Source organism: Typopeltis vanoorti, chromosome 24 (assembly GCF_054136105.1).
Source record: "Typopeltis vanoorti isolate ZY-2024b chromosome 24, IOZ_Tvanoo_1.0, whole genome shotgun sequence".
Classification (NCBI taxonomy): Eukaryota; Metazoa; Arthropoda; class Arachnida; order Uropygi; family Thelyphonidae; genus Typopeltis; species Typopeltis vanoorti.
The window spans coordinates 31,875,440-31,947,528 of NC_143572.1; the positions used below are offsets into that span (position 1 = coordinate 31,875,440).

The window sequence follows — 72,089 nt, forward strand, 5'->3', positions numbered from 1 at the left end:
CAATTGAAACTACTTCTTTGCACATGCGTAGTTGCTGTGGTAAAAAAAATATAGGTCGCTATAATACATTCATCTCTTGGATTTTTTTCTTTTATAACCTAACTTTATGACCGTTCTCTCACATGATAACTATAGTGTGTAAGGGGGGCATACACATGTGCGTGTCATTAATTCCACTAACATTAGGATGCTTAATAAGCAATCGTATTACGCAGGAAACAGTCGACAACCATAACAAATAACACTAAATAATTTATCTTCGTGCCATTAATTTTATGTCCAAGAAAACTTTCGATATTAACAAGGCGGTGTCTTAAGAACAGCATTGTTTTATAAGATCATTGAATAATTTAAACTTAAGTGCTTTGGTTAGTCATCAAGAAATATATTACATGGAAAAAAAACTGTTACTGTTACATTAATGATGTAGCTTGACCTGGTAAGGATACACTAGGAATTTATACATATACACGATTTTTATAGTCTACAAATCTTGCGATTGTTTAATGCTATGTTCTTGATAAAAATTTTATCACATAAAAAATAATAATGTCGTCCGAATTCTTCTACAGCTAGCAAGAAAAGAAAAACATTGACTTTGGAAACAAAACTCAACATTATTAAGGATTTTGAAAGCGGAATGAAAATTTGTGAGCTAGCAAAGAAGTTCGATCTACAGGAATCCACAGTAAGAACAATCATAAAAGATAAAGAAAGAATTCTCGCTGCTGTGAAAAATGCCCAATCACTGAATTCAAGCAAGATTCGTGAACGTCATGGGATTATTGGTGAGATGGAATCGATGCTTAAATTATGGTGTGAGAATCAATTGAGAGTAAAAAATTGTCTAGTTGATCAAACGACAATATGTAGCGAAGCCAAGTTGATTTTTGAGAGGCTAAAAGTAGAAGCTGGAGAAGCGGACAAAGAAGAAAATTTCGTGGCCAGTAATGGTTCGTTCAACTGATTTAAAAATCGCTGTAACTGGCACAGCATCGCGGAGAGTGGAGAGGCGGCAAGCGCCGATAAAGAAGCTACGTCTTCTTTTCCTGAGACACTTAAGGCTATCATCGAGGAAGGCAGCTATAGCAGTCAAACCATACTTAATGTAGACGAGACCGGTTTGTTCTGGAAAAAGATGCCTAAGAGAACTTTCATCGCATGTGAAGAAAAAAAGTTTCCTGGTTTTAAGGCTTCCGAAGACCGGTTGACTGTAATGCTTGGTGGAAATGCAGCTGGTGATTGCAAGTTAAAACCTCTCTTAATTTATCGCTCCGAAAATCCAAGAGCTCTAAAAAAAAAAATCTAAAGCTGGCTTGCCAGTGATTTGGAAGTCAAATTCTAAAGCTTGGGTGACAGCTTCTATTTTTGAAGACTGGTTTGGTCACCACTTCATACCTGAAGTTGAACGTTATTGCCAGTTAAAAAAAATTCCGTTTAAAGTTATGCTCATTATTGATAATGCACCTGGTCAACCTCCTGCAACTTTAATTGATTTTGATCCACGTGTAAAAGTTGTTTTCTTGCCTCCAAATACAACCAGCTCACTTCAACCGATGGACCAAGGAGTCATCAAAACATGTAAAGCGTACTACACACGGCGTTCGTTTGCAAGTCCGAATGAAGCTATGAGGCAAAATGAGCAACTGTCTGTTAACGAGTTTTGGAAACAGTTTAATGTTCTAGATGCTGTAAAGATTATCGGAGATTCTTGGGGTGAAAGTTCCCAAAAAACCTTGAATGGTGTCTGGAAAAAACTTTGTCCATCCTTTTTTAAATGTGAAACGGAAATGTTACAAGAAACTGATCAAGTTGCTGAGGCAATAGAAGAAGTTGTCAACCTTACCAGGCAATTAGATTTAGAAGTCGACAGTGAAGATGTCAGCGAGCTGTTAGACTCACATAGACTCACAAGGAGCTTACAATCGACGAGCTCATAGAGATGCGTGAGCGAAGCGCTACTGAAGAGACCGAAACCTCAGATCCAGTTCTACCAGAAAAGCACAACAATTGCAAAATTAACAGACTCTCAGCTTAATTAAGAAAGGTTTACAGATTTTGGAGGACATAGATTCTAACGAGGAACGAATTGTAGTCACAAGGCAAGGAATTCAAAAAAAAAAAAAAAAATTGGCTTGCTATGAAGAAATTTTGCGTGACAAGAAAAAGACATTATGCCGTCAGACGAATCTATTAGATTTTATTAATTCATCGACATCGAAATGATTTTCTTTTTTTTTATGTACGAAAAATGACAATTATGATTATACAGTATATCTTAATATCTAGGTATTTCTGTAAACATTTGGTCCCAATTAACTAATATTTTGTCTGTTTTTATGTATAAATTATAAGTAAATTCGACTTACGCGCTTTTTGTTGGTCCCACCTACCGCGTAACTTCGGGATTTTACTGTATATATAAAACTACTCGCATGTACTAAAGATCGAATAACTCGGAAACCTGCCGGAAAATCACCTAGAAAAGAAAACGCTTCGCTAATAGGCGACTAAAATCGAAACTTAGAATGGAATTTCTTCTGCAGGTCTAGCGTTATGGACGCAAACGCCATTTCAACAGAAATACACAGGTATTCGTAACTTAAATTAACAATTAAAAAACCTATAACACATTTAAATGGTACATGTGCGCTAAATGACGGTGACAAAACTGGTTGTGAAAAAAAAATGCCTTTGTCCTGCTTCCTCTAAATGTCATGCGCATTTGCACAATTATTAATTATTCATTTAATGGCATATTGTTTTTCACGGCTATAAATTGGCGTTTAAGTACGTCACATTGAACACCAGCAAGTGATAATAACTATTGGGGGGAAAGTAAAATGAGAATATAATGAAAATAAAGTAATTGATATTTTTATTATTCATGAGTTTGTGAAAATAAACTGCAATCACTGAATGCAACTTATATTTTAAACGATGACAAATATGGAACAACAGCACTCTTGTTTACAAAGTAATGTTTAATAACATTTATTAGATATTTTATTAGCTTGCAATTATCTTGGATCACTTTCAAATTCAGAATGAGGCTAAGACTTCATTTTTTGCAGTTTTTTTTTTTTCTCTTGACGACAATTAATTCAACCGTGACTCATCGTCCTACATTAGCCAAAAGATCTATGACAGGGTTGACTCTCCCGGTATTCAGTATTTCATTATGTCTCGTAGCACTAGTAGTCATCAAGTCATTGATGAGAGTGAACTAACAGTTGCCTTGTTATATTCAATAACATTTGGGTTTTCTAAAAGTGCAAAAATAATCCTACTATCAAGAACTATTTCGTATATCAGTGTAGGCAATTTGCTCTAATCAGTGTGGAATTTTTACACGATCTATTTGTTTATCTTAATAAACGAGCAGTTCTGTGCTATTCGGTGTCTCTGTTTTCTCTGTTCATAATTCTTTCGATTCTCGCCTTCATAGGAGATGAAATACCGGGGATTATTTCGAATCTTTCCATATCTAGATGACTATTTAACTTAATGTGCAGCGGTTCTGGTTTCCAGGGTAGATTATCTAAGCAAATTCTAGACATTTTTGACGGCGTTTTCTGGTCGGCATTCTTCTTTGACTCCAGATCTATTAGCAGTTCTTCATTCTGCAGTCTGTAAAGTTTGAATAGGATTAGTTAGTACAGTGTGGGGGGAGGGAAGGAGTAGAGGATCTCGTATGAAAATTATAATTAGCAACGCTTCCGTTAAAAGTGACATAATATCATTTATACTTACTTTTAACTTACCCTCCATACTTGTAACGTATAATTCCACGTTTTAACAGTATAAAAAATTTCTAAAATTCTAGAAACATAACAAAGTTCTATGTTAGGTTCACTTTATGATGTTAGATGATTTTAATCTGTCGCTTCTTGTTCCGGCATTGGTCACCTCAAGGTGACTAATGCTGGTTAACATGGCGCCATATGGTTCATTCGCACCGGAAATCCTACTGTATAATAACATTAAAATCGTAGTAGGAAAAAAGGGTTTGCAGAAATATTCCTCAGCAAATAACGCAATTAATTAGTTATAATTATTACAGAATTACGCTCGCGTAACTGCAGTCTATCATGCTGAAACACAGGTGTATGATCGATTGTGAAACTTAATGGAAATTCAATGTTTTTTATTATTATGCATTATTATAAATTATCTTAATCGAATACCAATAACTGAAAGGTATCCTGCTATCGACTGCGCTATACAGGCGAAGATACTGAATATTATTATTATTACTTAAGACATCACGTTTACAAAGAAATTAATGAAATATATAACGATATTTTGAAGCTTATTTTTATTTATTAATTTATTATGTTGTAACAGCTTTTTGTGAAGGATGGAAATGCAATTAGTTGATGATGGAAGATGCTATCGGGGATCGTTAAAAAGGGAAGTAGTAATGTTTGCAGAAACATTAACTTTTCTATATGAAGCAGGAAAGTAGGTTATATCTAATTAAACATTTTAAAAAGGTTAATAATTTTGAAAAAAATTTTACCCATTATAATATTTGAAAACGCACCTTTTTATTTTTAATATAACTATTTTAATATCTTTACTATAATGAATTTTTAATTCTTTTCTCTTTTAGTTTGGAAATTCTTCATTCCCCCCCACTATACTCAGCTGTAATATTGCATGACTTATTTAATAACATGGATACTGTATTAATTTTTATATTTCTAATCCTAATTCAGGAGGTCTTCATAAAATCAATAATACCGATATTTAAAAAAATCTTAATACTTTCTAAGCCTTCCTGAATTATTAAATTTGTTTAGCAAAAATAAAGCATCTAAGATTGTAAAAGCGGCTAAGAACTGTTCAAGGTATTCTTACACGTCTTCGTTTGGAGGAAGAGGTAATTCCTTATCAAATCCAAGTTTTCCACAAAGCCAATACGTCGACTGCTTCCCTTTGCCCTAAGAAAACATATCATGAGAAATACTGGATACATCTTTAAATGTACAGTAAAATGAAATATTTTCTAAAACTTTTGCTATGCGTTATGCTTTAAGTTTGATGAAGACAATCTTGAATAACACAAAAAGCCTACATATGGACTCTGAAATATTTTGAAATTTGAAACATTTTTCAAATGGTAGAATTATGCGAAAGGACTACGACTAGAAATATTGCATTTGCAATTTCATGCAATTATCTGAACGATGGGCTTTCCATGCTGAAGGTGACTAATCCACTGAGTAAGCCAAAAAACCTAAATGAAGTGATATGCAACGCATGTAAAAGATACAGAAGAATATACATGAGTAATTTGCATCGTGTGAAGACCTGTTGAATGGTAGATCAATTTATATTGGATACTCATAATTTGCATGCCATAAATGCTTATTATACCAAACATCCGCCTTCGGAGGCACTGCTAAAACTAAACTATTCATTATAAATACTTTGTTCTGTTAATTTTGTCTAGCAGTATACTATCTTTAAGAGTATGCGTGAGTCAGTCTCTAGGAAAAAGCGACGATATTTTCGTCGAATGGAAAGACATCTTTCCAACCCAATTGGATTTTTTAATACAACCAAAGCAACTGTTTCTAGAACACCTTGAAGAAACAATTTTCACATTTGAACCCAAACCAAAAATTTGGCTACGATATGTCGACGATGTCTTTGCAGTCTGGAATCATCCCGAACATGAATTACACCTGTTTCTAGATAAAAAATAAAATAAACCTTCTTCACCCTCACACCAACTTTACGCTAGAAAAAGAATCTCCACAGGGTATTATTTGAATGTGTAAATCCTTTCTGGATTTACACATTCAAATAAAAGAAGATGGTTCCATCGCCACGTCTGTCTACGCAACCCTACATTTTCAGGTCGCTACATTCACAATTCTTCCACTCATCATTCATCTCAAAAATTTGGCATCATTAAATCACTAGTTATCAGAGCACACACATTCTGTTCCTCTGAATCTCTAAACCAAGAATTGGAAATAATCAAAAATACAGCCATACTAAATGGATACAATCTTAAAACAACTCAAAAAATCATCAGTCACTTCCCCACACATCAATCTAGACAAGAAGAAGCCCATAGGATTCCCATACCTTACGTCAAAGGTATCTCCGAACGTCTTTCAAAAATTATGAAGAAATACAATCTTGCCACTACCTACAAATCCATCAGCCAGATCTATAACTTGTTACCTACTCTTAAAGATAAACTCTCACCTCTGATGTTACCTGGCGTGTATGAGGTCCCATACTCCTGCAAGTTGTCTTACTTTGGACAGACAGGTAGATCTCTTCAGAAACGCATTTCGGAACATCAGGACCACATTGGTCTTTTCCAACTACAGAAATCTGGCCTCACTCAACACGGAGTTGAAAACACCATAAGATCCATTGGGAAAAAACAAAACGTTTACATAGATCTTTATATAAACATGAACGTTTATATAAAGGAGGTGCTGAAGCCCTACTACACAGATCAAATTTAAACCGCAACGACGTTCTTACTATTCCTAAAGTATGGGAAATTGTCATACAAAATTGTGTAAAATAATCTCTTTATATATATATATGTGTGTGTGTGTGTGTTATCTTTTTTTTTCAGTTATATTTTAATTTAATTCTGTCATGCGCCCTAACTGTATGTTATTCCTAAAATTGTTTGAATTACTGTACTGAGGATGTCCCAAGATACTTGGAATGAAATATTTGCGTATTAAAACTTATCACTGTGGTTAGTACGTATGTTTTTTAGTGACCAGTTGGATTTATTTTCAAATGAAGAGACGATAGCAGGACTCATGTGGAGATAGAAGGGGCTTTTCTTTCGAAAAACGTCCTATCGCCACACAGAACAGACAAACCGGCGAGAACAGTAATGCACACCTAATCTGACCTAGAAGTCTCAGGGTGATTTTGACATTACAAACAATTCAAGCCATTTTTAGATACTTATATCTTTTTCATAGACATATACACATCTGCTAAGCGGGCTTTTGTTTTTTAATACCAGTCTGGAATTTTCACTTTCTTGTTGGTGTCAATGCTTTTAGTTTTAAGCTGTGCAAAAGATATTTCTGTTTCTTCATTTATTAGTTATTTTATTTTTGAAGAATCACTTTATCAATTAATTGTCCTTTGGTTGTGAATTTGCGTGTTGTCTAGCGAAAAAGAAAACTCTACTTAGTTTGTCAAAAATGTACAGGGGGTTTCCAAAATATCCATATATGTGACCTTCCAAATAATTTAAATCACTTTTTGAAATCCACTTAGCGAACTTAGGTGTGGTAAACTATTCGAATGACATCAATAAGATGTATGCATCTTCGTAGTAGAGTGACAGCTCAGAAGATAACTTTGCTCTGTCACTCTGCTATGAAAAAGAACAGCGTCCCAGTTTCTGTAAAATGAAATCCTATTAGAATAATCAACAGGATTATGGATCATATTGTTGCTATTTGGCAATCATTAAATATCATATTTATCACAGATATTCGAGATCCAAAATATTTTATTAAAATTGTTTCTTTATTAATAATTGTTTGTTTGTTTAATAATTGTTTGTTTATTTAATAATTTATTTTATTAAAATCAAGGGTGGCTCAAAGACTGATGTATCCAAACATCGATGTATCAGTATCTCTGGAGTGCTGGTGAGGATTTTGGAAAAATTGGTTAGGGCTCGCATTTAGAAATGGTTGACAGAGAAACTGAACTTTGCAATGGAGAGCAGCATTGGCTTACTAAGGGAAGGTGATGTTTTAGCAATCTGCTCACATTCTATAACAAGTGAAATGGATACACCATGATACTTTTGGATTTTGCTAAGGTTTATGACAGAATACAGCATGGAAGACTGTTACATAAATTGGAGAATATGGGTTTTGATTAAAAATATATTAGCGTGGATAAGAAGATGTCTGACTGACAGATATCAAATAAGTCGTTGACATCACATGGCATAGAAGACTGTTGCATAAATTAGAGAATATAGGACTGGATTATAAAATATTGGTATGGGGGACAAAAAGATGGCTGACTGACAGATATCAAAAAGTAGTATACGGGGATGTTATTCTGCAAGCCTTGGGGTAACCATTGGTGTATTATAAGGATCAATCCTTGGTTCATTGTTATTCAGTATATACATTAATGAAATTGGGAAGGATTTGACATGGGACATAGAAGTATTTGCTGTGATGATGCAAAGATAGGTAGAGTAATCAGGAATGCTGCTGATATGCAGTACTTGCAGAATGATTTGAATAGGCTGGAATGTGGGCATGTAAAAAATGGATGTCAGTTCAACGTTAGTAAATGTAAATTTCTGCACTTTTATGTGATTGGATATCCAATGTTGTATTATATTGATGGGCTAGAAGAAACTGATGAGGCTAGGAATCTTGGAGTGTTAGTACGAGGGTGGTCTGAAAAGTTCTCGCCTAAAAATGAAAAAACGAATTTATAAGCTTTTTCAATTGCAATTCTTCATGCAAAGTTTATCCTACACGTTCTTTTGAAATGCTTATATTCTCAGCAATTTCACGCGCTCTGATTCGCCGGTCATCCAATACCATCTTGATCAATGAATTCTGGTGTTGTTACACTTTTCGAACGTCCTTCACGTGGATCATCTTCAAGGCTGGTATGGCCACGTTTAAACTCGGCAGCCATTTTTCTTAATTGTCGAAAACGAAGGAGAAGAGTGCCAATAAACTTTTATGAACTTCGAATGAATTTATGTTGGCATTAAACCTTCTTTTACAAAGAATTTTATAACCGCACGATGCTCAATTTTATTCATTTCAAGGGATGCAGACAACACTTTGACTTGCGACTGCTGTATAAAAAAACCTACTTGATAGACTGACTCGCAATTTCACGTGAATGCTTATGACAGATGTACCAACTTAGAAACAAAAAGCCTTGCCGATAATATTGCCATCAATGGTCGAGGCCGACTTTTCAGACCACCCTCGTAGATAGGAAGTTGAAGTTCAAGTGGCGTATAGCAAAGATTGCAAATACAACACAAAAGATAATTGCAATGCTGAAACGAACATTCCGCATTGCAATTGCAGTGTTAAGGATGTCGTTTTGTCTCTTTACGAGGCCTTGATAAGACCTCGCTTGGACTATTGTGCGCGGGTATGGTCGCCTGGCTTTCGTTGTGATTCTGATATATTGGGAAGAGTACAAAGGAGAGTGTTAAAAATGATATCAGGATTTTGGAATACTGATTATGAGGAGAGATTGGGGATTTGTAAACTGCAGCCACTAGCAAAGAGGAGAAAGAGGATGATATAATTGAGACTTACAAACTTCTGAAAGGGTCATACAGGATTTCAATTGATGGAATTTTTCAGTTTATAGAGGGTGGGGAAAGGACAAAGGGCATCTTGGGTGCTGAGAATGAATGTCGCTAAGAAGGGGATGAGATCTAGATTTTTCTCTGGTAGAATGGTAGGTGATTGGAATGAACAGTTATTGAAGTGAGTGCAGGTAGTGTGAATGAATTTAAGAACAGGAACGACACTGGTGCAGGTGATATGTAGCCTTTCTCGATGAGTCCCTAATCCCTGGACGTGTCTCTTAATAATAATAATAATAATATGCCACGATTTGATAGATATCTTCATCAAAGAAAACAAAAAAGTCACATCTAAAGACAAAAGTTGTCTTGAAATGACATTTTTTCTTTTGTAATGTAAGAAATCTATTTTGATCTAGCAGATAAAAGATCTATAACATAATTTTCTTAAAAACTGAAAGGGAGTGCTATTAGAAATTTGAAAGCGTATGCCTTGAAAGTATTAAAATTTAAGGTTAGTTTTAAAAAAGCTTTAAAAAGGTTAAAACAGTTATAAAAGAATATTGCTAAAAAGTGAGTTTAATTTATTGTTTTAAAAATTAAAGAAAATTTAATACCTCCAGTCTACATAGGTTTATCTTATAGCCTATAGATACAATTACCTTCATATGAATATATCCTCGTGGCTTCATAATGTATCCTCCTATCTGATTCAGCTTTCTTTCAGTTGATTCGCTAATGTGAATGCGATTAGCTGGAATACAAGGAAAATGTTAAATTGTAGTTGGATTGCAATTTCAGCACTTCAAATAATACCTTAATCTTTAATCTGGTAAAACTACAAACCAGCTAACATGGGACTTTGTAAGTCAAGTTTCTTTAATTATATTATACTTATGTAGAGTAATCAAAAATGAAATTATTATTTTAATTTAAAGTTTTTTTTTCCTTTTACAACTGATTTTTGGGGGCGGACGGAGTAAGATCCTGCTTATCAATAGCTTCCTTTGTTTTAGCATTCGTTCGGTAATAACGCTGTTTACAAATTCTTATTCCATAGCATTTAAATGCAGATCTGTAATGCGAGGAACAGTCTAGCAAAAGCACTTCCAGTCATTGTTGCATTGCTTTATTTTTAATAATTACTTGTTCATAGTTGCGTGGGACTGACTTTCTGCTTAGCAATCTATTAAACACTACCGTTTTGTCTTGATTTAGTGAGTACGTTTATTTTAAGTTTTTTTATTATACAGTTTAAAGATGTTACAAAAAAAAAGTAAATAGTTGTAAAATATCTGTTCTGGAAAAAATAAACGCCAATTCAACAACTAACATTAAAAATGTTTTCTGGTTCCGCTAAGATAAACATAATGTTTTATCAAAAATAAAGCAATGACCTGAAACAGCAGCGAAGTTGAAACATCAATAAATACAGTCGTATATTTTCATGACCAAAAATATGGAAGAGGTGGAAATGAATAGTTAAAGATATGTGAAAGTCACTGTAAGTATCTTTAGTAATAACAGATTGAGAACAAAAAAATCTCTGAAAAGAAACGCGAAGCTGTCGTAACACTCCTCTTGGAAAAGGAGTCCTGAATTTTTTTTTTGTTTTCAAACGCTGCTAAAATTAAGTTAATATATTTGTTTTTTTATCGTCTTTCGGTATTTGTTGATTTATTCTTTTCAAAGACAAGGCTGTTATTTATTACTCGAGGCAAATAATGCCACGAGGTGAATATATGTGAAGAGTGGTTGTAAAAAAAAGGATGCAAAACCCGAGTTTCTAAAAGGGAAAAAAACTATGAAACTGACTAACGTACATAAAAAATCTTAATACAGATTTTTGTTATCCTAGACAATATTCGAACCCTGACCTTTCCAACGAAGAGACATCGTCGTTACATAATAAACTATGAAGCCTCGGTATACGAAGGTGCACCAGCCGATTTTATACAGTAATAGGGTTCTTTTGCCGATAAACGACTTTTCAATTGATTCGTGCAGCTAGTTGAAAAGTCGTCGCATATTCCTCAATAAATGCCTCCTTATCGCAATTGGAAGAACGACAGTATGTTGGGTGCCTTCGATTGGAGAAGGCTTAAGTTCGATTCTCGTAGTGACGAGAGGAAGCTTTATATGGTTTTTTCAATTGAAGGTGAGTTAACCGATCTTATAAGGTATCAGGAGTTTTTTCCTCCCTAAAACTCGAGTTTTTCATACCGTGTAAAGTCAAATCAGCCTTGAGAACACACGTAATTTACAGAATAAAAATAAAAAAACACTTAGTGGTGGTAGTGGACAGTAGGTTGCGTTGTGTACAGATGATAGCGGTGTTCTGTGTAGTTGTTGGGTTAAGTAATGGAGGCGGAGAGTTGTAGAGTAGGTGTCCTCCCCTACTGAGTCCTTACTCCTTGGAGATGTCACGTAATAATAATAATAAAAGAATCAAACGTCAGCCATTCCAACCAAAGGGAATTTTTATTTCTTCTAAATACGTACCCTACAAAGGCTCGCTCACTCCAGTATAATATTTTATTAATGGCTCGGTTTAGTGATAGTTATATCCTTATAACTACAGTACTTAAGTACATTGTACTCGACAGCAAAAAAGGAACTTTTATAATAAAAGTAACCATTACCATGAATACCGTAAAGTTACTACTCATCTGCACCAATACAACTTCCAAATTATACTGTTTAAAAATCATTCCTGGGTCCGGGCATTTTTTTCCAGATTTGATTCTCATTTGATGTAAGGTTTCTTTGTGTTTTGATTTTTTCTTCATTCTTTCAAGAATAGAACTTGTACGAAACGGTAATTAAAATCCAAGCAAGAATAGCCTCACGAAGTTATCTTAAAAGAATTTCAAAGATGTAACCCAAACAAACTGAATCTTACCTCCTCCTGTGGATTCCATTCTGGAAGCAGTGTTGACGGTGTCTCCAAACAAGCAGTATCGCGGCATTGTAACTCCAACAACTCCTGCAACTACCGGACCTGTGGAAAGAGATGCGTGAGAAATTCATTTAATACAAGAAAAAAAATAAACAATATTTTGTAATCTCTCTCTCTCTCTCTCTCTCTCTCTCTCTCTCTCTCTCTCTCTCTCTCTCTCTCTCTCTCTCTCTCTCTCTCGCCCAAAGCATTTTCCCCTTTAAATCCTATTGATTTACTTCTTATCATTATTATTGTTGCCAGTTACAGTATATATATATATATATATTGGTACACGCCTAATGGAGAGCCAACTCAGCTGTCTAGGATATTAAATAACGTGATTTCGACAATGTTATGAAAATGAAATTTCTATTTATTTAAGTCTCCAATGAGTAAAAGTATGCCATGCACTTACCAGTATGAATGCCTATGCGGAGTAGCAATGGAACGTGTGGCATATGTTTGATCCGAAAATTTCCACTGACGTGTAGCAGTTCGAGTGCCATTGTAGCAATTTGCTCTGCATGATCCACTTTCTTATCTGGCAAACCTGCAACCACCATGTACGCATCGCCAATGGTCTCTACCTAAAAGATATATTCAATATGCATTTAACGACATACGTGGATTGTAAGTAGCAGAAATAATAATCAAGTACAAAGTAAAACTATACAAACTAAATTTAGTAACAGTTTGGATACACTCTCATGAGCCAAAACATTATAATTATTCAACCTCTTTCGGTCATCCAAATTGCATAGGCCTATGGTGGAGGGGTATCCTGGGGTTATCTGCCAAAGGAAGCCCAATATGCTACTAGGCAAATGGTCCTAATGTTTCGGTTCATGAATATATACTCGTCCTTGTTTCGTACCGGGACTGTATAAGTTCTTTGATTCATCGGCTTGGATTTTATGGAAGGTAGGATAACTAAGACCGTATATATAGCACTGTCCTAAAAGTTAAAGAATACGCAATTGAAAAAAGGCTTAAGAACTGTCTTCATGGCCGTAAAGCAGTCCGTATTCCAGACTTTAAACTTTAAAATGATATAAACAAGCTAATGTCCGTTACATTAAGATTACATTACTTAATGCTGAATAAATATAATCCGTTTTAGCAGCGTTAATATTCATGTTTCTGACAGATAACAGTGCGAATTTATTTATAATCTAAATAAGAAATTTTGCATGAAATGTAGAGTAGATTTTGTGTACCATTATTCCGTCGTAAACAACTGCTTTGATCTTTTTGGCCTATCAATAGTGAATCGGATTTCGCCTTCAAAGACCTCTGAAAGAATAAGTGAGATTTTCTTTACGAGAAACACTTATTGTCTGAGAGACTTTAATTGGATTATTTATTTATTTATCACGTAGATTACGTTGTTTTCAAAGAACGCGATCATTTCATTTATTGGAGGCTTTTATTGGAAAATGTGTAAGATTTTCTGCTGTTTTGGGGATCGTTATCACACCTAGCAAATTTGGAAGATCTTAGCCGTTTAAATTCTTTTCCTGTTTATCAAATTTAGTCCTGAAGGAACAGCACTATATAATGTTAGTTAATATATAATGTTAATTTTTACGAGGAGCAATTCAGTTTTAGGTCACTGATATTATTTTATTTTATGTAACTGACTTGATTGCATTCTATATAATGGGTTTGATGTTGACTGTTATAGGGAATGTTGAATGCATTTGTCGTATTCACATCTTGATTTCGTCACTCCTACTATCTGGTGTATTATCTCTGACAAGATCGTGCTGTCTGAGTTATGAGTGAAAATATCTCAGACAGCGCGATCTTGTCAGCCCTTCTGTCAATATGATTCAATAAAACCAGAAGTTCGTGCAGATTTGATCATAAGCTTCTGATTAAAAATTAGAGAATCTAAATTAGAATTAGAATTGGGAGACACTTCAATATCCTATTGAAACGCCTCCTACATTTTCCCACGTTAAGAACTAATATTATTGAAATCTTCCTCAATCCTTATTCTGCGTATTGTTTCAATCTTAAATATGGTTTTATAAAATTTAAGGAAACGATTCTATAATATATGTTAGAATCAGCATAAATTTAAAATGCCATCTGGAAAAATGTTTGCCTCTAAACCCTTCTACTATAATTCTGAGTTAATTTCAATCATCTTTATCGTAATAATAATTTTTGAACGCGTTGCTTACAACTGTTTACAAACTCTTTCCTTCAGACGAACTTTTTTAGCAAAAAAAAAAAGTAATGTCCTCAATTTTAATATCAACTTATGTGCTTGTTAAAGGAGAAGCTTTTTTTTTTTTACCTCGAGACCTAAAGAAAAATTGGATTCAGGTTACTTCATAAATATAAGCAGGTGGTGTTGACAGTGTCCCAAATGTTGTGAATATCTGAAACATTCTTCATTTATTTTTTGTGTATTATGAAATCAAGTCAAGTACGTAAAGTAATTCACAGAAAAACGATGAAATCTGACAAAGGTTTTTTTTTTTCAAGTTTACATCACCAACTGTGAGTAGTGGCCCGGTTCTGCAGTTATGTAATTTCAATCGCAGATGCACTTTCAATTCATCAAGTATGCTTTGGGTAAAGAAGCAGCTTCATTGCTAAATCACAAAGGATTCTTTGTATCCCGGTCGGTGAATGGAAGCTGAGGAAAATAATAAGAAAGATTTCTCAATTCAAAGAGGTAACTCTTATTTCACAATGACTACTAGAGAGCCGTAAGACAAAGGAGCAAAGAAATTAATAACAGTATGAAACTCCAGCATGTATTGACAGTAAAAATAAAAACGTTATGTCATTAGATGACAATAGTTAGGGAGACAATACTCTATAGCAGCGTTTTTCCTGCAGTTTTATAGATGCTTCAATAACAGAAGCTTTGAATAAACAAAACTTTTGAAAGAATTTGGTCATACATACATCGTTTTGTGCTAAAGCAAATGCTTACGTGGGTGCACAATCGAAATATTGCATAAAATGAAATATAATTCTACCTGATAAAGAGCCAAGAGGCTATTTTTCCGGCGACATGAATTAAGTTAAGGGGATAATAAATCCCCTATTATTTTATTTTACAGCGAAATCTAAGAGTTTCATGCCGAAGAACTATTGGCGAGTCCAAGCGTAAGTCATCACTTGGGTAATACAGCACTATGGCAACTCGTGTCAAAGGTGGAGCAAGCTCCATTATGAAACTCCGGCATGAAACTCTTAGATTTCGATGGATTTCGATCTCCGAGTTTCGTACCCGGCTGTAAAATAATACGGGATTTATTATCCTCTTAACTTAATTTATGTCGCTGGAAAAATAGCCTCTTGGCTCTTTATCTTAGTAATGATAATATATGGGTACACCGGTCTGGCAATTCGTTAGTAGGGGTATATGTAAGTTCGGTTCACTTAAACCTTGATATTCCAGTTCTACCTACTCACTGATGAGACCCCAAAGAGGATTGAAACCGGTGTGGGTTAGGTTTGGGCTCTACCTACTCACTTACTACTACTACTACTACTTCCAGTTCTACCTACTCACTGATGAGACCCCAAAGAGGGTTGAAACCGGTGTGGGTTAGGTTTGGGCTCTGAGAGGCTCTGCTTGGTGGTGGGGTGAGCCTGCCACTGGGTGGGACAACGCTGAGTTGGGTGATCTTTCGGGATCGTCTTATTTTTAGAGCTCACTTCACCTATACAAAGGTCGAAACCGGTGGGGGGCTGGCTCTGAGAAGCTGTGCTTGGGGATAGGTTTTTGCCTGTCTCTGAGTAGAGCCACCACTGTTGAGATTATGGCTCTGCTTGGTGGTGGGGTGAGCCTGCCAATGGGTAGCACCAATGCTGAGAAGTTCTTCTCGGTGGCGGGGTGAGCCTGTCATTAAATGGAACAACGCGGAGTTGGGCGATCTTTCGGGAACGTCTTATTTTTAGAGCCCGTTTCACTTTCACAAGGGTCGAAACCGGTCTGGGTAGTGACCTCTCCTCATAATGTAAAACAGTAATACATCTCCTAGGAGCTGCGTTTTACATTATGAGAAAATATTAAGGATAGTGGCGGAGCTTGCTCCAGCTTTGACACGAGTTGCCATAGTGTTGTACTACCCAAGTGATGACTTGCGCTTGGACTCGCCGATATTTCTTCGGCATGAAACTCTTAGATTTCGATCTCCGAGTTTCGTACCCAACCGTAAAATAATACGGGATTTATTATCCCCTTAACTTAATTCTACCTGATATTAAATACCAAATCGTAACAGATAAGCATTCTATCTAATTGTAGCTGCTTAACACACACTTTCTACTTCTACGAACAGTCAATTTTAAGTGGGTTGCCATTTTTTGTAGCGAAGTCAGTTGAAATTATAATTCTCGTTTAGTTTATCATATTTTATTCGTATAAAAATAAAATTACCAAAAGAAATTAACAAATAACTTCAGCAACTTTTTCTTTCTCGTTGCAACACAGAGACTAAATTCGAGTCAAATATTGTGCGGCTTATTATTATTATTATTATCATTATAGTAGTTGTTGTTTTGACTTCTTCTTCTTCCTATCCACATGGCTAGAATCTAGCCATGTGGTCTGTTCCGGACTCTATATTCCTTGTTCTTCTAGGATTATATGTTAAGATCTTTTCTTTTCGGTAATCTTTCTCTCTGTATTCTCTATATGGTATAGCCAGTTTTTCCTATATTTAATCATGGAGTCTGTTATGGGATTAATTTTGAGATTTTTAAGTATTTCACTATTTCTTTTTTTATCTAATAAAGTGAGTTTTTTTTGTTTTCCTAAGGAATTCCATTTCTGCTTCCTGAATTCTCTGTATATCTCTTTCTCCGAAGGCCCAAATTTCACTTCCATATGATAGTGTAGGTTTGGCTATCGTTTTGTAGACTCGTACAGAAACACACAAGATTTGGCTATCTTGTGTGTTTATGTACGTAATTAGGTTTAAAGGTTCTGCTAATTACTCCACTGATTTTTATAAAGTTTATCATCTTAAAATCAATATCTGTTTATGTAAGATAGTTTACAGCCTAGGTATTTGAAATTATTAACTTGCTCAATTATTTTATTATTTATTACTATTTTACTTCTAACAGGGTTATCTCCATGAAAAGCCATGACTTTAGTTTTCTCCGTTGACATTTCTAGGCCATATTGGTGGATAATATTATTTAAATTATAAATTGATTTCTGTAGATCATCTTCAGTCTTTCCAAAGATGATCTGATCATCAGCAAAGAATAGCGTGTCTATTTTTATATGTCGATTGATTTGGAAGCCACATGTATTTACTTCTCTCCATGTTTTGATAATATTGTCCATATATATGTTGAATAATATGGGTGATAAACGACAGTCTTGATGGACTCCTCTATTTATTGGTTTCCAAGTGGATATGATATCATTTTTCTTTATTGCTATTTCATTATTATGGTATATGTTTAATAGAGCATTGTATAGTTGAGTTGGAATGTAATATTCCTTTAGAGCTTCCCATAGTTTATTTCTCAGAATTTTGTCAAATGATTTTATATAATCTTTATATAATCGATGAAAGCTATGTATGTTTCAATATTGTATTCTCTATGTTTTTCTATAATTATTTTTGATATAAAAGCTGAGTCTCTACATGATCTTCCCTTACGAAATCCGTTCTGTTCTCCTCCCAGTTGCGATTCTATATAGGATATTAATTTGTTTGTTAACATTTTTGCACATATTTTGTATCCTGTAATGAGGAGGCTGATGCCACGATAGTTATTTGAAATCTGTTAGACCTTTTTTATAAATTGGGATCACTAGAGCTCTACCCCAGCTTTCTGTAGATTTTTCCACTTTCTATATTTGGTTTATAAATTTTAGAACTCTGATGTTAAATTCTTTACCTGCAAATTTAATAAGTTCTGTGTTTATATTACCTTCTCCTGGTGACTTGACTGTTCTGCTTTGTTTGAAGGTATTTTGTAGTTCTTCGTATGTAAACTCATCTATATTACTGATGTCATATTTCGGGGAAGATTCTTATATCAAGGAGTTAACACGCCATAGCTTGCTGGAAATACTCCTGCCAAGTTTCTGGTTTGATCATATCGATTTTTGTTCTTTCTTTTAAATCATTATTCATTTGTTTGAGGATTCTATATGTATTAAGTCCCGTTCTAATTTTGCTATAAAATTTTCATACGTTTCGGTATTTTGTTTTCTACAAGCTCTCTTGGATATTGCTCTTTTCTTTTTATATTCAATGAGTGATTCTGTCTTTTTCGCTTCAATTATCTCTTTGATCTCTTCGTCCCATTGTCTTAGCCCTCTGCGTCTTATCCATTTTCTTTTTGTTCCCAAACTCTCTCTAGCAGCATTTTCTAATATATATATTTGATGTTTGACAATTCTTCTTCCACTGTCCTGCTTTCCTCGATTTTGCTCAACTATCCCTAATTCTATTCCGATACAGGCCTCTAATATTCTCATCGTCTATGAGTTTAATCTTACATAGTTCTGTATTTCTATTTTCTTTTGATTTTTTTTTCTTTCCTCCCATCTTGGTTTCCATTTAATTTTCCCTACCAGCAAATAGTGGTCTGACTCTATCTCTGATCCTCTGTATACTCTGGTGTCTATGATCATATCTGATAATTTCATATTAACTATTCTATGATGCGTCTTGTATTTCTTACCTACCAGGTATATCTGTGAATATCTTTATGTTTAAAGTAGGTATTCGCTATTCTATAATTGTTGTATAGGGTGAATGCTCTTATTATGATTATATGTTGGTTCACCTATCGGACCTACGTTAGGTTTATGTGAGGTATTACCAATTCTTGCATTTAGGTCACCCATTATTATAATATAATCAGAAGATTTATTTAATCTATAATCTTTTGCGGTTCTTGATTAAAAAATCTCTGATTCTTCTTCTTTCCCCTCTTCTAGGGCATAAGTGCCTATTATCGTCAGATATCCTCTATATATATCTTTAGTCTTGTCTCTATGATTCTATCATTTCAGTAGTTGTAACGTATAATATTTCTTCTCAAAGATTTATATATGAACATCATCACGCCTGACTTTGCCCTTTCCTCCATCTTTACTCCGTGATAAAGATAGATATAATTCTGGGTTTCATCTGTTCCTTTTTGTTTTTTTCTTTGATTCAGTAATGGTAGTCATCATTTTTTTTTGTTTTTCCAAGATTTGGTCTAATTCTTGTATTTTATGGTGTATACTTCTAACGTTCCATGTTGCTAGCCTCCAAATATTAGATATCTTCTTTTTCCGTTTTTGTGCCCATGTTCTAATCGTATCCATTCTCCGAGCTGGGTCATTTCCGATGGGATCCGTCCGTTTTAAATTGTCTTGAGTCTTTTTAGTAAGTTTTAATTCAACTGAGGGGGTTACTGGCCTCCTGAAGTTGATGGTGGGACTACCACCATAAGGCCATCAAGCTTGCCTTGGTTAGTGGTTGTTTAAAAAAAATGAAATTCCTCTTAGCCCTCGAGTGCTCTAATAGCTACACGGGAGAGTGGAAGAACTCCCTCCAGAGTTAGAAGTTAGGATAGTAAAGATTATAGTATCGTGTCCTCTTCTATAGATGTTAATAGAGGAGATGAAAAAAGGGTTCAAGACGAAGAACAAGGCAGGAAAGAAGTATGGCTAAAAGAATGAAGGAAGCCATACTTAGCTCAGGTACCCCGGGTATGCCAAGCCCGTACTTGCAGTTTCAAGCCCCTGGGGGTTTTGACTTTAAAATGTCAAATGAAATTTTTAAGCTATTTATTTTTAAAATAAAAAAAAACATCCCTAACCCCAATCTCTGCTGGTATACTAACGTTTGGATTTTCGATTCCACAGTACAAGTATTTAAAATATTTCAGAATCTTTGTGTTAGAAGAATATATACTTCATCTTTCTTCATGGTAGTGAAAATAAATACGTAACGCTACATTTCATTCTATTCTATTAATTTAGTATATTTTTCATATTGAAATATTAAATGACTTTTACAAAAAACTAATCTTTTTGGTAACTTACCTTATAAACATTATAGGAGTCGATGGCATTATCAAATGCTATGTACAAATCGTTAAGGAGGGCAATAACTTCGATTGGTTCGCTGCATGCTGAGATAGCAGTGAAACCAACGATGTCACTAAAATATACGGTGACCTCACCGAATAGCTCTGGCTCCACTGGAAGACCTGCCTTTAGACTTTCAGCAACAGTACTTACAATGAAAAAATGTTAAGTAATTGCAAAATGCGATACATCAAGAGAAAATAATAATAATAATAATAATAATAATAATAATAATAATAATAATAATATATATATATATATATATATATATATATATATATATATATATATATATATTATTGCTTAATCTGATAACTTTATTATTAATTATCATGTTCCTGAAATTTTAGTACGGTTGTTAAGATGGCAAACTTATTTTTTAATTGGGAGCTCCTTCTTATTCTAGTAGTTAAAAAAATTTCTGACAGGTTGTCAATATAATGTGAAATCTAAATATAATGTGAAAATTATATTTAGAATAATAATAATGATAAAATTTTTTCAATTTGTTATAAGTGATAAAGGAATGATTTTTAAATAAATATTTCCTTGTTTTATAACATAGTAACGAACTTCAATATAATTATTCCAATTTTGTGACCTCATGTTTATTAAAGAAAACTGTTTTTAAAACTAAACAAGTACTAAAAATAACCCAACAAGTTTCGTTAGTCGTCAGACGAACATCTTCAGGGGTAAAGAGAACTAAAAGTTTAAAGCACAAACTACTAGAAATTACGAAAATTAGTTCACTTGTTGGTATTGTGAACATCTAAACAGTTCGTTAAAAAAACGAATAACAGATCTATACAACCGTTAATGAGTGTTAGTTGGAGACAATGGTATTTGTTGTCGCGTTCTGTGGTTCACGCTCACTCCGCCAGAGGTCTGAAATTGGTAAATGTTTAATAAAAGATTACTAAACTTGATTTAAAATCAAACCTTGGTTTTTTTTTCAAGAATTGTTTCACAAGAAAATTCAAAAAGGCAGCAAATATGAGTAAAATTCCTAAGCAATGCAACAAAAATATTGGTTACCTCCGCAGGAATATAATAATGAACGGCATATATTTAATTATTAACAGAATAAAGATGAATTTATTTCTTAACATGTTCATTGTCAAACACGCAATATCGCGCGATGCGAGCCCTCACCAAACGATCGATCACGCGATATCGCGTGGACGTCGCTAACTAAATTAAAAAAGAAAAAAAATTTGGCCACCACACGAAATTCCAATTTTCAGCTTGGCAAGAAAGTGTTAATGAATCCGAGTTATTTTACTTACTTGAGTTCTTTCATATTTGCATCATGCCAAAAAATTTACATAATTTTAGCTATTATTCAAGAAAATTCTTAAATTAAATTTGAGATTACTGTTTACCATTTAACTTTAAAATATATAAGGAGAATCAAATACGCATATTACAAAAATTGCAATTACTTGTTAGGAGTAATTGCAATTACCAGTTCTAATTTTGAATTATTTTTTGAATATCTGAAAATACAAGCAGTTTATTTTCAGGGAGAGTACCGATTATCATTAGTATATACGTCAGGGAGTTTTATGCTGAAGAGTTTACATATGTTTAAAAGTTTAATTTAGAAAATAAATAAAGCAAAATTTAAAAAGTTTTATACAAATCAATAGTTAGAATAAATAAAAAAATATGAATTTATAAATAAATAACTAGTATAAGCAGAATTAACATACATTTATAAAGACCTATTTGTATATATATATATATATATATATATATATATAGTCAGAATCGAGATTCTTCCAGAAACAATGTTTGCTTTATGAAACCTACCTCGGTAGCATACGATTCAGCAGAATGTCTGTTTTCTTCTTCTCCCAGTCCAGTTCAGTAGTTCTCTCTTGCACGAGTCCCTCCAAATTACTCGAGTACTTTTCAAGTACCTGGAACATGTTGTCGACGATGTTCCCTTTTCTGGACAGTAAAATGGAACTATCAATTCGGACACAGAAAGTTGAAAGGGAAGCACAAATTCTATATGTCATAGTGAAAAATCATCATCGTTCCATTCAAACTCGTTCCAAGTGACAGATTTGTTGTGAACATCACCGTTGCCTAATGTATATTTAGAATCAATAATTAAATATTTACCGATGCTCATTGAAAAGATATAATGTAATTTGAATGGAATAGGTTCAGAAGATCTACGCTGCACACAGTAAACCTATTTGAAAATTCGTAGTCAACAGCGCCATCGATTATTTGAATTATATTCTAAAATTAAACATGTGTGAATCAGCGGACCGTGAATTACATTTCTGTAAATTATATTTACAGGAATTTTGATTCTCTCTTACTGTATTGATAATACTGAGTTACCGAACAAATTTTTGTTTAGCCATTGAAGTTAATTGAAGCATGTATTAGTCGTGAAATGATTTATCTAAGCTTTCTAGCTGTTTTTCAGGATAGACTCTTTTGAAAAGTTCAGGTCAGTTTGCGAGAGGCGATCCTGACATGTTTTGGTATGTTTTTTTGTTATTCATACTCACGCATGATAATTGCGGCAAACTTATCAGGCAGTTCTAAATTTTCACCTGCATGAAAGCCACGTTGTTGATCGATAAAATTGTTTGTTCTTAGTTTGTTTTTGAAACAATCATATTTGGAATCCGAAGACAGGTGTTTATTATGATATGATTCTGATATTGATAGTTACTGCTTAAACTACAGAGAGTAAAGAGCTATATTTAAAGGATATTTAAACGAAAAAAGAAACTCTACCTTCCTCGATTCAGATATTCGAAAATCTCGTTAATACTTCCAAAATCCGGGCGCAGGTCTGGAATTTCGGACCAACACTGTTTCATCAGATGAATTGCATCTGGTGGCGCTAACTGCTTGGAAACTGATGGACGAATCAACGGTAGAGGACTTTTTAATTTTTCTATTAGTTCTAGGGAAAAAACAATCAAAGATATGCTTGGAAATAATCAAGACTTGATTTCAGTAAACATGACAAATTTAGTTCAATATGTTTATAAACTTATGAGAACTAAATCAATCAATAAAAGTAAAGAACAAAATAACCAAAAACAGCGAAGGTTCAAATACATATTTGAACATTACTTCGAATATTTATTGCTAGTTCTAACCAAGTGTCATTCTCATGCGCAGAGAGCTAGAATTCAATGTTCAATAGAATAACATTTGCATTGCTAATTTCGAAATTAAATGCCAGCAAGTAATTCTCTGTAATTATGCACACAATTATTTTCTTGAATTACTTAACAGAAATGTTTCCATGAAACATAATCATTGCTTTTGTAACTGGTTATCATAACTACTGTATATCAGGTTATCGTCAACTATATCGGGTTTATCATTATTTATAGAAGAATGAAAAATGCTAGTTATGGAATTTCTTTTTCTTACGAAAAAGCAATTCCATAATTAGCAGTGGGTGCGTTGTAAAGTTTTAAATATAGAAATATATTAAAAAGCAGCATTTGTTGAATAAAAATACTTTGCTATTCACTCAGTTAAAAGGAAGAAGGCATTTCCTTTTGTGTAAACGCAGAAGGAAACAACACTCGACGTAAACACACACACATTCTAGAGTGCACACTATAATATAGCCGGCTGCGAATTTCTTGACTGTATGGCTTTAATCTACGCAGCAAGATCAAAGCTTTATAATGGGATAACATCCTTCTTGAGCACTTTGTTGATATTACTCCTCCTTCTTAATTGAGTGCATAAAGAGAGATTCACGTTAAATCATAACCGTATATCAGTTTAATGGAGAGGATGTATTCATATGGTAATTTAAAATCAAATTTCTTGTTTTTAAACTAAGCAACTGGTTTAAAAGTTACTTAGCTGAGTTCAACAGACGAACCCATCAGCTTCAGAATATTTTTATTCTGAAGCTGATGTCATAAGAAATGAAATATTTTAGAAGCTTCTCATCCCCATATCTCCTACTCTCAAATCCGGTGTTTCTCGACCAGTAGTGTGGTTTTCGTACACTAGGTGGCGGGCCATTTATTAAATTTAACTAGTTAGTATGTTCGTATGTACAAAGAAATTAAATGGTAGAAGCTACTTGGACATTGAGGAGGCATTAAATTCTATAAGGTACAAACATATTCTTTAGAACAAAACAAAAATACAGTGAAGTGGAAGTCATTCTTCAGGAAGTAATTCTTCAATCGAGTTGCTGTTCAGAGTTTTATCTTTGATATGAATCGCTAATGAAAATTGAAAAATCAGAGCTTCGTGTGATATTAATATACCCGTTCTAAGGGACGGACAGAATTGAAGAAGAAATGGGAATTTAATGAAATTTAGAATTTTGGACTATTTTTATTCAGAAAATTAGATAACCGAAATCGAAACAATACAAAATTTTCTTTCACATCAAATAAACTATTCACAGTACAAAAGCCAAAATCATCTGTAGATTAAAATTTAATTGCTGTGGAAAATCCATAACGTCATGGCAAAAAGAATGCTATCACGAAGCGTACCTTTGTGTGATTATTTCGGATAATTCACATATTTTTTTTTTCTATTTAACGTTAAGAAAAAACGTCGCTAATCTTCATTCAAATAAGAACATTTATTTCAGATTATTATCATACTTGGTAATAGTGCCGAATATAAACGTTTGAACAATATGTATTGCTAAACTTTTATTTTTTTACAACAGTAAAAGAATATTCGGATACCTTCAGGAGAAGACCGGAACATGAAGAAAGGATCTGCTCTCAAGACAACTTCTTGCATGATGATGGCAAAGCTGTAGACATCCCCTTGCTGAGTGCCTTGTGGAGGAAAACAGTGAGCACGTAGCAGTTCAGGTGCTGTCCATAAGAGTTCTGAAAAGAATTAAACATCTCAATGTCATGGGCCATCAACTTAAGAATTAAATCGACTAAATTTCTTAAAGAAAAACACCTAAATACCTCCAGCTGGCATATCAGAGGATGTGCTGTTAGAACCGAGAAATGTACGTAAGCCATAGTTTGTTATTTTAAGTACCCATCGGCTGTCGATAACGCAGTTCAAAGATGTGAGATGACCGTGATAACTGATGGAACTGCTATGCAAGTAACACATGCCCTGGTGGGGAGTAAAAAATCAAATAAATTAACTTCATACACGTTCGCATTTCTTTAAATTAACGCTAATGTCGACCAAATATAAAAACTTTCATACAAATATTAGATAATAATTTTTAAAAAAATAAATCGTAGAAAAGCTATTGTCAAAAACTAAATATTAGAAAAATATCTATCTTAAATAGCAGAGTTTATCGTACAACTGGGTCTTCCGAGAATACTTCATGGGAATTTCCACAGAGCCTAAGTAGACGAAATAACAGATGAATTGGAAGTATCTAGCAGGTTCAGTGAACCAGGAGCTCAAAGACTATTGTAACGGATGTTGGCCAGCTGCTGTTGGTGTTGTTGTAGGTCTTAGCAGAAATGGGAGAACATGATGGATGACTTCTGCTGAACAGCGCCTCTAGGAATATCTATAGAATGGACACTACGTAAAATGACAGTCCGTGAGACAGCTAATAGACGACCCCTGTCTCATGACAGACTGTATGAGCGAGGTAGTCAGTTAGTCGAACTGTCCTCTTTTCAACAGTCAACCGCCTCAACACCTGTAGACCTGTTAACTAAACAATACTCACTAAAGTGGTTTCTGCAGGTCAACAACCAAGGTGGATCTCCTCGCTTGTATCACCCGAATCTCTACGAGACCGTTTTATTTTGGGTCGTCCACTGTGTGTTATGGTGGAGGGTATTCTCTCTTCAGAGTTTTCGAGTAATGCATGTGTTTCTTAGAGCTCTTTTATTTGGTTTGTTATACCTCTCATTGTCCTGTGACATCCCATCTCATTTGTCATACGCCGTATGTGTGTGTGTGTGTGTGTGTGTGTGTGTGTGTGTGTGTGTGTGTGTGTGTGTGTGTGTGTGTGTGTGTGTGTGTGTGTGTGTGTGTGTGTGTGTGTGTGTGTGTGTGTGTGTGTGTGTGTGTGTGTGTGTGTGTGTGTGTGTGTGTGTGTGTGTGTGTGTGTGTGTGTGTGTGTGTAAATGGACACTGGTAAGTAAATAAATAACAAATTGCTATTTATTTACTTTACTACGCTTCAAATCTCAGATCAAATAAATTGTAATTATAATTATTGTACTTTGATTACCCTGCACATCCGAGAAAATTCTTAAACTTGTTGAACTAACTTTGTTTAATTTTAATGGTTTAAAATTGTGTCTGTGTAGTGCAATTTGAAGAAGAAAAAATTCTAAATCGCTATTAATGAGATATTTCATGATATATTAAAAAATTACGACGAAAAAAAGATCAGCTGGGGAAACTGTTTGTTCATATCGTATTAACTATTTATTTGCATTATTTTATGATTGATTAGTACTCTGCACAACTCAACAAACACATTCTGAGGTTAAAGTAATCATATTGGAGCATTATTTCGCTATTTTGTACATATTCGGATCCGGTTAGAGATGCTTGTCGCTCTCGTACAATATACTCGACATGAACGACTCGTTCCCTTGACCGCTTGAGGAAAAAACGAGATCCCATAAGTTAACTGAGGTCACCTTACGAGCGTAAAAACGGCCCTATAACCGGTCAGGCAGTCATCTCTCCGAGAGGTAAACTGACTATTGTTCTGTTAAACTATGCAGAAATTTGAGGCTAACTAGAGAGAGAGAGAGAGAGAGAGCTATGCCGATAGAAAAATACATGGAAGGGCTTCCGCATTCATCTAGGAAAGAATTGTAAAATAGACGCCAATCCAATAAAGGAACAAATCGCCAGTTGCAGTCACTTTCTGGCTTATGTTTCGGAGAGCCATACAAACTTTCAACTGAAAACATTTCTCGGCTAAAGAACAATTCTTTAATAATAAAGTACTCAAGGAAGCACGAGTGGAGTAAAAATCTATACAAGGGGCAATGAAAATGTCCGGATTCTCCACAAGGTTAACTTTAAAAAATGTGGATGAAACTGTAACGCAAGTTAAGCATTTGTTTTAATTAAATTTTATTTTATTTTATTATTTATTTTACTATTTTTTTATTTATTTTAATTTTTTATATTTTATTAGTTTTTATTTTAATTTTAGAAGGGCTTACTTTTTAAGATAGTGAGTGCAAATGGTGTGAAACAATTGAAGAAAAATTATGGCGCCTAGTGTGTGATATGTAGTTAAAAACATGTAGCAGCTCCAAAAAATCAGTTGTAACATCTAAATGTTACAATTTAGATGTTACAGAAAAAACACTAATGGTACATTTTCGCATACCACTATTACTATCTAAACATGCGTTTTTCTTGAAATTATTTATTTAAAAAAAAGCTTTCCTCGCAAATTTTCGTGATTTTAATAGAGTTAAGCACAAAAAAAATTATTAATTAATCAATTAATGATGATGATGATGATCCTCTGTAGGTCAGTTGGTTTCCACGGAGTCCGTTGTTTGGAAAGACCTGGGTTCGAATTCTATCTATTACGCGAAGAACCTTTATCAAGACTTTTCAATCAAAGGCTAGTTAATGAGTCTCCTTCGGGGATATGCAGGATTTTTTTTTCTCCTTGAGATCTTTGCTTTCAAAACAGGCAAACCAACCCCGTGAACGCACATATCTACACACGAAAAATACTAAGGAAGGCAACAAAATACAGGGTGGCCCATAAGTCCAGAAGGGGTCTAAAATGTGAATAACTAATAACTATAAAAATCTCCAGGTTCTGTATTTAATTATAACAAAAAAAGAATAAAAATAATGAATCAATAAAAAAGTTATAAAATGTTTAAACCCTTTTGTGGCTTATGGGCCACCCTGTAGCATGGCTACCAGTGGCGGCTCGTACATAAGCACTGCGACACTGCAGCAATTTAATTTCTGCAGCAATGCAGAAATTTAATTTCTTCATTTTTTCCCCAAGGGAAAAAATAAAGAAATTAAATTTTGTTTGTGTTTATAAATAATAACAATGCTTACAACATTATATAAATGCAATACAACATGTTAAAGATTACAGCTTATGTTTCGACATGGATTGAATAATTGGAATTGTTCGATTAGCGCTTTTGATTACGAAACAAATGCACTGCGATCTAACGCAGTGTTGGAATTATCACGTTCGGCCAATTGCAGCTCGACTCCCCGATATTCGTTTGCACTTGTCATTGCACGTAACAAGTGAATCCGACACTGCTCGTTTGAGCAGCGTGTCGCAACGGATAAATTGTATGCATGTGCGCGTTATTTATGTGAGATACGAAACTTTTATTATTGATGTTTGTTCGTGGAGAGGGTGAAATATTTTTAATGAAGCAATTTTTAATATGTAAATTTATTTATTAAAAAATTGGTTACTGATGAGAAAAAAAAGAATTTTTTTTATTATTTTGTATATGCAACACTCCCACTTAAAATTTTCACCGGCTGCCACTGATCGCTACCCTAACCAATCATTACGTTGAGGAAAGAAGAATAATGCAATGAAATTAGTTTATTATTTATTCATTTTAATCGAATAATTAATAGCGTTGGGATCTCATACGCGATGACGAATATTGTGTACCATCTAAAGACTTACCAATGCCCATGTCACTGTGAAATTCGAATCTGCAGCCTGTTAGAGAGTACAGACGTTTTGCGCACTCAGCCAATAATACATTTATGTTCTAATAATTATTATAAAAATTAAATTAATAATCGTTATTGTTATAATTAATTAAAGTATATACGTTGTGGGCTTAAAACAAGTATAATTTAAAAGATAAAACAATTTAAAAATAAAAAAATTGATAATTTACAAGTGTAAAAAATTCCATATTTTAAAATCAATCCTTTTCCTCTGTATTGTTCCAATTAAATCTGTGTAAGATAAGTGTACTAATGGTGCATCATTACGTCATTTACTAAGCGGAGGCTTTGTCTTTCCATGAGTATAAAACTAGCTTAATAAATGACATCAATAAACCGCTGCTAATTATAATTGTACTGATTAATTTTAAGAACTGTCTTTCTGTCGGTTTCGCCAATGACATCTACGAGCCACTAACCATAGTGTGTATTAAGCTGAAAGTCGAAAAGAACGGTGCAGGATTAAAATTCAGACGATGTCTCCGATAGAAGAATAAATTAATGCTCAAGGTCATTATTTACCATGACAGACGATCGTTTGTCATGTTATTCCGGTAGATGGCAGCTCTAACAAATACATTAATAATAGGAAATGTTTTACAATTATCTGAGAAATCAGCACAAATCAACTGGAAAAAAAAATAATAATAATAAAATAAAAATAAAATGGGTTGCAAACATGTAAGAAATAAACACATAAAATAACAAATATTTTTATCAAAAATCGCTCAGGAAAAAAAAAAGAAAAAAAAAGAGAGAAAATTGACATTCTTTTCATGGAATTATTATATATTATGGATAATCTTGAGGTTTAATTTTTGCAGATTTTCATTTTAAAATGCGGATCACAACAGAGACGGCCAAAAAGTACCGAGTAAAAGTTTTTCTAGTTAGTTATAGCAACAAACATTTTGCAGTAATTTTAATTAATTTTTTCCTTGATTTCTACCTTTTCCAATGGATTGTACCAGTGTTTCTTATTGTATTTTTGCCAAAACAGTACCGATTTAATTATTCTTCCAGTTGGAACGTTTATATATATATATATTTAATTTGGCACTCTCTACCAGTGTTCCATTTTCATATCTCTTAACTCACACTATTTGCGTCATGTCCGTAACCATAGTAACTATTAAAAATCTAATATAAAAATCCATTTCCCGATATTTTTTTAATCATTTCTAATTAAAAACTTTATTTCGAACCAGTTTTAAAAATAGTACAGAATAAACAAATCTGAACACGAATTCAGAACTCCATTGAAGTGGGGAGGATGCAACTTATTTCATATTCACACTTCTACACAGGAAGGTCAAAGGTAAGAAAAATCGAAACACTGTAGCTATTTCAGTATATATCTTTTCACGTATGACCGATCTATTTGTAGCGATGTTCCTAGCTATTTCGAAGCACTTCGTAAAAAAAGAATACCGAAAACATTCTGAAACTTCTAATACAAGTTTCTATGATAGCCGATGGTATAATTTGAATGGTCAGTGTCTGGAACGGTGTCTGCGATTCCGTGAGAGATATTTTTGTGCTTTCTGATAGGTGCCGTACTTTATTTGCTGCAATGGGAAAAAAAAAATAACAAAACAGTTACACCAAGAGTTTTTCACTCTATGTTTCGGTGAGTGCTTCGAGACTTTTATTGCAGTTCTGTCTGCACGCATCCATTTCTATATAGAGATATAGAAATGATTCCATGGAATCTTGATTACTCTAAGAATGGCAGTCGGAAATCAATTATTAACACCGCTGAGCTAATATCAATCAAAAAAGTACCTAGAATAAAAGTTAATAGTGAAAAATAAGCCCTTAGCTTAGACGAACATTAAGTTTTGATTTATATATCAGAAACGAATAATAATAGATTATATATATTTGTCTTTTAATTAATTATTTCTTTTATTTTAAATTAATGTGTTTACTTGATTGATTTTTCAAACTAATTTTATTTGTGAATTTTAAATTATTTTTCAGAAACCCGCACTCGAGATATTTAGGTCACCTATTATAAGCAAGGCTGGAGAGTTATATCGGGAGGGAAAGAGAACTAGTAATCTGGGTATTATATTCATCAATATGAAAAAATATAAACTACGGTTACAGATATTTCCCAAAATCTAAAAACGAAAATAGTCGTCAGAGAATATTTCCAATGAGAAAAGAAAAATCGGCAAACTGCTGGTTTTTGAAGTAAGACGTTAGAAGGAAATGACATAAATATTATAAACCATAGTCGACATATCATTTGGATAAAGTTTTGCTATTCTGAAATCTTTACTCTGACACAAGAAAAACACTACTAAGATCCTTTATCCTTGAGTGAATTTTGCATTTTGAATTTGCGAAAACACTGAATTTTGCATTTATAGAGAGATGCAATATTCAGTGTTTTTGAAGCAAGGCGTTAGAAGGAAACGACATAAATATTCATAATGAAGAGTGGACGATTGGCTTGGTACAGCCCTAAAAAACAGTTGCTTGATTAGATAGCTAAAGGAAAAACTATTCCTTAAATCCAGTTCCAATGACTGTAAAAGTCTCAAGACTACAAAGCGAACTGCAACAGTATTTGTTAATGAATCTTAACTGGAAGTGGCGACTCAACCTCTTCATCCTAGTTACAAAAGATCGCAAGTCAAGTCGCACATCTCAAGCAGCAAGCACTGACTTTCTTTATCGCTTATGTCATTCATCTCGTCTTCAGAGTTTCTCTTTGTATAGATAATGCAGATTAAGAAAACATCATTAATAGTTAAATAAATGTGTTTTTAAAGAAAAATTCAACATAAATGAGATTATCGAGGAGAATTCTATCTTGCAGAAGTCTCTGAAAGATAGTTCGATGCTGTAACATTAGACGGAAGACAGCAGAAGAGAGAGAAACACGAGATACGCAAAGGACAGGACAAATGTCACGATGTGCTCGCGATTGTGCCACGAAAGCGTTATCTTCAGTCTGATTTCCAGTTTCTGGCTTCCAAGTCTGCCTAGGACTAGAAGCATCTTTATAAGGACTTTTCGAATGAAGTTGCGTTTTTAGCTGTGTCAAACAGAAGTCGAAGAGGTTACTCTCTCTCTCTCTCTCTCTCTCTCTCTCTCTCTCTCTCTCTCTCTCTCTCCAGGAACTCAGGTTTATAATCCCATAAAATTGACAATTAATAGGAGTAATTAACTGGCCCTCATACCCGCAGTTACTTCAGTTATAAATCCAGTTAGGTTAAAAGCAAGAGAGATTCCATTGAAATCGATAAGAGCTAACATTTCAAGGCATGTACAAAAGATAATGGGAAAAAATGCATTTTATTATGAATTTTTAGGGTGTCTTGTATGTCCGTCTATTGCGCAAGTACTTGAAAGCCGGAGGCCAAAAACATTATTGCCTATGATGTGCACATTGAATGAAGCCTTCATTGAAGTTTAAGAGTTAGACTGAAGAAATTGCTATTTTGCTCCAAAGCGAAAGTGAAATGCTTCGGACTATAAACATAAAATTTTATTGTTAAAGAATTCCGACAACAGAATGTCTGTAGATGTTAATGAAAAATTCAAATTGGATTTTCTAAATAAACTATGATATTAAACAGCAACGTAACACACTTTTTACAAAGGCGCGAAGCAAACAAGTTGATATCACAATAAATGCGCCACACTAGTTGAAAAAATAAATATATTGTTTTGAATCTGAATTCAGTGAGGATTTGGTGGGCAAGAAGTTTAAAAATTTGAAGTAAAATATGTCGACAGTTACTTTGGAAGAATAGTAGGTAGGTAGGCCTGTGTCTATGTGAAGTATATTTTGTTGTTATGTGAGCAGTCTGGAAAAATAAGCTTCTATCAAACAATATCATCGATATTTTTGTTATTTGTTTTTTGAGGTTCAAAAGTCAGGAACCACAAAATCGGAATTGTTATTTTTCACTCTAGAATATCCAAGAGTTGAGGTTATACAGTAAAAATGTTACTCGAAAAAAAAAAATTAGTCCAATTTTCCGGATTCTAGATATCCATTAAAAAAGATGCCTATATAGATCATCAGGATTAAGGATGATCACCATTTTATAATCACCACCACTTCATCGTATTAATGAAGTGGTGGTGATTATAAAATTATTCGCTGTATAAACCAGGAAACTCAAAGCATAATTAATCGATCATCGTCTTCTTCAGTCGTCCGTCCTGCAATCATGGGGGAATCAAAATGTTGACTCGTGCTACTCTGTGGATTCTGAAGTGTGTTGACATACAGTACCTCACTGTCCGAGATGACGCACTGATCTTTGGTCTCCGAGAAATAAGACAAAAAAAAGAGCGATTTACCGAGGAAAGATTTATTTCGAACCAAGAACATAAACGATACTTTCTTGTCCTTTCTTTGCATTTTTGCATTTTTGAAAATTATGGAGACAACTACCGTGTTTGAATAAAACCTTTAGTTTAATATAACTAAGATCTACATTCGACGTTTCGACCTTTATGTCAAGGTCATCTTCTGGAGAATACGACTATACACAGAAAACAAGCTACACTACAATCAAACTGGTTTGTTAAAGACGCTGACCAACCGCTACAACAATTGTCGGCCTGACCTCTGGTGAAAAAAAAAATAAAAATAAAAATAAAAAATAAATAAATAAAAATTATACATCAACGCTAGAGTCCTATTATTAGTGTTATTGTTGGCTGTAGAAATACATTGGGCACAACAACAAGTATCTATCTATATACATATATTAACATCATGATTATAAATGTACATTCCAGCCAGTTGGTATGGAATGGTTTCTAATACTAGCTAAAGATTGGCTAGAGTCCTGACTTATGCTGGATCTTATATATTAGGTAGGCTGAATGTGTGCCATCCAGATCCTTGGAAGTTTAATGCCATCTTTGTTGTTGATATTTGGGTGGTTTATCAGGATTTCGCTGGCTTCCTTAAATTTCCTTTCGTACCAGGTTTTTGTGCGGTGAAAAGAGCGGGTGCTTTTCCAGTTGATTTGGTGTAAGGTGTTGAGTGCGTGGTCTGAGAGGCCTGCTCCACTATAATGGTTATATTTAATGTGTCTAATGTGTTCTTTCTTGCGTATAGGGATTGTCCGACCTGTTACTAAAACGATACTTTCTTGTATTACTGTTGGGCATTATTTATATCTAAAAGCTTTCATAAGAAGCTTATTATTAGACTTCACAAGCTAGGAATATATATAAATTTAGTGACCATTTGGATGAAAGTTTGCTCTTACAAACTTAATATCATTGAAATGAACTGTTATTGGGTTTAATTCAAACACTATTTTCAACTAATCCGGGAATTTAATTATTTGGTTTTACTTCTAACAGCTAACTTGAGATTTTCAGAGACGAAAGATTCTCTACTTTTAGCTTAGTACTTATACATATATTGGTGTTTAAAATATTACTTATTTCAATTCTCGTTTAGGGTCAGAACTTCATTGGTGGGCAATTTAAAAACACAAAAAAAATGTATGAGAGTCATTCAAGAGGACAGAAAAGATTGTCATCTATACTCCCATTAACAAAGCTGCTGCTGTCATGATTCAATGGTATAAGTTCAAATTATATATTTTTTTAAAGTATTTCTCCCATCGTTCTTTAAGCATAAATATCTCTTTCTCTTCTCTTGTCTTCTTACAAGTTTCTTCTTCTCTTTCAGCGATATTCCAATGTCATACGACGTTTTCTATTGAAGCAACCAATGAAATCACGAAACGCATATATATTTTAAAGTGAACTCCTCATCCGTAGGATATCTATGCCACCAACCTGTTCTTATAGTTCGAGATGTTTTTCATGCTACGTTTTATTTTTGTAGAATGAATTGTGTGCAGGATTACTCCTGCATGACAGAATTCTTCGCTCAAACTCCACTGATGGAATTTATTAACGCTAGTGGACAAAGAAATAAAGCAGTCTATTTTTTTATCTTCTGGACTTAAAATATTGTATTTGGCATGCGGGAGCTTTTACAGTAAAATTTAACTAAGGGAAGTTAAAAGTGGAAGTTCTATCACAGGCTACATGGCAAAAATATTTTTTTTTTTTACTTTAATGTAAAACATAGTTGTGTGTTTGACATCGATGTGGTAACCAACACCAAAATTACTTGAATTTTTATTATAAGAATGAATACTTTTAGTTGTAAAAATAATCACCAGGGAGCGCTCCTTACCTTCACAAGATCTGTAAGTAATGACAACTTAAACAGCCAGTCCAGTTCGATTTCATTCACCTTTAAGATGTATTTTAGACTCCCCCGAACGCATCGCTCCCAAACCATAACCGGCTTCCTGATATCGACCACACACCCCAGGAAACGATTGAGATTCTCTTGGCGTAATTCGAATAACTAAAAAAAAAAAAAAGAAAAATACAATATAGTTAAAGTGGGTTTATTTTTCGAATTGTTAATATAAGTTTTTTTTCATTTTCAGAAGATTTGTGCATAAAAATGCAATGCTTGTTTAGCTATAAACACACTCGGGGCACGCAGAAAGCAAAATCGGTCTTTTAACTGTAATTAGAGATAAGAATAGCATCTGAAAGTAATGTTACTGCCTCGCGCGAAAAAAAAAAAGCCAACCCATTTCTACTTATTGGGTTACATACTTTGCGAATCAACAGACACAAATATAATAAATACGATAAGGTCAGGAATTTTCATTGTAGACTGCGCCCTCCGGGGAAGGGGTGTGGTTTAGAGTAGCAAGCACTGTTGAAAGCTGTCTCTCGTGCCGGGTTTGTATACACGCGTTTACACTTCATCGATCGGTGATTTTTTTTTTTTTTTTAATTTGGAGTATGCGTTATTTTCTATTAATGGTGCCACGAATCATAGTGTTGTGTTGTAGTCATCCGCGTCGAAAAATTAATTCTCTATTGATTTTTGAATGTCGCAGGGGAAAAGAGGATTATCACAGGATTATCAGAGGATTATCTTAACGAAGATTATCATACCTCAAGAAGTTCCTAGTGGGTACAGATTGAGCCTGATAGCCATTGACTAAAGAAATATTTCGATTTGTGAATGGGTTGGCTTTTTTTTCGCGCGAGGCAATAACATCTCTATTTACAGTTAAAAGACCGATTTGCTTTCTGCGTGCCTCGAGTGTGTTTATAGCTAAACGCAAATATTACATTTTTATGAAATTTATGTTTTGCAAAGAATTTTGCTTCCAAGCATCAAACATCCTAACAAATGATGGTGCCATTTTCACATTCGGGAAGCTGAAGATTAAAGGAACAATGATTAGCTATTGAAAGAAGAAGGAAAAAACTCACCGGTCAAGTAAAGTGACTGAGCCTCAGACTTTGGCTATAAACACAACGTGATGAGACAACAGTCAACTGTGTTCGGTATTCTAAACTCTACTATAACAAGCTTTAATTCTATAAGTACTAGAGATCATTGTAAAAAACGTGTGTCTAATAAACTCAATAAACATAACGCATAAATTACCGTGCATAAATCCTTCATCTCCTTCATTCGGATATCTAATGGCCCTTCGATGTTTAGGCGTACAATTTGGACCACGTCACCCTGTAAGAAAACATAGACAGCATTAGTAGATCTAAATGCAATATCTCAGCACTTGTACACATCTTTATTAAGCGTTTCTACTTATGCCAATATCGGCATATCTTAGGACAATGCAACATATGCTAAAGGTTTGAAATAACGTGTTAGAATCCCGCGTATAACACGAGAGACTTTTATAAGTGCATTCTATTCGAATGTGGATTAACTGTGGTGGGATTTTCCTGTTGTAAACACGATATCTGCTATCGCTTACGAGAAAACCAGGCTGAACATTCCAGAGCAAAATACATCGGTCTCGTTGTTTTAATTGCTTAGTAATTCAGACCAAAATATTTATTAATTCACAGCTTATTTACGTCAATAAGAGATGATAAAATAAGTAGCAATCTATCTCAAAAAAAGACTACGAAAAGGAAAAAAGTAATAGGCAGATTAGACAGATATCAACTCTTCATCAAACAGTTTTCTTAGGCGTCCAGAGTATAGGGAAGATGTAGAGGTATTTCGTGTGCATTTTATAGCCAATGGTCCTTTTCTTAATGAAAAATATAACCACAAAGTTCTAAAATGTGATCGAAATACCGCCATCGACTGAATGATATATTCAAGGGATCTCACCACTCCGCGAGGCAGTAACATCACGTTCAGATGCTATGCTTATCTCGAGAAACTGGTATGTTAAACAAATTAAGTTATTATAAGTGCAACACTAATCTTGTATTTGCAGAAACTTTCAGAAGTGAACCTACAAGAATCAAAATCGATGTACAAAAACAAGGCAGCAAACGGGTAGCAGTGATACCGGTGTCTTAGAAAGATGCGTTTATCGAAATTTTTCTGATTTCGCGTACGAAAAATGCGACAGTATTTCCAGGGAAGATTTAGCGACCCTCAGCTGTGCAATGATGAATCAACAAGAGTAAGCAAGACTGAATTTAACAACCTTATATATTCTTCGTATTCTTATTATGATTCCAACCTTCCATGACGAAATCCACTTGCATGAACTCCACGAACTACCCAATTTCTATTGTAATACTGAAGTAAACCATAGAAATCGGCAGTCTTATTAATCTGTTAACAATCACTTGTCATCATTCGATATTACTGATAGCGTTGATATTACGTGTTGACAATTTACACTGATAACAATTAATAATAATTTGTAATAATAAAAATATTTATCAATGCGTCTAGAAGGGATATTCGGGTTAACCACCTTCCATGAGTTCCATTTATTGCTATTTCTTATTAAATGTCATTAAAAATTAACAAGTGATAAACTAATCAAAACAATAATAATAATAATAACAACAACATTTTCAATACAAATTCAATAGTACACTAAGAAGTCATATTGTTAAGTTTTATTACTATATTAATATTAATTATTAGTATATTGATAAACAATAAATACTCTTAAGTCTTCGAAATCAAAGCAAACTTCATTCGACAAATTCTGATATTCGTAGGCCTCTGTTATTTAAGACAGGAAGCTTCTTTCCAGTAAGAATTTTTTTTTCTTTTCTAAGTTTTCTTAATTTTACACAGTTCCACCTACCTTTAACCTTGCACAAGAAAATGTTTTGGCCATTGAACCGGGAAGGTTGTCATTTCCGTTAAGGAAAACCCTTGGGGAATAGCAAAACGAAGATATTTCTGCTGCATCTTCCTCACTGCTCCTTTTCTCTTCTGAATCCTGTAAAGATTAGTTTTACTTTAAGAGGAAGTGAAAAGTGTTTTAATCTGTAATAAAAACTAAATAAAAACATAATGTTTTACTATACAAAAAAATATTTTTCTCTCTTTATAGACAGAAGAGTTTTGTTTGGCTAAGACGGAAGTGACACGAAGATATGGTTCATATGAATACGTTCTACTAAGGTATGATTTCATTATGATTCCAAAAAGATCATCAATAAACACAGTTTGTTTTATTTAATTATTGATTAAATAATTTACGTGATTTGTTTCAGTTGGTATAGACGAAGCTCTTTGGTCGGAAAGACCTGAATTCAATTTCGTCCATGACGTGAGAAACCTTTATCTGGTCTCTTTCGACTAATGGTGAGTTAATCAGTCTTAGGAGGTAGAGGGTTTTTCTCCGGGTAACTCGGGTTTTTCTCCGGGTAACTCGGGTTTTTCGTGCCTCAGAACAGGCAAATCAGCCCCGTGAACACACACGGATTTACAGCCATTAATACTTACGACAATATGTGGAAGAGATGGGGTCCTCACCACATGTCGTAACGCCCGTAGTTAACCATGAGTCGCATCATGGTAATCACCCCCATAGATAAGAGATGGTACTTGAAGGGAGAGAGCGGAGGTTCATTTACTTATTACAGTTATACATTATGTATGGCCTTCATAATATGCTTTTGTATTTATAATATTCATATTTTTTATTCTTAAATCAACTCGACACGCCACCGTTCTACTTTATATTGAAAAACTGTTTTAGTGATATAAAATTCTAGCCAGGTGGACAGAATTGTTAATCATATATTTTAAATTTCGTTTCTCTTTTTAATTTTTTTCTGATAAATTACAAAAAGAAAATATCAAAAATAATACCTGTTTTCTTCGAGTGGAGCGCACCAAGTGAGATCATAATTTTTGTCATGAGCACACATTTACAATTAAAGTATGAATGAATAGGGTTAATAGCTCAGTCGGTTTCGACGATTTATCAAAGCTTTTGTACTGACCGTGAGTTCGCCAGTCTCATACGAAGTTGGCAGGATTTTCATCCCTAAAGAACAGACATAGGAGGAGGCCACGAGAATAAAGATTAACTGTCTTATTCCATTGGATGTAGTTTTGAAAGCCTGCATGGTAGAGTGTGGGTCTAAAATAAGCGTAAACAGATACATAAACAAATAGATGGTGTGTGTGTGTGTGTGTGTGTGTGTGTGTGTGTGTGTGTGTGTGTGTGTGTGTGTGTGTGTGTGTGTGTGTGTGTGTGTGTGTGTGTGTGTGTGTGTGTGTGTGTGTGTGTGTGTGTGTGTGTGTGTGTGTGTGTGTGTGTGTGTGTGTGTAAACTTACGAAAATAATGAAATTGTCCCCAGGTTAGAACGACATTACAGATTTCAGAGAACGGTCAGTGTGTGTTTAGTAAAGGTGAATAGGTTCGACATTTGTTCTGGAAATGATTTTAAATAAGAACAAACAGTGAGATTCCATAAAATATGGGATTTCATGAGAAAAACAAAGGCAACTATTCGGTGCTTTACAAAAAATAAAATTAAAATTAAAAAAATCCCATCAAACAGTGCTTTGTTTTACAATAGAAAATCCTGAAATTAAATCCCTTATATTTACAGTTAGGAAGTTTAATATACATTAAAATATAAAGTATACTAACTAAAGCACTTATACACACGTTTTGTTCTTTAATTGTTTCGTGCTCTTTCAACAATTTTCTATGATAATGATGATGAAGTAGTTTCCTCTTTTAGGAAGTTTTCATCATCATCATCATCATCTGGATGAAGTAGATGATCCTACCTAGACAAAAAAGATAAGGATGATGATCTGCATGATCATGATGCTGTATACGATCTTGCTTCCTGCTTTTGAGGTCAAACATTATGATAAATCATTTTTGATTTAACATGTGCATATACTTTAGCCTGTGTAGCTCAGTGGATGTGGGGTTTGCACACCACCGCGCTAGGCCGCACGAAGGAAGTCTTGGTTTCGAGTCTAGTCGGCGACTAGAGGAAATTTTTCTAAGCCTTTTTTCGACCGGTTCCCGAGTTAGTCGATCTCTGGCACGGGCAAGCAGGTTTTTCCTCCCGGAAACTCGGGTTTTTCGTCCTGTAAACTCAAGAAAATCGACCGTAGAACCCACCTTATTTCAGACATTAAATATATTGTGTTATGGTTAGAGACCACGAGATGGCGGCACATTTGAGCCGTCTCTCTTCACTGCGTACTGCTTAATTAGTGTTAGCCTTGGGCCATCTGTCTCTGATTGGGTACCAGTGGAGATTGAACTGCCCACTCAGTCTCCAAAAGTTAGATAGGGCTAAATGGCCTCGCCTACTCCCGTATATACGGGAATAAAAAGGCGTTAGCTGATTTTTTTTTTCTGATTATATACTTTTTATAACATACAATTATTATTATTATTATTATTATTATTATTATTATATGTCCTAAAAAGTATGCTTACAGGACATCTGCTGTGATTTGTTCCTTTTACCAAATTACTCTGAATATGTAACTCGAGAAATTTAAATATAATTTATAATTTAACTAACATAGAAGGATGTAGCTGACGTATGCTTTATGTATGTGTTGCCATCACTGCAAGATGTACAATTACTTGGATTTTTGGAACAGAGTAAATTTAGTTTGATGTCGCAAGTTTTTTCACTTGGTTATGCTATAAATTAAAGATTCCAAGGAATTATATTCTTGATTTCCTTCTTTATCCAAGTGTAAGCAAACAAAGTTTTGCACGTGAGATGCTCAAACTTTGTTTGGAGAAAGGATTAATCCAAGAACATAATTTCTTGGCATCTTTAATTTATAGCATAAATTTAAATCATTCCAAAAGCACAATGCACTCTACTCTACATCTAGTATAGATATTTAATTTGCTCGAAAATCAAAACTAATTAGAAGAGGTACAGAGAAATCAATCATTCTTGCATTCTATATACTTCAGAAATATTTCTTTACTTTTTTTTTTTAGTTGCGAGCGAATTTCTCATTAGACGTACGCAAATAATTCTCTACTCCTTGCTCGTAACTCTGCGCCGGCTTTATGAAATTGATTAATAATGATCATTAAGTGTGTACTCATTGCAGATCAATAAGTCAGTAGCTCCACAGGATGTCAACGGCCCCGTCAGCGTTAATTAGCTCCTTTTCGACGAAGTTCTCAAATGACAAATATCTATGCGTTATTTACCAAGGAGCGTGATGGTAATAGAACACTTCAATTCCACGTTCCTGTTTGTCTGTGTGTAAAGTTTTACCTTGCCCCATTTTTTCTTTAATGATGGGAAGCAGGGATACGTTCCATTTTAATCGAAGAAGGCAATCTGATCTGTTATTTTACACTTGCATTATATGAAAGAGTCTAATTAACAGAACTTCATTCCGGTAAAAGACCACTGTACCAGTAAAGAAATATATAACAATAGGAGCCTGAACCAAATGCTATACTAGCAGTTAGGTAAATATATTTTGTGCATTCGCTTTTGGCTTAAGGTAGTTATATGCAGATTTTATATTTTTATATAAATCCACCCACAAAAGATTATGAAATTATAGTATATTAGTATTAATACTGTGGATCTAAAAATGATTTCGGTCACCATGCTGTGGTAACCAAAAATGGAACTATTTATACCATTAGTCCTCCAATAAGCTGGGCAGTGGTCTGACATTGGGACAAAATTTATCTTCCCTTCCAAAATATATTCACAAACATCCATGTTCACCATAGGAGTGAAACCCACGGCCGGCTTTGTTGATTTGGAATGTAGATGTGCCATCCACCTTGCCAATCACATTGTCAAAGTTGTGCGAGTAAATCTCTTTACCTGTGATATCAATTATAAATAATGCGAACAGAGAGTTTTCGCAGCTCAGTCGATATCGATAATACTCTTTTGCTAGAAAAAGACCTAGATTCGCATCCCCTTCTAGTACGCAGATAACCTTTATTATCCTTTCTTGTATACAAAAAAGCAAAGCAGTGCGTCCCCATATCGTAACTATTTGTGCACTGTGAGTAGTAAACTTCATTTCAGAAATCTTCACCCATATACAATCGATGCAACACTTTTGAGGATGATTTAAGTAAGACTCACCTTTCCTGGGGGAAAAACAATATCTTCGTTAGAAATAAGAATTTTTTTCCTCATGTTCTTGACCTCCAGTTTTCTTCTGAATATGAAAGGATAATAATAACAGACAGTTATGTAGAAGTTTCAGTTTGTTTTATTGCTTTCCAAGCATTTCAATACAGGAATTATAAGAAATAAACGATTTATGGAATAAAAAAAATGATAATATTACTTATATTACTGTGTTATATCATTACTTATAACAAAATGCAATGCATACAACAAAAAGTAAACTAGATGTGATAACATATCTAACAGCAACTCTGCTAGTGGTTTGGAGAAACCTCATTGAAAGATGCTGGTATTGTTTGATTTTATCAGTAGCTTTCTTGCTTGCATTCTCCAGTTTATGTTTTTTCTGTTTTGGGAAAAGAACTGTCGCCAAGGGGGGAAAACAAAATGCCACCTCCGAAAGCCTAACTCAACTTTATCCGAAAACCCTTATAAAAGAACTTTGTATCCTACAGAATCGAAACTGAGAATCTACCATACGAAAGTTGCCTCTGTGTTCCTTTCGACAAAGCTAATGAAGGCGCTTTCATAACGACCGTGAAAAAACTATCAACGGAATTTTTAGATTCCACGACATAATAAGAAGACAGTTTTCGAAATGATGTGAATCCTTTTTCTAACGTGCCAGGAACTGTGATTTTAGTACAATAAAGAGCGATGGCGCTTGAACCAATTAACTTGCCACTAACAGACAGTTTTTCAAACAAGATTTGTGTGATAAAGATTTAATTATCTGAATTTCAGGTTTTCACTTCACCGACATAAAAGACGTCTCCGGTATATTTCTATAAATGGATTACACTTTTTTTTTCAGTTCCATCTAAATTATTTCGATAATGTAATACTCAAGATTTGTTAAATGATAAGATCATAACACGCATTATTTACATAAAGTTTAGAGACCACCTAAAATAATATCATACTTTATACGATCGGCAGTAAAAACAATTCATATTTTGAGACAAATAAGTGAAGTTGACTTTTTCACATTACACTTAGAGCACTTTTAGAATGGAAAAACTGTTACAATTGTTTAATATTCCAAAATATGAAATAGTACTAAATAAACAAACTCATATTATTGCTTTAAGTGGTGATTTCAAAATACTCGAGTGTGGAAACCATTGTGACATGTGATTGTTCAAGTTAATGAAATAAAAATAAATTTATTTGGAAATTTTAAAAGGAAACCTTTAACATTATTTGGTGTATGTACTAAGCAAGCTTTTCTTTTTAAAAAAACACGAAGTTTGGGCAGATCTGAAAAACTTTGTGACAAATAGCGCTTGAATAGGCAATATTAGGATGGGTTTTAATTCTGGAGTGAGAATTTTAAGCACAGCTGGTGGGAGGATAACATTTGGTCCAGGAGACTTGATGGTGATGATTTTTGTTTCTGAAAAAAAGATCAAAGGAGGAGTACAGAAGCTGTCTGTTCTTGATATTGTGGAGGGTAATTTTTCTTAGTTGCCTATACGAGAGTTGGAGGAAAAGGCCAATGTCAAGAAGATATATTTGGATGAGACAACCTGATATTTCTATGGCATTACCATACTGCCATCTGGACTGGCACCGTGATGCCTTCAGTTTTAGTAAATTAAACTGATTATTAAATTCACTTAAACTGTCAACCAAGCAAACTTCAGGAATAAAAAGGGTGCATACACTGTACGTCAAACCATTGTTTGACATTCAAATATATAATAGAGATACAACGCTGCACTAGAAATCATAAGAAATAAACTGCGTAAATGACATATAAAAACTGTAAATATTTTTAATCAAGGGATTAGGAATCAAAGTTAGGTGACTTAGTCGAAAAAATGGTATTGAGGACACCAGATACAGATATACTGTAAGGAAGATCGTTGTTTATGTTATTAACTACATCAATAGAGAACCTTTTATTTCTATTTAAAATATAGAAATATATTATATTTATAAGCAAAGCTCTGTTATATAAATTAATATTAATATTAAAATATTCTTTTAGAATACAACTTAAGTATAGCAAATAAATAACACTGGATTTTTTCTGTAATGAAATATAAGTCCAGATTTTTGATTTAGGATTAAATAAAGTGTTTAACCCTAAATCAACAGTATTTCAGAATGACCTCATTTGATAATTTTGACTTAACTTTGAACTTATGAAAAGACTGCCTTAGATTTGGGAAAAGGGGCATTTGGAAATTAAAGAATAGTTTAAACTTAAATAAACATGGTGTAGAAGCCTATAACTTCTTGTTATTCCTTTATTTGTATCCTACATTCGGTTTTATTAAGAAAGACACAAAAATATGGGAAATAAATACAATAGAAACAGATTTACTTCAATAACGTGTGTGCAATACTTTTTCTTACATGCTCTATAAATTCTTGGCCTTTCTCCTGGATTGTGGTTGATGATCCCGGGGGGGGGGGGGGTAGTTCCAACCCGCATCTGAAATACGCTTCTACTATGCCCATGTAAAAATTTACGTGGGCATAGTAGAAGTGTAATAGTAGCGTATGACCTTCCTTTGTGGAAGGCCATGCGTTACTTTGTCATCTGAACTACGTTTTTGGTATATTTGTTTTTTTTTAATCTGAGTAAAAAGTATATGGCTTAACTCATTTCATAGCTAAGTAATAGTGAACGAAAATGGATATAAGCAGAGATATGAGAAACGATACGCCTGAAATTCCATACTATTATTATTGTTATTTGAAACGTCTAGGGAGTCCAAAGACTCATCGAGGGAGGGCACCGGCTTTACAACTCTGTCTCCACCGCTCAATCCACCACCTGACCGCAACTACACCAACGCCATCTACCGCCGACCACCACCACTAGTTTTTTCTCTTTTTTTTTTGTTTGTTTTTAACAGACAATCACAAACATCCATGCCAACAACGGGATTCTAACCCGCAGCCTTTTGGCTGCAGAGCGGATACAGTAACCACTTTGTCAGCCAGGCCGGTTGGCCGAGTGGTATATGTATCAAAGGAATTCGAAAAATTAACTTCCTTCATCTGAGTTGGCGTCAGATTATCTGACTATTAATAAAATAGGATATATTCTATAATAATGAAAACAGATTTCTAAAGATAAAGAAATTTCTTTCAAAAAAAACATAGTACTGTACTGTTATAATATATTCATTAGCAGACCGAATAAATGATCAAGTCTGATTGAAAGAGATAAATATGTATTTCAAATTATCTTGAAATACATATATAAATGCTGATATATATATATGCCATATATATTAGCATACATGAAATTAAAATATATACACACACTTGGGTAAATTCTAAAAAGCCAAAGACTTACCTGACTACAGCAAGTATTCCCAATATCACCACCACTGAAAACATTCCGCTTGTAACCACGATAACAGTTTCAACTCGAGATAAATTCGACGCTTTACAGCAAAATATAAAAATAAAAAATATATAAAAAAATTCTTTATTTTTTACTATACATTACATTCTTTCTTATTATAAACTTTCTTTATACTCTCTTAAATTATATTATACGCAAATAAATACGCAAATTTAATAAAAAAAGACTTTTATCGAATGCCATAAAATTATTTTCGAAATTTTGAATTCCCAAAAATTTTTAAAAATATATCCATTATTAAACAGATTTAATATTCTACATTTTCACCCCCTAATGAAGTGAATGAAACACTGGGAAAATACCACCAAGGTTACCCTCAAAGAATTCTTGAATTCTTGAGATTCATTGTAAAGACAGGTTACCTAACATCGGTATTTTGGCAGAAGCTAGCTGCAGCTATCACTGGAGCATATCCACATTCACTTACTGGGTAGATCGACTCACTTATATGATAGATATTCGTCTCCCAAAATAGATCTTCTCGAAAATGAATGGTGTTCCAAGAAAGCTGAGGAAAAAAAGAAGTCTTCAAGGATAAAATCTTTAGGCAAAGATAACAACGACATTATCAACTGGTAAGCTGTGCTATAGATCTGTACGACTTGACACAGAGACTGAAGAGAGAGAAGAATAAGAAACAGAACGTTAGATCGCATGAAGAAATGCTTTTCGATCATCAACTGCTTCTCGCAAACACGTATCACCTTTGTGGAAGGTCATTAGGTTCACGTGTTGGCTTGATCAACCATATCCGGACCCACTTGTTAGAATCAATTTGTTGGAAAACAATGATATCGTTCGCCAGGGCTGTCAATATCGATAATATATATATATATATTTTTTTAAAATCATTTGAGACTGTTATGAGGTAACGTTTCCATGGCAACAACATAACGGGGTTTTGCTTACATGGCAAAGTAGTCGGTGTATGATTCATCACTCCAGAAGTATTCGCAGTAAGATGGATGCTATTACTTTCGAACTCTCTGTTAAAGTACAATATCTTTTATGAATATACGCTTTAGAATGGTTAAAAAAAACAAAAGAAAAAGAAGAGATATTTTATTGCACGTGCGAAAGTTAAGGTGCATATTTAAGACAGCATTGTGATGTATAGTTCTTTATCATGTGTATAACAAGATGTAGGATATTCCTACCTGTGATGTAATGGAAGAGGATTCCACTTTGAGAATACATAGTCGAACTACTGACCAAAAGGTTTGAATAAATAAATGTATTGAAATCCTGAGCTTCCATAGTTCAGTCGATTTTGACAAAGTTCTTTAAATGGAAAGAACGAAGAGCCTTCATCAGAAATGTTCAACTGAAGATGAGTAAGGCGGTCTCATAGTGAGGTAGAAGGTTTTTTCCTACTGGACCAGGCCAACTGAACAGAGAACACATGCAATTTTAGACACAATAATATATATTTAGGCAAAATACTAACCATTTTTCATAAAATTAAGAAAGCCAGTCATGGGTCTTAAAGGCGTGTAAGTGCAGTGGATTAATGTTATCATCATTATTATTAAAATCCCGCATACACACACACACACACACACACACACACACACACACACACACACACACACACACACACACACACACACACACACACACACACACACACAGTTACTTTCAGTTTCTGGCTAATGCCTTATCCATATATATTTTCATATACCCGGTATACTAATATGACTTCCATTATTTCTCTTTTATCCTCTAAGCCTGTTAAAACCTTAGCTATTGCTGGTCTATATTATTCACAGTCCAACCAACTTTAAACTTATCTAACTCTCTCGTTGCGTTTCTCTTTCATTGCATTTAATTCTGTCTTCTGATACAATCTTCCTAAGTTTGGAAATAGAGCCGCCGTAGCTCACTATGTTTCGATGGATTAATGTGATTTGAAATACCAGGGCTAAAATTCCGTCTATCACGTGAGGAACCCTTTATAAAAGCTGGACTGATAAGGAGGTAGTGGAATATTTTTCTTCCTGGACATTATTGGGTTTTTCATTCTGCAACTAGACAAACCAGTAGGAGTACATACGCAGTGCGTACATATTTAGACATATGACTAGCAGCTACCTTATCCTAAAATTATGATTACGAAAAGGAGTCTGTGTAGGCAGTGAGCCGCGAATTATTATTATTATTATTATTATTATTATTATTATTATTATTATTATTATTATTATTATTATTATTATTATTATTATTATTGCAAAGTAGATCTTTTCTTGTGAATTAAATTTTAAAGTATATCAGTGAATTCCGTTCTTCAAGACGAACATATTGATGTAAAAACTGTAAGTATCTGTTAAGTAATAAGTAAAATATAAGTATTCAAAGTTCGAAGTATACGTTGGTCAACTACGTGAAGAAGAGAACAAAGGAGGACGCCATATTAGAAAATACAGCAAGATCGTCAAACAAGAAATATGAAGTGCTACAAATGCCAAGAAGACCTAACGGGGGAAGAAAACCACGTAACATATAGGAACTGCCAAAGAAACATGCATTTTTTATGTTCAGGATTGTCCGAGACTACTTGGCAGCGAAAATCAAACAAGAATCGTGACGAGTGGAAGTGTCCCCATTGCAGAGATAACAAAGGAACCTCGCCTTCGACCGCAGGCGGAAAACAGCCAACGCAGAAAACAACCGCAGGCAGTAAACAGCTATCAACAACAGAGGGAATTAAAAACAAAGAAAAAAACAACGGAAACCCAGGTGAGCCATCTTTAAATGCATTACTTGAAAATAGATTACAAAACCTAAAAGACTGTTTAATCGATTTTGTTGGAGAACTATTTAAAAAACATACCGCACAAATTACAGAAAAATTTAACCAATACGAGGCATTTATTAAATTTAATAATAACTCGATGGAAGATATGTTCCAGACCGTTAGAGAAATTAAAAACTGCGTCAAAGAGCTAACTGAAAGACAGCATAATTTAATTAAAGAGACAACGGACCTACGGCAAGAACTAAACTCTCTAAAGCAACAGTACGAGCTCTCAAAACAACAGCAGCACAAAAATGACCTCCTCATAAATGGTCTCCCAGAAATAGCTATGGAACCTCTAAGAGACACTGTAATACAACTAAGCCAAAAAATCGGCTCCCCCATTGAACCAAGAGACATCTAGTCAGTGCATCGGTTACCACAAAAAAGAAAAGAGAAAATAATACCCGTCCTTCTCCCGTCGTAGTGCGACTCACCAACAGCCTAACAAAAACTACACTTATAAAAGCTAGCAGGATTAAAAATCCAGTAGTAAAGGATCTGAAAGGAGACCACGACAACACCCCAATATACTTGTCTGAATACCTTACTCCACACTATCAGAAAATATTCTGCCAAGCAAGGAAAGTAAAAACAGAAAACAATTACCAGTTTATATGGATAAGAGACAGCAAAATATTCCTTAGAAAGACACAAGACTTAAAACCAATCGAAATAAAATCCGTAGATGACCTCAACAGGCTGTCACATTGAAAGGAATATTGACAACTCGTAAAGAAGGACCAGCACCCCAACCAACATGAATGCACACCATCAAGCAGACGTAATCACCCCGGAACATGATAATTGCCACATTCTGAAATCAATATCAGAATGGAAACAACTGACAATCCCCAAAAAAGGACTATCTATTCTCCACATCAACATCAGAAGCATTCAAAAATACTGGCTGACCCTGCAAGCGTATCTGAAGGAAGATACAGACGAAATAGACATTTTAATACTGACTGAAGTATCTACGACAAACGAAGAGGCTTCCTCCTACCAAATGCCACACTTACAACAACACAAACACTGCAGACAAACAAAACGAGGCGGTGGCATAATATTATTTACCAAACATAAACTAGAAGTAACAGAAATAAACTATAAATTAGAATACGCAGAAAACATATGCATCGAAATTAAAAACATCAAACAAGAAAACTCCCTGATATTAAACGCAATATACAGACCACCCAACTTAAGCACCACAAAATTCCTAGAAGAACTAAACAGATGGCTTTCAGCCACGAAAGTAGGCACCTCAAAATACTTGATAATAATAGGAGACATTAACATAAACATTAGGAACATAAATAACAACACAGAACAATACCTAGACCTATTATCGGCATATAACATAACCCCATCCATACAGTCGTATACACGAGAAGAGATAGTCGGAAACACAACAACCTCAACCTGCATTGATCATATAAATATAAGGGCCCCTCCAAACAGCCACACAGCAGCCGTCATAACATGCAAACTAGCAGACCATTATTTCACAGGATTGCAGTTACACACTGAACCAGAACCCATAAAAATAACTGAGACTACAAAACAATATCATAGCATTGTAAACGAAGCAATAGTGAACGATGAAATCAGAAAAACAGACTGGATGCAGATAGCATCTTTAGACTCTGCTGAAGCTGTATATAATAATCTTAAACTTGCATTTAACAAAATATACAACAAAGCATTAACAAAAATAAAAATACGCCCCCAAACGAAACAAAATCCATGGATAACAGACAACATACTAACAGACATACAAAGAAAAGATGCCCTATGGAAACAACTTAAGAAGTCACCGAACAATATCGTTTTAAAAGCTGAATACAAAAGAAAACGGAATCTCCTAACAACCCAGATTCGAACGGCAAAAAGAAACTATTACAGCAACAAATTAACAACAGCACAGAATGACATAAAGGAAACCTGGCACCTGATTAATGAAATGCTGGACAATATACACAGAACCACTGCCACAGAAACAATAAAACACAGCTTTGCCTGCGACCCCAAATCCCTCAAACAGTTGGCAAACAACTTTAATCAGCACTTCGTGAACTCTGTCCAAAAGCTACAAGAAACAACCTTTGCTTACACATACGAACATTCTCCACTAGGTCCACGAGCAACCCAGTCGATGTGGTTCCCCACAGTAACAAAAGAAGAACTATCACTGGCAATTCAACAAATTAATCCTAACAAAGGACCGGGGATAGACGGAATCAGACCAAAAGACATCAAGAAACACTCAACCGACCTACTTCCAGTTATACAAAAACTGTTAAATAAAATCTTCGAAACGGGACACATACCTGAAACACTGAAGACTGCATTAATCACACCCATACACAAACAGGGAAAAAGAAACATAATAAGTAATTACAGACCTATCGCCACACTGCCTGTAATCAACCAAATCATGGAGCGCATTGTACATCAGAAACTCTCCACATACGTTGAAAAATTTCAAATCATACCCAAAACACAATATGGCTTTCAAAAAAATAAAGGAACAGCAACACTCCTGGAAGATTTCACAGATCTAATAAACGCTGCATTGGATAAAAACAGAATAACATTAGTGGTATTCATTGACCTAACAAAAGCATTTGACACACTAACACATAAAACCTTGTTAACGAAACTTACCCATATCGGAATTGGAGGTCGTCTACTCCAGTGGTTTAAAGCATACACGAAAAACAGAAAGCACATCACACGTATAGGATCAGCACAAAGCAAAGAGGTACATGTAACCTGTGGAGTACCGCAAGTAGCTGTCCTATCTCCCATTCTATTTAACATATACACACACGACATAAGCCAACTCCCCCTAAAAAGTAAAATCTTCCAGTATGCAGACGACACTGCCATAGTATCCATTCACAACACTGCAAAAATCGCTTACAAAAATATGCAACACGACATCAATCAAATCACTAACTGGTTAACCGAAAACGGCATATACTGTATATAAACCCTGGAAAAACAAAGCTAATGATATTCAAAAACCCCAAAACCCTGCCCATACAAACTAAATATCTCACTATCAAACATTCATCCTCCTATACACAAAGTGCAGAACCTAAAATCACAACCATCACACAGGTGAAAACAACACGCTATCTTGGACTTCACTTCGATGCAGATCAAAGTTGGAATAGCCATACAAACTACCTACATACCAAGCTTAGGATAATAGCAAGCAAACTATACAGATTAAAAGACATTGCCCCAACCTACATAAAAATACTAATCTATAAAGCATTATGTGAAAACATTTTAAGATATGCAATCACATCATACGCATTCTTCGCAGACTACAGACTTAACAGGCTACAATGGTTGCAAGATAAAATGATAAAACTGATATTCTGGGAACAACCCACTCTTATGCAGGAAGCATGGACAAAACACAAAATATTTAAGGTGAAACAATTACGCCACTGCACAGTCATGTTAAAACACTACTGCAGCCCAACATATAGAGTAACCAGAACAACATATCAAATAACAAGACCACAGTCAACAAACTACATAACATATAAGTACAACAATCACAACGGCAAAGCCACCCGAAATCATGTCAGGTATGTTCTTACGTACCTGACATGATAAACAAACTGCCGTTCGACAACAGAAACCTAAGAACATACAGAGAGCTGAAACAGGCACTATATAAATATTATAGCGAGAATGAAAATTAGAGCAATTCCTGTTTCTCTCTCCCACACCACACATTCACACACACACAAACCTACGACAACCCCCCCCCTCTCAAAAAACTATCACTACAAGAACACAAAGAAACAAACACACCATGTCTAAATCCAACCCTATTTGCACAAAAAAAAAAAAAGTTAAACTGTAATAGCAGTCGAACTTTCAAGCACGTACCAACAAACAGTAAAATCAACACCTGGCTTGTGACCACTATAGGAACACAACCATGAAACCACCACCCTCTGTCATCTACTATCTTCCTCAGATAAGCTCTGCTAAGCTTCGAGGAAGAAAATTACTAACTTGCAAGTATCTGTTACACACACTTGTAATGCGTTATAAATATTATATACATATAATTACTACAGCAACTATGTATGCAATTCATCTGAGACATAAAAAAAAAAAAAATTGTATAATCCTTATTGTAAATACTGTAAATATTATTATTGTATGTAACTTATACTGAGACATAATAAAATGTAAAAAAAAAAATAAAAAAAAAAATTATTATTATTATTATTGAATTGTGTGTGTATGTTGCATTACTGCATTGTATCGTGAATTGTGTGCACATTGGTGCCAATCCATATTTAGCTAGTTTAAAAAAATGTATATTCATATTTATAAAATCTACTCTGCATTTTGTATATCAAATTTTCGTACTGTACAGAAAAGATAATATGTTTTTCATTGTGTGTGTGCAGATACTCTGTGTGATAGTAAACCTTATCATTTTCATTGTAAAAATAAATAAGTCGTTTATAAAAAAAAAAAATTAAAAAAAAAAAAAATTATTATTATTATTATTATTATTATTATATTTTTTAAAAAAAAACAATAAGTGTAAACCTTATTGTAAATATTGTAAATATTATTATTGTATGTAATTTATACTGACATAATAAAATGTTTAAAAAAAATTATTATTATTATTATTATTATTATTATTATTATAATGGTCAGACAACATTTCCACCAATACCAACTTCACTATCATACACACAAACATAAGAAGTATTAAAAAACACTGGCTTACATTGATAACACTGCTCAACTGCACACCATGATAAACACAGATGCGCTAATACTGACCGAGGTTGCAATAAACGACACAGAAATTTACGCGTACAACATAAATAATTACCAAACCTACAACTTATGTAGACCAAACAAAAGAGGAGGAGGCATTGTGGCATTTATCAAAGAAAAATACAATCTGACTGAAAAACTAACTCACTTCGAACATGCGGAAACACTAATTTTGGAAATTACAAATAGCCACAATAGCATCAAATATACAATAAACCAATATACAGATCCCCAGATAATAATCCACTCAGTTTTCTTCACGAGTTAGAAACATGGCTAAGCGGCATCGAACCCCGTACAACACACAGGCTCATCCTAATGGGAGACATTAACATAAATACGCTGGACCACGCTTCTTCAACCACTAACACATATCTAGATATATTAAGTCAGTACAGCATAGACCCTACCATTAACTCCCCAACAAGAGAAGAAATACTCAATAACTCACTAACAAAATCATGCGTTGATCATATCGACATACGGGCTCCCATCCATACATATACATCATCAGTAATTAACGTCAAACTTGCCGATCACTACTTTGTCTCAACTTCGTTTCATTACGTTTCCTACCCACCCCCCTCCTACCACCACAAAAGTCGACAAAACTCGATATCCAAGTAAAAAATACAGACTGGAATTCCCTACTTAAGATAAATGATCCTGTAACATTATAAGAGAATTTTCAACTAAAGTTCACAGAAATATACAAAAAAAAGCAACAAAACCTACACAAACGAGACGACAAACAGACAACAATTCATGGATAAATGACGACATACTAAATACTATTATTGTAAAAGAAAATCTATGGAAAAAAACTTAAAAAGTCACCCAGTAACACACATTTACAAACCTTATACAAAAACACAAGAAATCAACTAACAACAAAAATTCGTAGGGCAAAAAGACGCTACTACTTCCAAAAATTTATGGAATATAATGACAACATTAAGCAAACATGGCCTACACTCAACGAATTAGTAACTCGAAAAAAGAAAACTTCAGCACAAGATTTTATTGTAAAAAGCTTCGGTCAGGACACAAACCAAGAGGAACTAGTAAACTCATTCAACCATGCTTTCACAAACAACATCACACAACTCAAAAAAGACAAACTACCAACAATCAACAAAAAACTACCGACACAAAGTCAACAACAAACGATGTATTTTCCATCCGTAACAACACAGGAACTGAAAGAAGCAATCCTACAACTAAAACCAAAGACCACTCCAAGAATAGACAAAATAAGACTCTCACAGACTTTATAACACACACTGAACAAATAAATCCAATACTTTTGAAACTCGTGAACATAATATTCGACACAGGCATTATTCCACGAAAACTAAAAACTGCAGTAATTACGCCAATATACAAACACGGCAAAAGAAACGATACTCAGAACTACATACCAATAGCTACACTACCAGTCATCTCAAAAATTCTAGAAAAATTAACACACACCAGACTACAGAACTATTTACAGAAGTACAACATCATCTCACAAAACCAATACGGTTTTCAGAAAACAAAAAGCACCATTACTTTATTAATTAGAAGACATTGCCGACACAATAAACAAAGCTCTCGACAAAAACAAGTACGCTGTACTTATACTGCTGGACCTTACCAAAGCATTTGATACACTTGAACATGACATACTACTCACCAAACTATACTCAATAGGTATAAGAAGAACACTGCATACATGGTTCAAGAACTACCTCTCAAACAGAACACAAGTAACAAAAATAGGTACATGTCACAGTCGGAGTATACAAGTAAAACACGGTGTACCTCAAGGTGCCATATTATCACCAACTCTATTCAACATATACATTCACGATGTTCATAACATATCCATAAGAAGTCAAATATTTCAATACGCAGATGACACTGCACTACTAGCAATTCACACAGACATTAACACAGCTCTCTGCAAAGCACAAGACTTAAATGAAATCACAACATACTTCCACCAAAACGCAATTCTAATCAACGGCACCAAAACACAGATGTTGATAATACACAACCCAAGAATCATACGCCCCGCATCACTATCGATACATTGTCACACATACCGCTGCATTAACAACAAAAATACATGCCAATGTTTCGAAATCAAACCTGTAATACACGCAAAATACCTCGGCTTCTATATACATTCCCACCTTAAATGGACAAAACATATAGACAAAACACACCAAACTCCGGATCATCGCAGCAAAACTCTTCCAAGTTAAAGACATTATCCCATCCAAAATACTCCTATATCACGGTATCTGCGAATCCCTATTCAGATATGGAATAACAGTCTATGCAAATACATCAAACAGCCACCTAACAAAATTAGAAACACTACACAGGAAAATCGTGTCAACGGTGATCTGGACACGTTACACGCAACAACCAATATCTGACAAGCACATGGCGATACATGAATTCTGAGCATTAAAAACCTGAAACACTACATGACATTAACAAGGAATTACTTCAACATCACTTATCGAAACAACAGAGACACATATCGTATAACACGACCTACAACAACTCTCTACATCTTCACACCCTTCTACAACTCATACGGTTCTTTTGTGAGATCACATCAGATACCCACGCAACTCATCAACCTACCAAGAAATTTAAAACCCGTAGATAACTATAGAACATTAAAAAACGAACTCTAGAAAATATACCAACAAAGTTAAGAAACCATTAACACTAATATACACGTCACAAATCACTAGCACCTAATGCCTACTTCCCATACATAAACAGTAGCAACAACATAAACAGTGAAGGCAAAATCCCACTCTCTTCATAAAAGCTAACCCAAGCTTCAAAGTAAGTGGGATTATCTTGCCTCACTCACCTACAAGTAATCCTTATAAACAAATGCAGAAATTTGTTTGTATAATCACTCTTTCTCAAACTTTGAAAAAAAAATTATTCAAAAAATTCTGTATAATCTTCATTGTTAATATTAGAAGAACATGTGTTGTAAATACATAATATAAAGGCAAAAAAAGTATTATTAAAATTTTTAATTGAAATCCAATGTAGAAAATGCAGCACTTAGTGCTGAACTCTGTAAAATTATAAGGTGCAATGTCACACAATATGTTTCTTGTATGCATAAATATTTTAACAATCAATAAATTATCATTTTTATTATTTTAAAAAATTTATTATTATTAAAACACAAAAATTCTAATCTATAAAGCATTATGTGAAAATGTTTTAAGGTACGCAATTACATCATACGCATTCTGCGCAAGCTACAAACATGAAAGATTACAATCGTTGCAAAATAAAATGGTAAAACTGATATTCTGGGAACAAAGAGAACAGCCCACACTTGGGGCTGTTCATACGGGCATGCGGGAAACAAGGACAGAACACAAAATATTTAAGGTGAAACACTTATGCCACTACACGGTTGCATAAGTGTTTCACCTTATATATATATATATATATATATATATTAATTCGCACTGGGCTATAGTCAGGCTCACTATTATCATAAAAAATCCACAGAATTTGTTTTCATCACAAATTATGGTTAGAAAATAAAGTAGTCAAAAAGAGCATTATGGCCTTGAATAAGCACGACCTAACTTGGAGTCGCATCGCACTGTATTTCTAAAGTTACTAGGTAGCCTCGTGTGTGTTTTATTTCTTTGCTTTTCCATGTTTTAGCGATAAATAAAATAAGTCATAAGTAACGTTTGCTCTATTATCCACATATAAGTTTGCTTTTGTTAGTTTTGTACCGTATTCCCTGTACAAAACTAACTCGTATACTCTCATTATACAGTGGTATAATGAGAGTATAAAAAATTACTTACACGAAACTAAATAAGTGCAATTAAGTAACAAAAATTAATTTCTTTTTCAGGTATTTTTTTCAGTTTTTCTTCTTCTTCTTCTGCAGCTTTTCCCACTTAAGTAAGGTCGCTGTTTTTAGTGAGTCTCCTCCACAACCTCCTCTCTTGGGCTGTAGCCACATCCAAGTTCATCATCCTCAAGTCTTCCTCCACCATCTCCCTCCATCTCTTCTTTGGCAGCCCGCGCTTCTCCTTCCCTGCACATCCATCTACATGACCTTTCTTCCCATATACTCTTCCTCCCTCCTCATCACATGACCAAACCATCTCAACCTTGCCTCCTGTGTCTTTGCTCCTAAGTTCGTAACTTTGACCGTTGCCCTTACATAGTCATTTCTCAGACGATCCTTTCTGGTCACACCGCACATCCACCTAAGCATTCTTATCTCTGCTACCTCCATCCTGCTGATGTTATTTTTCCTCAGGGCCACAGTTTCCAAAGCATACGTCATAGTTGGTCTCACTACTTCCTGTAGATTTTGCCTTTTTAGATTGATCGGCACCCTTTTATCGCACAGCACTCCAGTCATCTCTCTCCAGTTCCTCCATCCTGCTCGTATCCTGCATCCCACTTCCTTCTCAGTCTCAACATCCTCTTTCATTGTTGAAACTAAGTATCTAAAGTCACTGACCTTCCTGATGACATTTCCTTCCAGCTCCAGATCTATCTCCTGGCTGCCATCCACTTTGCAACACACATATACTCTGTCTTACTTCTACTCAGTCTCATACCTCTCTCTTCCAGAACTTTCCTCCAACTTTCCAGTTTAGCTGCCACTTCTTCTCTTGCTTCTGCACACAGCACGATGTCATCTGCATACAACAGAGTTCAAGGCGCGTCTTCTCTAACCTTCTCCATCACCACCTTCATTACAATATTAAACAGGAACGGACTTAATGATTACCCTTGATGCAAGCCAACTATCACTGGAAAACTTTATGTCTATCCCAGGCAGGTCCGAACTCTTTTCTTCACATTTCTGTACATCTCCTGCACCAGCCTGACATATTTCTCCGGCACTTTCTTCTCCCTCAGACACCTCCAGACTTCTTGCCTTGGCACTCTATCATACGCTTTCTCCAGATCAATAAATGCTAGATGTAGCTCCCGTTGCTTCTCTCGAAACTTTTCCATCATTTGCCGTAACCCAAAGATAGCATCTGTCGTCAATCTACCGGGCATGAAGCCAAATTGCTCCTTTGCAATCTCCACCTCCTTCCTCAGTCTTCCATCAAGAATCCTCTCCAGGATTTTCATTGTGTGGGACATCAACTTTATTCCTCTGTAATTCTTACAGTCTTGTGCATTCCCTTTACTCTTGTAGATGGAGACAAGAGTACTTTCCCTCCATTCCTCAGGTATATTTTCCTGTTGACAAACTTTCATTAACAGGTCCCACAGCAGGTCAATTCCCTCTTCCCCCAGGGCCTTCCATGTCTCCATTGGGATCCTGTCAGGGACCACTGATTTCTATTCTTCATCTTCTTTATGGCCTCCTTCACTTCCACGCTACTAATGTTCTGCACCATCCCCTCATAAGGCTCCCCATCTTATCTGTGATTCCTTGCATTTTCTTCATTCAAAAGTCCTTCAAAATATATTCTTCATCTCTTTCTTATATCCACATCCCTCCTTAATACCCTTCCTCCAGAGTCTTTGATCTGCCTCACATATACGATGTCCTTTGGTGCCTTATTTCTACATTTTGCCAATCGATAAATCTTTCCCTATCCTATTTTTTTTTAAGTTCATGTTTGTGAAATATACCTTTCATATGTTACACACGTGGCTCATTGTTAGTCAATTCCGCTTAGAAAATAAAGTAGTCAAAAAGAGAATTATGGCCTTGAACAAGCACGAGCTAACTTGGAGTCGCATTGCACTGTTTCTACAGTTACTAGGTAGGCTCGTGTGAGTTTTATTTATTTATTTTTTTTTTTGCTTTTTCCATGTTTTAGCGATAAATTAAATAAGTAACGCCTGCGCTCTATTGCCACATATAAGTTTCCTTTTGTTAGTTTTTTTACCATATTCGCTGTTGTAATGAGCAACTTCCTTGAGATCTTGTTGACAGTGGTGTAAGGAGAGTATAAAAAATTACTTACACGAAACCAAAGAAGTGCAAAAGAAAAAGTAAAAATAAAAATCCATTAAGTAACAAAAATAAATTTATTTTTCAAGCATTTTTTTCAGTTAATGTTTATGAAATATACCTTGCATATGTTGCACACGTGGCTCACTGTTAGTGTTAGCATCATTCACTTTAAATTACTAGGTCGATATAAAGACTACGTATTATACATTGGTTCTTAAAACATTTCGAAACGCAAAAGTCTGACTTAGAATTCCATTAGAATGGAATGCTAATTCGAACTTCTTGTGACTTTCTTTGCGAACTTCTTTGAAATTATTTTCAGCTCTGCGGGGGAAAAAACCGCATAAATTAAAATGCATGAAAGTCACTTGAATTCCATTATTTTTAAAAATATAGGCAAACTTGTCTGCTAATTATGAGAATGACGTTTAGCTTAGTTAGGGTGGCATTAACATTCCTTGTAGTATGCTAATGACACAGTCGTTTCGAAGTCGTTAACGTTACGCATTTCTGAGTTCATATCTTTTCGTCTCATGACTTGCAGATGTTTTCTCTCTCTCTCTCTCTCTCTCTTTCTCTCTTTCTCTCTCTCTCTCTCTCTCTCTCTCTCTCTCTTATCGGTTGCATTATTTATTAGACCTCAGAATTTTTATCTAATCTGCTTATTAATCCAACGGGAAAATCCTCATTCTACGTAAAGAATTCCTCAGTCTTCATAATTAAAGGATAAGGAAGCTCCCCCATCTTTGCTCTTCTGACATCATAACAAACTTTGAGCTGTTTAGCTGATCGCTGATATGCTTTTACAGATAACGCTTTGGTTATTTATAAGAGCTTTCCAGATGACATTGGGAAGATAAGCTCTACAGGCAGATAGATGGTTGTGCCATGTCACTAATTATCTCTTTCACGTAAGAAGAAGAAGAACCCTTCACTGCTATGGCTTGTTTCGCTATATTAATGATGTATTCTCTGGCTATATTCAGGAAGAATTAAATATGTTTTCAGTCCAAATTAACAACTTTTTCATAAGTCACGCCGTCTTTCCTTTCCTTAATACATTTGTGAAGAGGAATGATGACTTATATGACTTATCGCAGTGTTTCTGTTTATAATAAACCGAGTTTTACACGAAGATGCATTCTTTATCATTCAATGTATCCTCTCGCAAACGTAATTGCCAAGACCGTCGTCCACCGAGCACATTATATAATCTACTCTTCTAAGATGCTCTCAGACAGCAGTTATGTGTTTTTGTATTAAATGCTTTCGTTTTATTCTTAATTTACGTGTGTAGTCACTTCATTAAAATTCTTGATCTTCTTAATCAGGAATATTTTTGTTGTCGCTACAATTATCGTTGTTGCTGCTGTTTTATTATTCTTGTTGTTATTATTATTATTTCTGTATTTTGGCCTTATCCAAAGGCTTGGGAATCGGCTAGATATCGTAGTAAAATGTGAGATTCCCTAAACGTGCGGTTTTTCTGGAGTTTAGTTGGTGTTAGACCTGCGAGACTCAATTTTTCCAGATGTTTTAAAAATGTTCTTGGTATTGTTTCTAGCGCTCCTATGACAACTGGAACTGTTGCTTTCTTGCTACCAAGCCGTTGAATTTCAATCTCCAGATTCCTATACTTGGTCAGTTTTCATGCACTTTTTTCCTTCTGCTTTACTATCTCCTGGTATTGCCATATCAATAAAATGTGCGTGTTATTGCTGTTGTACTACAGTGATGTTTGCCATATTATGTTCAAGATGCTTGTCTGTCTGTCTGTCTGAATTTTATTAAAGTCCAATATATCTTGATATTTTTATTTTCAATATTTTTTTCAAATCTGTTCCCAAGGAATTTTGCAAGCTGGGAAACTATATTTCTTGCACAACCTCCAGTATATATTCGTTGTTGTTGTTGTTGTATAATGTAGGTATAATAAATTATCACAAATCAAAAACTTGTCATTTCGTCGGGCGTACAATTTATACGACATTCACACAATACAGCTATAGATAGGATTAGGAACAGGAGTATTAAAAACATAAGTGACACAAGACTACAGTAGGAGTCTGCTATAGTCTTGTGTCACTTTTCTCGATGCATTAGCTAGAGATTGTACTCAAGAAGAATCATCCTCTTTGTCATTGCCAGAAGATTGCACTAATCTTCTGTCAATGACAAAGTTGGTTGCCTGAGCTAACCGATTTTCAAAAACGTTTATGTCTAAGAACAGCAGCTTAAAAAAGTTACTGGAATAACTCTTTTTTTATTAGCAACTCGGGCTTTAATGCTGCAGCTTAGAAAAATTCGTCATTAAAGTCATAAACTTGAATGACCTCGATAAATATAGGTGAAAATGTTTATAATTAAAGAGTTATAATTAAAATATAAATTTGTTCCAAAAGAAAATGAAACATTAAATTAATTTCCGCTATCATTTAAACAGCATGCAGGATGACATGTCTCTCTCTCAAACTAACAAGCAAAATTATTTTATAGACATAATGAAATAATTAAATATTATGTACAAAATCTCACTTTTATCTCGTTAGAATACAAGCAATAACGAAGAATTAAATGAAAAAGCTACCTTCGGTCGTTCTTGTGCATTTGCTTCCTGAGAAAATACACTTTTGGTCTGGTAACAAGGTCGAGTCGTGGGGCCAGTCTACATTCTTCTTCCACTGTTTTCCGGTCACGATTATTTCTCCCTGATTATCAACTTGAAGTTCGTAAAGAGCAACAAATACGTTTTCTTTAGGACTGTAATCGAGTAATACAAATTTCAGTTCTCTATCTCCCTGAAGATCCGTTTGTCCAAATCCTAATAGAGTTGGGAAAACACAATTGCGAATATAATGGGAGAGACTGTAAGTCTTCGCTGTTATATCTTCCCCTGCAATCAATGCTGAGTTCAGTCCGGAAAGTAAAAGAGATATTGCGTCATAATATGAATAGAAGGAATAGAAGTCAACCTGTAAAAAAAAATCACGTATGAGAAGCGATCGAACAATATTGCTATGAAGTTAAATGACTATTATGATTATTTATGAGGACGGCTGAATAGACTTTTTTTTTGTTTGTACACTGAGAGAGAGAGAGGTGCTCAAAAGACGGCATTTCCGTCAAAGTATTCAATAGTAATGAACTCAGTCAGTGCTAATATAGCTCCTGTCCTCTCTCTCTCTCTCTCTCTCTCTCTCTCACACACACACACACACACACACACACACACACACACACACACACACACACACACACACACACACACACACACACACACACACACATTTTAAGCGATGGTACATAAACTGAAATTGTAAAATATCATTATTTTCAATTATTTGATACAAATAAATTACGGTATTCAGTAACGATGACGTCTTCTAATGTTCGGAAATCTGGATTCGAATCCAGTTTAAGATGCGCTAGAAACATTAATAATAGCGCATCTTGAAGTTGAGTTTGCCAGTTTGTGCGACGGTATTTTTCTTCCCAGAAACTCATCTTTTTTTTTTTCCTTTTATAAAAAAGCGAAGTTACTTTTGGCCATAACAGACCATCGCGCATAGACACATAACGTAGGATGAGATTTTTTGTTTATCAGCTTAGTATAATAATCTTATAAACTATTAATATTTTATCATGAGATCCACACGATACTCAAAAGTAAAAAATACTGAGAAATACACATAGTTTAATATGTCTTCTTTTTTAGTGAGTCACTAGTTATTCTTATATTTCTCTGCCTTCTTATATAAAAATATGTTTTCAGTTAAGATTAATCTAATTAACCATTTCTTTATACTTCTAATTCTTTTAGCCTTGGAGTTTAGTAAGTTAGAAACCTCAAAATTAAATAGAATTTCGCAATTCTTGGCAAGATTGCGACCCACAAAATGTCATTTGCCACCTTGAAAGTACAACATGTCTTTACTTTCTTACTGTGAAGTCTAGTATAAACAGAGTTTCTTACCGCAGTCGATGTATTGGTTTGATCGTAGAAGAGTGAAGATTGAGAATCGTTCTTCCAGACATCTTGATAATGCATGTCTCTCTCGATCACGGTTAATACAAAAAGTGCCCGAAGAATGTATCGAGAAGGCGGTGGGAGATCAGGAATGGAAGTAGGATGAAGAACTGTCTGACTGTGGACGGCAATGAAGGCGAATCTTCCATCTCCTAATCCCATCTGGTGAGCAACACTAAGGATATTCACGACTAAGGACATCATTAGACTCATGCTAAGAATGATTGCTGAAAACAACAAACAAAATCTGAAGTTTTGACATTTATAATTGTAAAATAAGAAAAATGTTTAAAATAATTCTGTACTAAATTATCATCAGTAAATAACAAACAAAATTTGATTACTCATTTTAACTGTAACTTCCAGGGATATAACAGAGTTCTTAAAATCATGCGCTGTTTACAACACTTTAAACTTATTCTCCCCTAAAAGATCTGTGATTTTAAAGATATACATATAGATATGGGACTAGATCCTTCTTTCTAATAATTAGCTAATTATTTTCTTCCTCGTGTGTAAATATATTGCGTGTTAATATATTCTAAACTTAAAATCTTATCTTCTTATAAGTGTTCAATTTAAATTTAAATTTTCTACTACTAATATTAATTGCCCTTTTGTCAAGATCCAGGTTCTAATTACCTCAAAAACAATTAGATACCAACAGCTATTATTGTGACCTTGTTGTTTATAATCATTTGCTGCTTTCAATTAATTATTTCAAGGAAAAATGAAAGAATTCTTTTCAAGTAAATTTACTTTCGACGCAACGTGAATCTTTTTTTTACTCTTAAAACTAAATAACTAAATTAAAACTTTTGTTAGAACTCTAGGAGGCACACCGTTCCCACATTATTATTAACGTGATATTTTCGAATCTTACGAAACTTATTTTAGTTTGACTGGTTGTGTAAAGGAAATGTTGTTCCATCTCATTTGAAATTTGAGATGTTCCTCTAGCGGCAAAAATAAAATCTTGGCGACAGTATTCATTAGCTTCCCATTTAACTGGATCCTATTTCATATAAATTAATGAGTATCGTGTATAAATTCACCATTCGTTTTAAGTTTGAAATCGCCAATATTTTAACTTAATAAGCACGGTTTGTGCTGGTTATCAGAGAAAGTTATTGCTGTTCGAAGAAGATAACAAACAACAATTTCGCTTTGGTTTAACAAGGATGTGTTTTCGAATCATTATTATAATTTGTTGGCTTTCTTGTATTCTATTCTTACTTCTTGTATGTTAGCAAATGCCTGACTTTGGATATGATAATCACATTATTAATGAGTCAAAGCAGTGACATTTTCTAAGAAGCATTCAAAGAGTTGCAACTATTGTTTGAAGTTTAAAAATCAAAATAAATATATTACTCTCATATGAATCACACAGCTCACTATGATAGTTGATTATATGATTCCCTTATTATTATTATTATAACATAATATATATTACTAAACTTGTAGTGGAATGAATATCTGAGCGACCTGCCAGATCCACCAAATTAATACCTTAGACAGTCCTATGACGCGATAGCTCTGAATTTATTAGAATTATCAAAATAAAAAAAAGTATAAACCAAGGAGAGTTAGGAGTTTAGGGACAGAAGAAAGTGATACCATCATTTAGAAAATAAAATATAGCAGGAAAAATGAGAAATTTTTTTTTCTCCTTTCTTCCCTGTGGTCTTGCCAGGGGCGGCTCGTGCATAGGTACTACGGAACTGCAGCATCCCCAATTTTTTTCGATATATAAATATATTTATAATTTATTTATATTTGCTTGTAATATTTAATTTTATCATCAACAATCCTAAACAATTCTCTTATTTTGTATAAAAAATAATAAAAATCCATCTTGTAGCACTCAGGAGGGCGAAGGACGCTAGCAGCACTGTGTTTATCACAGTGTCATATTGCTACGCACTCAAGCATTTGCAGGTCATAGTGAGATGCGAGCTATTAGCATAATGGGGCACTGTCCGTTGCGCAGTTCCACTGTTGTTTATATGCAGTTTGCGCCAGTAGTAGTGTTCGTAGTGCTTATCGTGTTTACTTCGTCTCTTAAACATTTGGACATTACAATTAAAGGATTTAATTGTAATGTCGAAAAATTGTAAATCCATTCCTTTAATTACAATTAAAGGAATGGATTTTATTTTTAAGTAATTTTGAATTTTACCATACTGTATAATTTTATCGATAATAAACAATATTTTTTCATGCTTAATTTTTTTTTACATTTTTACCACAATTTTGATATTTTATCCAAACACGTGTATGTATTTTTTTAAATAACGAAACCTGTGGTGCGTTCATAATTAGAAGAAACACACGTATAAACCACAGCACAGTGAAAATTATTTAATTGTAAATATTTCATCCTAAGTATCTTAGGACATCATCAGTACAGTATATAAACAAAAATTAGGAATAACATACAGTTAGGGCGCATGATTACATAGAATCTCATGAAAACGTGCATAACGTGCTAAATACTACAAAAAAAAAAAAAACGTTAATTATTTAACACAGTTTTGTATGATAACTTCCCATACTTTAGGAATAGTAAAAATGTCGTTGCGGTTTAGGTTTGGTCTGTGTAGTAGGGCTTCAGAACTTTCTTTGTATAAACGTTCATGTTTAAATAAAGATCCATGTAAAAGTTTAGCCTTTTCCCAATGGATCCTATGGTTTGGATTTTCAATTCCGTGTTGAGAGAGGCCAGATTTCTGCGGTTTAAGAAGACGAATGTGGTCTTGATGTTCCGAGATGCGTTTCTGAACAGACCTACCTGTCTGTCCAAAGTAAGATAATTTGCATGAGCATGGAATCTCATAAACACCAGGTAACATCAAGGGTGAGAATTTGTCCTTAGGAGAAGGTAATAAGTTATAAATTTGGTTGATAGGTTTGTAAGTAGTGGCAAAATTGTATTTCTTCATAATTTTAGAAAGACGTTCTGAGATGCCTTTAACGTAAGGTATGGGAATCCTATGCTCTTCTTCCTGTCTGGTTTGATGTATGCAGACGTGACTGATGATTTTTTAGTTGTTTTGGGATTATATCCATTTAGGATGGCTGTATTTTTGATAACTTCTAATTCCTGGTTTAAAGATTCTTCAGAGGAGCAGAATTTGTCTGCTCTGGAAACTAGTGATTTAATAATGCCAGATTTCTGAGATGGATGATGAGCAGAAGAATTGTGAATGTAGCGACCAGAGAATGTAGGCTTGCGAAAGACGAAAGTGGCGATGGAACCGTCTTCTTTTCTTTTGATGTGTAAATCCAAAAAAGAGATACCCTGTGGAGATTCTTTTTCTAACGTAAAGTTGATGCGATGATGAAGAAGGTTAATTTTATCTAGAAACAGTTGTAATTCAGGTTCGGGATGATTCCATACTGCAAATACGTCATCGACATATCTTAGCCAAATTTTTGGTTTGGGTTCAAAAGTGAATATTTTTTCCTCAAGGTGTTCTAGAAACAAATTTGCTAGGTTTAGTGATAAAGGAGATCCCATTGCTGTTCCTTCCTCTTGCTTTTAAATTTGGCCTTTCCAGGTGAAGTAACCTGATGCAATAACAAACTTGAATAATTCAACTATATCAGACGGAGATTTTTGAGTAATTCTATTGTTTCTTTATGGAGAATGTTAGTGAAGAGGGAGAAAATGTCGAAGCTGATTAACAAGTCAGTTTTTGATAGTTGAATGTCTTTAATTTTTGTGTGAAACCTGAATTACAACTGTTTCTAGATAAAATTAACCTTCTTCATCATCGCATCAACTTTACGTTAGAAAAGGAATCTCCACAGGGTATCTCTTTTTTGGATTTACACATCAGAAGAAAAGAAGACGGTTCCATCGCCACTTCCGTCTTTCGCAAGCCTACATTCTCAGGTCGCTACATTCACAATTCTTCTGCTCATCATCCATCTCAGAAATCTGGCATTATTAAATCACTAGTTTCCAGAGCACACAAATTCTGCTCCTCTGAAGAATCTTTAAACCAGGAATTAGAAGTTATCAAAAATACAGCCATCCTAAATGGATATAATCCCAAAACAACTCAAAAAATCATCAGTCACGTCTGCATACATCAAACCAGACAGGAAGAAGAGCATAGGATTCCCATACCTTACGTTAAAGGAATCTCAGAACGTCTTTCTAAAATTATGAAGAAATGCAATTTTGCCACTACTTACAAACCTATCAACCAAATTTATAACTTATTACCTTCTCCTAAGGGCAAATTCTCACCCTTGATGTTACCTGGTGTATATGAGATTCCATGCTCATGCAAATTATCTTACTTTGGACAGACAGGTAGGTCTGTTCAGAAACGCATCTCGGAACATCAAGACCACATTCGTCTTCTTAAACCGCAGAAATCTGGCCTCTCTCAACACGGAATTGAAAATCCAAACCATAGGATCCATTGGGAAAAGGCTAAACTTTTATATGGATCTTTATTTAAACATGAACGTTTATACAAAGAAAGTTCTGAAGCCCTACTACACAGACCAAACCTAAACCGCAACGACGTTCTTACTATTCCTAAAGTATGGGAAGTTATCATACAAAACTGTGTTAAATAATTAACGGGTTTTTTTTTGTACTACTTTAGCACGTTATGCACGTTTTCATGAGATTCTATTGTAATCATGAGCCCTAACTGTATGTTATTCCTAATTTTTGTTTATATACTGTACTGATGATGTCCTAAGATACTTAGGATGAAATATTTACAATTAAATAATTTTCACTGTGGTTTATACGTGTGTTTCTTCCAATTACTTGTATGTATATTTCGAAAGTTGCAGCACCTCCACGATTTCAAGGCACGAGCCGCTACTGGGTCTTGCATGCTATTTTCCATTTTCCAGAATGAAGATTTTACTTCTCCTTCCATTGCCTTAATATCTCCCATTTCATTTCTTTTATTTATTTCTTTATCAATGTAATTAATTTACCAGTGCATACCATTCCATAGCAACGATATTCTGTCAACACAAAGCAGTTCTGCTTGAGATAAGGTTTCATCTTTCCCAGTTAAGTCATTGAATGTCACTACCCTGACATTCAATATCTTCCAATTCAATACTAATCTTAATAATTAATCTTGTTGTTAGACAAGAATAACAGGACTACTTTCTCTCAAATCAACTAGTGATTATAATGCCATAAGAGTATATATACTACACATAAAAACATTTGATAAATTTTATGAATTTTCTAGCTCTTTACTGTTACAAATAAGGATAAGTATATCCAAAAAAAATACAATCATCTATCCAATCCGTCTAGTAGCACTTTAAAAATCAAATCACCTTTGCTCTGCTATTCTTTTCAATCAAAGAAAGCGGTATTTTGTACAACAAACAAAATTAATCTAATTTGTTGTTGCGATACTCAAAGAAATTGGGCATCTGTCCATTGCCATATAAGAAATAAGTTGGATTTGTTTTCTTTTGTGGTCCCAGCAAAAAAGGCTATGAGGATAGTGTATATTAAGTTTCTCCTTAAGGCAGTTGAAAGAATATACGAGACATTATACCCTCGATTATAAAAATCCTGATTTCGATTCTCGTCGTGATGAGAGGAATTTTTATATGTTGTTTTATTTTAAGGTGAATTAGCCAATCATATACAAAGTAAGGAGGGTTTTTAGTCTCAGAAACTCGAATGTTTAATCAGGATACATACAGGCAGTTCGACTAGAAAACACACGCAATTTACAAACAAAAATGTTGTTAGTGAGCAGTAGGATGCATTATATGTAGATCGTGGATAATGTCGTTATGTGTTGATGGACGATTATGTTCTATAGACGTCGTTGTATGGAGTGCAGTCCCTCCTGCGATGAGTCCATGGACTCCTCGGAAGTGTGTTACGCAATATATATATAATTATAGGAATTACCATAATTCGGAAAACGATTTTAAATCAAAACAAAAAGTTTTCTTTCGTAGGATTAAAATTTAATGAAGTTTCGAATTTACAGTCTTTTGGGAAAAACTCTCAAATGAGTTCAAAAAGCGAAAAGTTAGGCAAATCACCTTGAAATAAAATGATTAACAAAAATAGTCCTGCTTCTATTCGCCATGGTGAGGAATACACACACACACACACACACACTAAATTTCTCAATTTGATTTTGAATTTTCGAACTGGAGTCATGATTTCATGTTAATCAAAGAAGCTTGTTCTAAAAAATTCTCAATTGAGCACTTAGGATAACTTGCTATCCTGGTGCACATTCCAATCAAGAGGTCATAGTTTTGAATTCCTATTCGCGTCTCCGTGCATAGTGAGGATCTGAAGTGGCTGGAAAACGTCATCTAACCATTAGCTCACCATGTTAGTAAAGCACTATAGGTTAAAAATGTTTTATGTGTAGCATTCGAATATTAACAATAAATCAATAAAAACTTAAGGAGAGGATGAAAAAACTGAAAAGCAAGAAATATATCAGTACGAATTCTCTACTAAGCATGCTGATGAACACTTACGGATGACATACACTCTGATTTAAATAAATAAAAAATATTGCTTATTATTATTATTATTTCAGTTGTTTTCTCTTTTTGTTTGTGGTGGTATTTTGTACACGAACGAAATTTTATTAGAATAATGTGAGAAATTAAACTTAGTTAATAACGTGCTGCAAGAAATTTAATACTGTGCTATAATAAAGAGACATGTAATAATGCAATCGCTCTCTCTCTCTCTCTCTCTCTGTGATATAAAACCGATAGAAGTAGCTTACCTTTAATGGGAGGATTAATACTAGTGAGACGAACTTTTATATCTTCTTGTGTTGCATTTAGAGGCAATACTAAAAAGGCACGAACGATATACCCACGTTTTCTTAGTTCCCGATCCGTTATCGTGGCAAGTCGTAACCAATTGTCCTCTGCCACGGCTAGCATCGCTGAAAATTTCCATCGAAATTCTTGAACCACGCCTGCTATTGCTCGCGCTGTTTCCGAAACGGACAAAATAGTTCGGGCGAACGTGGTGTAAATAACTTTATTAGAGAGAGTCTGGGAGGAGCAACTGGATGACACGAACAGCGTGTGATGGACGGCAGATAAGGAAGCGGCAGCTTCGCATACGTTGTCGGCAACATCTCCGACTATAGCGCGAACTTGCGGGTTGATCACCGCTCCGACAACCGATTGAATTCCCAAATTACCACAACTATCGGATGTCGAAACAATCCTTATAGTTAATTTAAGATCTTTCCTGACTCTGCTAAAGGACGGGTGTTGGAGAGCCTTTTCTGCTGCAATGTCAAATATCTCCGTATCGCGAACACACAAGTGACTTCGAGTCATTCCTACGATACTAAATGAACCGAAATTATTCTCTTGACAGACAATTAGAGATGTGAAGATATGACAAGTCAATAATATTAAAAGTACGTACGTTTTGATTGTTTGGTTAGTAAACATAGCAGCCTCGTAACATATATATTAATTCCGGACTTAGCTATACAATAATCGCTAAAGAATGTGCTATTTTTCCGGCATGTCTTTCGAGCTTTACACTAAAATCATCTTACCAGGCTCTATCTCTCCCTCTTTCTCGGTGGGATAATCCATTACTTGTACTAAGATTTGGTTGGAGAGTAGCAAACACGGATTCACATAATAAACGCAAACCAGCTGAGTAATCAGAGGAACTACAGCGCATGCGTCAGAAATCCTCTCGAAGAAAAAAGCCAGACTCAGTTCTGATCAATGAGACAACGCATTTAAATTCAAACTGGAAGGAGATTTACGCAAACGTGTTTTTTTTTTTTTTTTTAATATCAGTAAATAACGAATAGAAGCGCTTTAGCTAAGGAAATATGAAGATAATGGAATATTGTATTGGTTCTGATGCTTTAGTACAGCTATAAAATGAATTATTTTCTAACTATTAACAAGATAACTATTAATGTAAACATGGTGGTAAGAAATATGTTCGAGATAATAAAGATGCAAAAGTGTTGCACATGGTAATATGCTGTTGGTACGTATTTTTGCATTAATGTAATTATTATCTGTGTTCATCACTAATATCAGTTAATGTAAATGCAGTCTTTGGCGAAAACTTAATAAGATTTGTTGTTGAACACAATCGTATTGCTTTGCTGTGCCTATGTGAATATAATAAAATAATAATAAATTTAAAAAAATAATAAAAGGGATGATTAAAAGGATAGCGGTAACAGTTGTAAGATTAATAAACCCCCAAGCCAATATGTTTGAGATAGGGGAGGCGAATCTCTTATTGCGTATATCCGACTACAGTGGTGATGGTCAGTATATAGATGACCTAAGAGTTGCATTTCTGTATTTTAAATCTCGGGCACAAATTAGTCAGTATTAGCCTGCGGTTTTATGTAGTTAACTTTCCCACCACTAAAAACTTCTGAATACCTTTTTAGTGGTGTTATGCTTACTTTCAAATAGAAATGGGGATGGGATCTATAAAATTAATTTTTATAACAACACCACACACGAGAGATCGAAAAACCTATAACACAACTATGTTGTGTGGAGAGGCAAGGAGAAAGATGACATCTTTTGATATGTGTCTTG

The 72,089-nt window shown here is 34.4% G+C and overlaps 1 protein-coding gene across 1 annotated transcript; it reads right to left on the minus strand.

Annotated features, from left to right (window-relative positions):
• Positions 1 to 2,863: 2,863 nt before the first annotated feature.
• LOC150093080 (retinal guanylyl cyclase 1-like) lies at positions 2,864 to 36,655 on the minus strand. Its single transcript, XM_090413752.1, has 12 exons — positions 36,500 to 36,655; positions 35,213 to 35,389; positions 25,293 to 25,449; positions 25,056 to 25,205; positions 23,107 to 23,278; positions 22,156 to 22,296; positions 20,296 to 20,488; positions 12,673 to 12,844; positions 12,219 to 12,317; positions 9,979 to 10,070; positions 4,864 to 4,946; positions 2,864 to 3,630 (listed from the first exon to the last, which is right to left on the minus strand). The coding sequence occupies exons 1-12, from the start codon at positions 36,524 to 36,526 to the stop codon at positions 3,393 to 3,395; spliced, it is 1,701 nt and encodes a 566-aa protein (XP_090269878.1). The 5' UTR covers positions 36,527 to 36,655; the 3' UTR covers positions 2,864 to 3,392.
• Between the last annotated feature and the right edge of the window lie 35,434 nt (positions 36,656 to 72,089).

Excerpts from the sequence above, each read along its gene's own strand:
- LOC150093080 (XM_090413752.1), bottom strand. The coding sequence starts at position 36,526 with ATGAAGGAGATGAAGGATTTATGCACG. Across the intron at positions 25,206-25,292 it reads CTCTGATATGCCAGCTGGAG|AACTCTTATGGACAGCACCT; the intron begins GTATTTAGGTGT and ends AATTCTTTTCAG. Across the intron at positions 4,947-9,978 it reads GAGGATATATTCATATGAAG|GGCAAAGGGAAGCAGTCGAC; the intron begins GTAATTGTATCT and ends ATGTTTTCTTAG.